General features: G+C 46.0%; 1 protein-coding gene across 1 annotated transcript; it reads right to left on the bottom strand.

Annotated features, from left to right (window-relative positions):
• Positions 1-8,320: 8,320 nt before the first annotated feature.
• LOC119402180 (uncharacterized) lies at positions 8,321-55,915 on the bottom strand. Its single transcript, XM_037669300.2, has 9 exons — positions 55,819-55,915; positions 44,082-44,197; positions 41,885-41,938; positions 31,454-31,492; positions 26,852-26,884; positions 25,674-25,706; positions 11,702-11,743; positions 10,179-10,211; positions 8,321-8,354 (listed from the first exon to the last, which is right to left on the bottom strand). The coding sequence occupies exons 2-9, from the start codon at positions 44,182-44,184 to the stop codon at positions 8,350-8,352; spliced, it is 342 nt and encodes a 113-aa protein (XP_037525228.1). The 5' UTR covers positions 44,185-44,197; positions 55,819-55,915; the 3' UTR covers positions 8,321-8,349.
• Positions 55,916-72,089: the final 16,174 nt, after the last annotated feature.

The raw sequence follows: 72,089 nt of genomic DNA on the forward strand, positions 1-72,089 counted from the left end.
GACATGAGACAAACTAATCCCAGCAAGAAGATGATGTTTTGACAAAGCACCCGCATCCTTATTCGTTACCTGGAAAGTAATTCAATATATAATTACGCTCGCAGGTTCCTACTTATGTCCTCACACAGAAAACATTTGATGAAAGCGAATATTAGCGTCGTTTTACACTGCACGCCTCTCTATCTCACATCATTCGCCTATCGTTCTTGTGAATATGCAAGAACAGCTAAGCCTTCATCAGCACAGGATTCTGACTTGTTACGTCGGACTGAGAAATGATGCTTTCTTTTTAAATAAAAAGTTCTGGCGTATAATGTAACGTGAACTGAAGAATGTATTGCGTGCGTGTAAAGCGTTCCTAGAATGTGAAGAGTGATCTGCAGATCGGATGGTTTTGCTTTAAGTAAAGTTTTAACGTTCGCTTCACACCTGGGCTAACAGGATGTTCTTTTAATGCGAGCATTCCCTACATTCTACTTCGGTTACAACAGCGCCATCATGCAAATGACAATCGCATATATTTCTCTGAGGCTATTTAAGGAAGTTATGTAAGCGAAAGTTCCTTCTTGGAATCTGTGTACTCCCAAGCTGAAATGTTTCGTTATTTCTTGTTTAGGTCAGAAATAAACGTTGTTATTTGATATTCGCGCCGAACGATAAATCAAACTTATCTCGCGCAATGTGATGGCATTTAGACGAGACACATTCCTCAGGCCAGTCAGCTTTAGCGAGTCATTTTATAAACCCACAGCACATGAAATATCGTTGTATCGTTACTTCATATGTTACAAGGGGTATGAATCGAGCAAAGGGAAGAAGAAGTGATCTGGTGCAGTGTACAGACGCCATGATTATTTTACCATCAACCTCAACCTGTAAATAAAGATAATTCAATTAAATGTAACATTTTTGTGGCTGAGGTATGGAATATTTTGACCGAGACGACGCAGCCGCTGCCGCTAGATCTACGCCTAAGCGGACGCCTCGCTCGACTGCCTCCGACACTACACGGTATCCCGATGTCGAACACCGGCGACCTACAGTCCTTTCCGACTGTTCCAATGTGGACAACCGACATCTGGATACATTATATGGAGCTAGGCGATTTCTCAGGAAAACCTGGCGATGACGGGGAGAAGCAGCTCACCCACCACAAGCGTGTGAGCAATGCAACGGCTAGAACTCCACGCCTCAGCGAAAGCACGTCGTTCTCTTCTTGACAGACACTGTACTGGTGTGGTTCGAGAACTACGAGTAATTTTTAACAACCTGGGTCCGCTTCGCTACTGAAATCCCAGAGTGCTTGGCAGATTCCACAGCCAAAAAAATAAGTAGGCAGAACAGATATTGCTTCAGCGTGCTCAAGAGCCAGGGGAGGCATGTACTACGTACATAGAGACGATCCTCGAGTTGTATGAGACGGTGAATCCTCGAGTGTCCGAAGAGGACAATGTTAGGAGCCACCTGAAAGGTGCTGCTGAGGTTGTGTACAGCTACTATTCGTCAAGGAGAGTTTCGCCTGTGTCGGTGAGATCATCAAACATTGTAGCATATTTGAGAACTTCACGCCTAAGTTCGGCAAGTTAGCGAATGTTGCAAAGCGTGTAAGCGTTGAGCACAGCTACAGTTTCCGATTCGTTCTAGAGGCAATTGCAAGGCAAATTGTTCGCGAACAACTCTAAGGACACAACAAATCGGTGCACGCCGAACCAAATGCTGGCGCATTTAACGCCTTCAGCCAACCTCACGAACAAGCATCAGTTGTATCCTCACTGTCGGCCATGTCAGGCGTATGAGATTGTCGAGTCAACCAGCTGAGATAGCACCGATGTTCCTTTCTCGACGACATGACGCACGACCAACGCATTATTCGGGATACGACCAGGGATCGGCATCAATGAGACGGTGTTTACTACACTCATCTTACCAGGGTTGTTCCCGAAACTTGCAAGCATCATCGCTACCTGCGCTTTGCAAACTCAACTATCCGTACGTAGACATGCTAAATAAGACAGAACATGGATGCGTTTTCTCCACGTGTAAAAATGTTTTCAAGATCATTGTGTTCAACCCATTTCGTAAGTGACCTATTATGTACCTATTTGGAATAGGTATGTGGCGACCACTGCGCACAGACCTACGCAGCCTCCGTCTCGTCACTGATTAGCCCGGCGTGACACAGCTACTTGCTTCAACACGCTTCCGATAAAAGACAGCGCCACGCAGTTTCGTCGGAGGCTTACGTCACCACTACTGGCTATATAACCCAAGCTACCAAGCTTGGTTGCATGTTTTGTTTCTCTAACCTTCCGAAGCGCAGCATCGGCATGCTTGCTCTGCTGCTGCTATTACGTTAATAAACATCGTTTTGTTTTATGTTGGGATCCGTCCTTCACCGACTCCGCATCCCACAGGTACATAAAGATGAAAAATGACTATCCGCCACGGCGTATTTTTGTATGAATCAAGATTTTATTGACTGAACGTTCTAATACTGAGGAGAGAAATGTCCCATTTATTTGCCACACTAGGTGCCACACTTGTGGCAGTGCTATTTGAATTTTTCTTGTCTCAAGCATTTCAATAAAGTATCTCTGCTTCATTGCTGGCGGAAACAAGGAAGCCCAGGCTTTGACATGAGTTTCATGGATTGCTCCACGGCTACAGCATCTGGGTGTTCATTTTAGGGGCGAAGCTCCTTAAGGCGGCACCCGTTCGTCCCTCGTCGTGGTCGTAGTAGTGAGTAACAAGTCTTACGCTTTGACCTCCAAGGTGGTGCCGGTGGGAGATTTCTCCTGTGCGTTGTTGAACAATAAAAAGTTCGCAGCGTGCGCGTTAACTAAAAGCCGAATTCTTCTGTCTCTCATTCCCCATTAGCAGCCATTGGCATGTTCCAGTAGGAAACGTTAGTAGAAGTAGAAGTGTAAGTGTTAGCTAAAAGCCGACTTCTTCTGTCTCTCATTGCCATTAGCAGCCATTGTTTACCTCCAAGGTAGTGCCTGGTGAGATTTCTCCTGTGCGTGATTAAACAATAAAAATTTTGTTCAAAACGCCGTTGATTGATGAAATAAACCAACGAAAGACGCCAGATGTTTTGTAAAAGCAGAACGAAAGAACGCCAGATGTTTTTCTTAAAGTGTAGTAGTTGTATTTAGCCACCTCGCCCGATCGTCAACGGGCGAGGTGGACCGGCAACGGCGCGAGGACCCTGCCGTACGAGAGTTAAATCACACTAAAAGACATACTTTGCGGGCGATACACTCTAGTGAGCTTTCAACTTTTCGTCTTAATGTACATGATAAAGAAATTATTTCTACGAAAAACGCAAGGCACACCTTGAGCAATATGTTTGGTTTTGGGACGCTAAATGGAACCATGAGGCGATGCGAAGCCGGAGCACTTGCACGATCGCGTTCCGTTGGCTTTCGTTGGGCATGCTACCGACCTCGCGTCGTGGAACGCGCGTCCTGTCTTCCCTCTAGCCTTGCCTTTAATTCGCACAGGGCGAGCGGCGAATGCGGTCGCTCTTGGCGCTCTTTCGCTCGGGAGCGGACTTCTTCCTTGCATTTCACCGATCACAAGTGATAATGAAGGGACCACGTAAACCAACAGTACAATAAATGTTTGATGTTTAATATATACACGATGTTTCACACTCTTTATATTATGTACTGGGCGCATTTCACGGAAGAGTTTCACGGTTTACAGATGATTCCCTCCGTAGCTTCGCCCCACTCATCATCATTCACCCCGTGGATATGCTGTGATTTTTTTTTTGCAGACAAGGAATTGATGTGCATTCAGCAAATACTGGAACTGGAGTTTTTACGCTGGTCTTCATCTAAAGCTCCTCCTACTTGAACGTTCACTTTCCATCTTTGAACAAGTGTTGCTCGTACCAGTATTTGCTATCGTGTCAACAGTTGACAGTGCAGGATACGTTCTAGAGCAAAAAGAGATCATTCATTAGTTTGCGTCACTTCCTTTTAACGAAACGTACCAGGGGATGATATGATATATACCACTGACTATCTCGTAAATAATAGTGTCGATGAATGACTATTCGCCGTCTCAATAAATCATGCTACAATCCCTATTGTGGCATTTGACACCTCACCCTTTCATGCGTCAAATATTTTAGCGGGGCCCATCATATCAGCTGCGGTTGAGCCGTGCGTTCGTATGGTTCCGCGGCGCACTTTTCTCATATATTTGGCTCGACGACTAATTCGGAGTTTACTGCGGGACATATCTGTACCTTGCAATATTGCAAACAGGCCACGCACTTTCCGTCGCTTCCGCAATTTCTTAGTACCGAGAAGGACCGATATAGGAGCCCTGGTGTCTTAGCAACGACATCATGACATGTGAACCTGTGCAGCTGCATGCTGTTGATGCTGTGACTGATGATGATGATGACATAAGGCTGAGCTCTTTGGAACAGGTGGGCAGCTTTTAACCACCCACTCGTTATGCCATTCATGTTGCATGCTTATTCTACGCTGCTTACGAAACTATATGCAAAACAAGACACTTCTATTAGCTTTTTTTCAAAAGCAGCTGCACCCTCTTGAGTGTCTTTGTGGTAGTCTCGATTTTTTCTTCGTAAGATGCCCAATAACTGCAATTGATACTGGCGGCAGCTTCGGTGGCGGTGGCGGGCGATAAAGCCCCAAAAATAGGCTGTTTTAGTGAGCTTATGACATGTACGCTGTAAAAAGAGCACCAGTGATAGCCATCAAAATGCATTGCTAAACCTACTATACTTACCCATTAGAATAACATAGTTGGTTTTAGTTGGTACGTATTCATGTTATTGTATACTTACCTCTTGCTTCAAAGCAGCCGATAATCAAGCAAACACCCTGCAGTCACTAGAAGCAGTAGTGTGACCACCTTCAAAGGATGTGTTAAATGCTGTGGAGAGCATAGAAGTTTACACTAAACTTGTAGGCGGAGCAGTCCAATTAGAAAGAGAACGATGTGTGGTGCGAATAGTAACACATTATAATGGAATATTACCAACTCGCCCAGCAAAACGTCCTTCTGAATAGTAACACCTTGATGTATTCTGAACCAGAAATTACATTTTGCTTCGAAGCTCCGAATGAGTCATATCTGCAATATGAAATGTAAAGCTGGTATATGGAAATGTGGTTTTGTGAGTGAGTCATTGTTGTTCCAGCAAGATTCTTAATAGATCAAGTTCGGTTTACCAGATATGTAGAGGCCGGCACAATAAATCGAAAGCGTTCTCAGGCTCTAATACAATTGTACGAAGATCAGTTGATTATATGATCATACATGGGATGCCTTTTCTCACACTTTGAGATAAACATTTGAAACGTCAATAAATGTGTCATTGAAAGGCCATGTCGTAGTGGTTCTATGCGCGCTTGTCAAAAAGTAGTAGATGCTGCCTGTCCAATACAGGCGTGTCGCAGCTCATCTCCTCTCCGTCCTAAAACCTAAAACGTTTTCACAACCACCACCACCATTAGGAAGAGTGGGTGCGTGTGTGTATGGTGCATATTTAGGCACACGCTTCCATTGTACCAGGCACTGGTAACGACTTAAGGGGCGCCGCCAAATTATAAGAGAAGCGTCGACAAACTTCAGCGAACGTGACTGGATCTTCACGAGGGCCTTCATTTGCTGAATGGAAGACATTAAGGAGAAGAAGATATTTAAATGTAAGTCGTTGTGGTGCTTCTGGTGTTGCAGCAGGCAGGGCCTGGCCCGTATCGTCGGCAATTATTCCGTCTGAACAACTCATAAATTTTGTGGGTGTGTCACCACGTGATAACCAGTTCCGTGCCTCACAAGAAGACAACCATAATTTATTGCACACGCCTTCTTGTTGCCTAGGGCCTTTCACGAAAAACGACATCCTCAAACCTCCCTTGTTTAGGACCACCATTTTGGAGGCTGCGGACAACGCTTCTTACTACTGCGGGCAAAGGCAAATACGATGACGTCAGTATCATCGCAGAAGGCACATAGCGGGGAAGCGCATCACCAAGTCTAGAATTAGCAAGGCAAATGGTATACGGAGTCAGTTGTGATGCGGTACCGTAGCATCGTTTGTTCGCGAGAAAATGTATCCATCGGGCATGCGTGTGTGTAATTTTGCGGATCACCCTGATGTTACTGCCGATTAGGTCTTTGTAGTTCTGATAAACCTTGGGAGCTCTTTTGGGACATGCATCCACGCTTCATGCGCAATAGGATCAGCCTTATCATTGCCTTCAAACGGCACATGGGGAGGGATCCACCTAAATTTTACAGTAAAAATTTTCCCGATGACATGTTTAGCTCGTACCAGAGAAAGTTCTTTACGAACTCGAGTCCATCCTCAAGTCCATTGGTACCACACAATCTTGTGCAGTACACAGCTACATATTCGCAAACCAGCGGGGATTGCTGCGCTTGCTACCGCTGATATAGGCTTGAGTACGGCTAGGCATTCTAGAAGGTGTAACTGAAGTCAAGTCTAGATGAAGTCGAAAAATTAGTCTTTCAGTACAGCCTCAGCTGCCTAACTTGATGTGGTCTGCAAATGCGAATGATCACTTCTCGCAAGAGACGAAAAATCAGATTCAGAAACCAAGAACTGGCAGTGGTTCTGCCTTCTCGAACTAAGTGTTCAGGTCATGATTCCGGGGTATACTGGCATCCACCTCAAGACGACCCGCCAGCTTCCTTCGAGACGAATTTGCCTTTGCCATACGGTGCATGGGTTTGCACCTGTGGCCCGGACATGCATATGTCATAATTTATTTTCCTTGCAATTTATAACTGGCCTCTGTTAAAAGCGTTATAGTGAAATTTGGTCGATATATTCACTATTTTTATTACCCAGTTAAGTGCTCATTACACTTCTTTTGTCGTCCTCGTTTATTGATACAAGTGCATATGTGCTAGCATTTTCCTTTTATCAGTGAAGCTGCTCTTGGTCAATTATTTCATGTCCGCGATATGTGGTAACGCTTGTGGACATCATAAACGCATATGCACAACAGACATGGCGTGAATCGCCCTAATCACCACTGCTTCACTAAAAATGAAGGCAAGGGTTAGCCCAACAAACGATTATGTGCCAGCGAAATATGTGCGGCCTATCAGAAAACTGTCATAACCATAGACGCGTATGTGCCACAAAAATTGGGGAAATCCCATAACACACATCTACTAAAAAGGAAGAAGGGAAGAGCTAGCCCAACAAATGACGTACGCATTACCACAGTAACACACTGTCACGTGGTACTTTGTCTATAAAATGTGGTGGCTATACTACCGCCTCAAAGCTTAACTAAGAGCGTTTGATAAAGATACGTTATAAAAATATCTGAAAGACTTCCAAAATATAGAAATGTGTTATCCTGACGAAGGGAACGCCACCACCTTCGATGTTTCATAGGTGTCTTCGAAGCGGATCTGGTTGACTTTTTTTGTACCCAGTGCAAAGAGAGACTAGAGACAACATTCGTTTACTCAGCCGGCGGTTCTTCTTCTGAACCTGCGTCCTTGTAGTCTTTGCACTAGGCGATTGAGCACTCGCCAACGCCCGAGCCACGCTGCCGCTCTTACCATCGCAAGGTTTCAGATCACGGCTGACCCTTTTGTGCTCTTGTAGAGTTTCTATTGGACATGTAGCTTCGAGCTCGAAGCACTGGTGTCTTGGTAAGGCTACGTGAATTTAAACAATCCCGCACTTCTTACGTGGCAGGCAATTATAACTAGGCAACGTAATGAAAATTAGAAAGCCTAGAAGTGAATGATGCGTGCATGCATATAGGAAAAGTGTACACTTTCACGATTACAATTGGACACTTAAAGATTGCTCAAAATGTTTTATTGAAACATTCATAGCGAAGAACAGACGAGTAGTTTCCATAATGTCCTGAAGCAAAGACATGCACTGTACGTACACAGGATCTCATACAGACTCAAAGCAGTCCCGAAAGTGGTAGAAAGTTTCGAATGGGACAGCCACAGTAGACAATTTCATGGAGGTATGCTTAATGCCGTGGTTCACTTATTTTGCTGTTGTTCCTTTTTGTCGTATAACCAATTATCGTTCCATGAACACCTGCTTGGGTGTCTAACGCCATCAGGTTCACCGGTCGTGTCCCAGAACCTGTACTCCTGGTCTACATTGAAGGTAAGCACACAGCTGCAATGTCTATTGGCTGTATTCATCTGACGCTACCATGGCCGTGGACGTGAAAGTCATATAATGCCACGATTCGCGTCTTGCGAACTCTTTTGGCTTCCGGTCCTTGCACACAGAAACGTTCCCACTTGTCAGTTCCCCGGTAGAGCACTCTGGCGGTGAGGCCAACGCTACTACTCTGTTGATAGAAGAATAAAAGAGCATATCAACGGTAAATTAAAAATATACATACCGTGATTGCATGGCTGGTATACCTATTCATGCCTAAACTGAAACTTCCATTAGACCTTAGGCATCCTGTTCTGTACCGCTAGAACGTTTACTGGGCAAGGGTGTCCTTTCGTGCTTTCGACAACGCAATAATCAATAGGAATTCGAATGCACAAATGATGAATTCATGTCTGACGCAACCTCTACTGAGTAATTGTGTGGAGAGAATGCGTTAACGTCTGTTATCAGACAAGGAATGCTGTTTTCCAGTCATGCCAGGCCACTTATTTTCAGGAAACCCTGCATCAGCCGCTTACAACAAAACCTCTGTTTATCAAACAGGAACTCCGGTAAACAAAACTAGGAAGAAATTCACGGTAAACATGTGCCTGTTTTTGCCGGGCGTAGGTCATCCATTATATACTGGTTACACTTACTGTGTTGGAAGGCATATTGCCCAGAAGGGTCGACGTGCTAAAGAAAGCCTACCTCAACGTAATTACGCAGTCACAGGCCTTGTTTTGAACGCAAAAGTTCTGTGATGACACTACAGTCGTTTCTGACTATAAGGATCAGCTGAGTAGAGAAACAGTAGACGTATTTTATACTAACAAAAAAATGGAGAGATGGATCAGTTAACTATGTGTTCGATGGAATAAGCGCGAGGTAGTGTTTTGAAAAAGTGCAATATTACTACTTGTCATTATTGAATAACCTATGTAATGAGTGTAACGATTAGCTTAGGGCAAGACTTGATGCGAGATATGGCCTGTCTTTGACGCCCGGGTTGTGCAAGTACACCTTGTAGAAGTTATTGTAATATTGATTTTCCTTATATCTTTTGTGTTCGAGGGTGTATCTTCCTTTATACAACCCTGATCTTGGCGCGGATAAATGTTAAAAGGTTCTGCAATACATCGTCGGAAGTTAAGCGCGGGGTTGTATTCTCATGCCATTGCACTAAATTTCGGAGACTGCGCGTGTTCCCCCTTACGGTATGAAAAATGCTCGCCAACTCGCCCAATTTCGCACTGTGCTGAACTAAAACCAGCACCCAAAGTTTAAATATGCGCCATCTTAGGTGACCAGCTCTCGAGCAATTACAACAAAATCTGCATAAGATCGTTCATAATGCTCAAAAACCAAAAGGGCGTATCTGCAGCATTATGCTTTTTATAAAAACGTGCTCCTGTTATTTCAGACATCTTTAAATATTTGTCAAAAAGAAACGGACCTGGCCATTCGGTGTAGTTTGTCGCATACGCCTACTCAAGTACAAAAGACAAAGCACTGCGCTGACGAAGAGGTAAGAGATGGCGTAGAGACGGTGTCTTTCACGTAGTACTCGCTGTTATTTTTCCTGCTTGATTATTACACCCTTTTATTTGAGCGCACCTTGCTCTAATGTTTGATTTTGTCTTTACCGGCTTAGGATTTCTGTTCTTCACCGTCACAACCGCGTGGTAATAAGTTGACATCATATAGATTGCAGTGGCTCTAAGTTTCTTGTGTTATGCATTCTAAATCTTTGCAGTATGGCAATTTCAAATTTTTTTCTTTACACTATCTCGTGTACCCAAATAATATTATCAGCGTTTCGAAATAAGCGGAATATAACACACGGCTTACAGGTTCCACAACATGCATCATGAAAGCCACAAATATGCCGCGAATTAGAAACATTTACCCATGATCACTCCTCCGCGGTATTCACATGCAATTGTCCAAAATAGGTGCATAACATGCAATGATGATGCTTTTCTACAGGTTAGTATATATGAAAGGTACGTACTCCCAGAGGGCTTTATTCCTAGCGACTGCACTCCTGTAATGTAAGCAGTAAGGCATGAAATCATAAAATGAGCAAGAAGGAAACTAAAATATCATACACCATAACGTACACCTATCAAATCTATCATACTGCAGGATCGTTTAAACATGTATCAGACTTGTTAGCATAAATGAGCAAGCAAATATGAGAAAGCCTTAATATCTGTACGCATGATAATATACATAGCAAAGAGGGGAATCAACTTCAATTCGTGAAGAATAGCATGCTTGGGAGTAGGAGGCTTCAATATTGGGCAAGGTTTAGGAGAATGCCCAGCTATTGGTTAACTCTGGGACCAGCGCAGTTATTGTGTGCTTGCTAGGGCGCTGTCAAGTAATATCCGTATACCAAAGAACACATGAATGTCCGCGAGGGATGGGGAGTGGGCGACAAGATATCTCAGAACTCTATAGTCATTTGATAGCCCTGAGATAGGTGAACAGCAAAAATTAGATACAAGCAAATTATCCTTGAGCGTTGCGCCTTCTGTGGTCAGTTCCAAATTGAAATGTAATCATGCTGTAGAAGCCCTTTGTGTGAAGGCTTCCAATGTGTTCTGCTCTACCTCTTTCATTTTGGAAACAAAATAAATGTCTATCACGTTGAAGTGCTCTGCAGCTTAGACTAATCACCGATGTAACACCACTTTCCCTGTTTCCAAACTGTACGCTGTAAATTTATCGTTTCGGCATTTTACGCCTGTTGCTATATGCATGGGCTTTCCGAGAGGAAATGTGTATTATACGTGTTTTGCGTGCTGTGTGTTGTGGGGGAGATATTATATGTTCCTAAGCAATTTAAGGAACAGGACGTAATATTCACTGCAAGGTGATCCGCGTTTCGTGTTTGTTATTGATTACACGTATCAAAGAAGATAATTAGTTTGAGTGGAGGTTTTAGTAAATACTGCGACTAGTGGAATTTGATTTGTTTTCAGTTCGTGAATTGTACCTTATATGAACGTCTGTTTTTGACGACGCCGTGAACTGGGATCCGGCGCCGCTATACACATCGCGCGTACGACATATTAAGTTTAGATTTACCGTTAAACGCAGTCAGCAGTTGGGGCTTCAATACCTCAGTATGAGCAGCAAACCGATAGTGCAACTAAGTGACTAGTTACATCTATTGGCACCTCCTGGCTCACCGACTACCAAAAATTTGATTGAAACTAAGCTAATCAGTCTACAATTCGAGTAAATTGGATCAAGTGAATGTTTCGAGCACACTGTGTTTGCTGTATTGAGAGTTCTTATAATTAATGTGTTCTAATGCTTAACTGTGGCAAAATGCGTTAATATTTGTAAAGAAGCGTGACACTTACGTACAGCTTCACGTTTGAAAATACAGAAACTTGCTTTATTTTATTTATGCCATGCTTTATGGGTTATCAAATCTTCTTGAGAAGATAACGCGAAACCTAATGTGATTTATTGTCTAGTGTGCTGTTTTCGACCATTAAACTTGTGGAATGTGATACGTACTTGGAGGTGGTGCGGGCCGACCATGGGGAGGTCGAGCTGGAGCTGAAGATATTACGGTGGAATGAGAAGGCGCGCAAGAAGTTTCGCAAAAGGTCAGTGCAAGGAAAGTAGTTGTAAAAATACAATAACGTTGAAAACAACAGGAATTACATGCACATCTAGTTTGCGCCTTAATAACAGTTTACACAAAACTGTGCGACCTCTTACTTAGCTTCAGCGTGAGCTTTGCAAAATGACGTAAGGTACGCTACATTTCTATAAAAAACAAGGTTCATTACATGCAATGACGCACACCTCATGCACATAGTCCAATCACTTGGGGACAAAGAACGCGGAGGGGTTCGTACGCAAGCCCGAAAGGTGTTTAGTGATGGCTTTCTAAAACTATCCGAAAGCTGAGGGTAGTCTCTAACCGATCTCACAATATCTTTTGACGTTCGCCGCAGGAAGCTGAACAACAGGGCTCTAGAAGAAATTGTACCCGCTGCCACACAAAGCAACTAGATAGAAAGTCTACGGCAGCGTTTCTTCTGATTAGTTCAAAAATCGCGCTCCCCGACATTGAAAAAGACAAGTGAGACCCCAGTAAAAGTGGTGTCTACAAAATAGAGCATTTTCTTTTGGCTTGGCTTCAGTTGCAATAACATTTCAGCGAACGTTGGGCACTGCTTTCGCTGGCCTGATGCGTAAACTATGTTCACATATATAATAATGACGTAGTTATCTCTTCTGAAATTTGTGCAGAATATTCATCGCATACGGATTGTTTTAGAACCACTCCAAAAGCTCAGCACAGAATGGCATGACAAAAATGTTACCTTGCTTATAAAGAGGGACAGTTTGCCGGGTATGGCTCAATTGCTAGAGGACCCCCACCGTGCGAACACATGCTCGCTACCATAATTTGAGCGCTTGCTGTTAATCCCACCCGTTGTTTTCTTTGGCTGTGCTCCTATAATGGTAGATTTTTGTTGGCTTTTCAAAATATTCTACTACGGACTCCCTTTTTAAAGAATTAGATGTCATTAGTTTAAAAGAATATGCATCAGGTATCCTTTCATGCACAACGCTTCCATTTAGCACCCGGCAATGAACAACTCAGGGACGGTACTTAAGGTAGGAACATCATTCTGGATACAGGTAGTGGCGTTGAAGGTTACTGGCAGATCTAGGTGGGGCGAGGCTAATTACTCGCCTGCAAAGGAGAATGTCTCATAATTGCCTGAGTGAGCTCTAGGATTTGCCCACAGTATAGCATCTTAAAGGTGAGATACCATTCTTCATTCTGTTGACCAACGAACATACGCGATCCTTCTCGACGACTCTCGTGGTGTAGCTTCCGGGTGAAGAAATGAGATGTCAGCGGCGTTTATAACTATGTTTTCGAATCGGAAGACATCAGCATAATGAAGCGGGTACCGATTAGCTATGCCGAGAGAGAGAGAGAAACTTTATTTACAGAAAGGCAGAGAGGTAAGCCTGAGCTATAGTTTGCTCTGGCCTGCTACTCTACACTGGGGAGACGGGACAGGGGAGCGAAAGAGTGGTGAATGACGATGGTAAGGCAGGGAGATGAGAATATAGTTCGTGATACTGGGGCAAATCTAAAGACGTGCATCCAGTCCAGTGGCTTGTAAGAAGGTTACGACTGCTTCTATAACCACACTTGTGCTGCTGACGTCAGGTGCAGGACCTAACACAACTTCATCGGTTAATGGCCTACTATGATATTTCCCAATCGATGAGGTCATTTTCTGTCGTTCTCGTGCGTACTCTGGGAAGGCGCAAAATATATGTTCAAGTGTCTCTGGTATCCGACAATGACCACAATCGGGACCTGTGTCACTGCAGCCGATCAAGTGGGCACAGCGTCTAGTGAATGCCACACCAAGACGAATGCGGTGAATCATGCATGTCATCTTTCGCATGAGCTTGTGAGGCATACGAAACTTCATTTCTGGGTCCCATTTATGAAGCCGCTTGTGCCGGCGTTCTGGTTTGTTCCAGTGCTCCAACGTGGAGTTGCGCATTACTTGCCGAAGGATGGCGTTAGTGTCTGTTCGCAAAAACGCAATGCACACTTCCGGGGCATTATGTAAAGCTGTTTTAGCTCCGGCGTCTCCCTTTTCATTTCCCATCACTCCACAGTGAGCAGGTATCCACTGGAATGCTACATGATGTCAATTTTTCATAGCATTGCCAAGAATCTCTGCAATTTCTATCAATAAAGTATGATACGGGCCTTGTCTCATGATGCAATCGATGGTTTGGAGAGCAGCTTTGGCATCACAGAATACCGTCCATCTTCGAGCGGGCTCTGCGGAAGTGAATCGTATTGCTTCCCGAATAGCAACAAGATCCGCAGCAGTTGAAGTGGTCTTGTGGTGCAACTTGAGACTTCTAGCGACGGTCATTTGCGGAATGACAAAGGCTGCGGCGGAAGCACATGAGGTGGTAGATCCATCAGTGTATACGTGTGCCGCACCGCCATACATTGTATAAATGTGCAGGAGGGTAAGTTGTTTTAGGCCAATAGATGGTACCAGGGACTTCGTAATCCCAGGTATCTAAGCCTAACAAGCGGTCTAGGCAGAACCCACGGAGGTGTCACAGGAATAGATGTTGGAGAGAATCTTGATGGCATAGTGTTCTCGTGCCGCGATGGAGCACTTGAATAACAGCAGTCTGGGTGGGTATCACGGAGTGCTGATAGGGGATGTTGCCTGTGTCGGGTCAGCAAGCGAACATGGACTCGAAGGGGCTCGCAGAGCCTATATACATTCATGGGACAAGCCCTAGCTTCGGCGATAGTTCCATTGGTTGATGTGCAGCGTGGCAGGCCCAAGCATGTGCGCAAACCTTGAGTTTGGATGCTTTCTAGCGTGCGCACACAACTAGGTTTCATGTTTAAGAGCACGGGCATGCTGTATCGTAAGTATCCTACGAATAAAGATTGGTACAGTTGTAGGAGAGCAGCCTCTGACCGACCCCATCTTGCTCCAGCCAAGAACCGAAGAATGTGGAGAAAACTTTTCAGCTTTGACTTCATAGCAGCGACGTGTTTTGACCACGATAGACACCGGTCAATGATGACACCAAGGAATTTGTGTTGCGCGACCGCAGGAATCTCGGTTCCATTCACGATTATAGGGTACCTCGTCATTTATTTGCGCGTAAATGCTAGCAATGCGCATTTTTCAGTTGAGAGTGCGAGACCTTGACGTCGTAGGTACCTTGCTGTGATGGTCACTGCGCGTTGCAGTCGAGCACGCAATTGGGGACGTGTAGCTCCAGACGCCCATATGCAGATGTCGTCAGCATAGTGAAACCTCGGTGATACGAATCTCACGGGACTACCAAAAATATTGGCATCATCCCTAATTCGTATCACCAGGAAGCATGGAAAATTAGCATGCGACAAAAGAATGCTACGCACATTTTCATTTGTTTTTCAGGGCCGCAGCAATTGTCAGTTAAGTTTTTAGATGTCGGCATTCATATCAGCATTCGTAAATATACGGCCAGTACGCGCGTATTTAATGAACCAGGTGCGCTGTGACCCGCGACAGCAGTAGCCACTTCTAAATTTTAGTATGCTTTTTTGCATGACACCGGATTACTGCAGCGAAACTAACGAAAGAAGCGCTTTGACGCGATGGATCAAGGCCACAAAATTACAGAACCACGGTCCTGTGTTATGATTTTGTTATCACGGAGGTGTTGGGGGTGTTTTTTGGGAGATTTACGGCCGTGCCCGCACAATGGCGACCTCAACGGTCGCTCACGTTGACGATGTGAGGCCTGACTCCTTCGCCAAGACCGTCCTCGCCTTCTTTCGGTCCTCGTCCACCTTTCATTGGAGGTCGGATTCACGAGGCAGGCACGTGTAAACACAGTACAACGACAGCAGCCCGCATCGACGCGTTAGAAAAAACAAGCATGGCCGTACAATGTCCTCTGTTACCTAAACGCGAATGTACGCGGAAGCACATAAGAACCTCAAAGATTCGCGCACACAATCTTGGAGGTCGTGACATGTTTTTGAAGGTTTATTCTGACCGCAAGAAAAGTGTTTTTCTTACACCATGATTCTTAGGATTTGGCGGTGCGGCTCTCATGCCCACCCTTGCGAACCCGCGCTCGCACGTGCTTGGCGCGTCTTGCGCGACAGCGCGGACCGCACCTCTTCGCATCTGGGCGGTAGCGTACGTTCGTATCAAAAGTCACTGGGTGAAAATCGGTTCGCAACAACCGTACTCCATTACATTGCAAGCCAATGGGCCTTGGCCGGGACCAACGAAATATTCGTATCACCCCGAAATTCGTATGAGCTGTGATCGTATCACCGAGGTTTCACTGTACTAACCTTCACCGTGCCAGGAAGTTCAGCGCCAAGTCCAATCAACGTGATGTTCAAGTGGGTCGGACTGAGAACAGCCCCTTGCGGAGCTCCGCGGTGAATATTATAACGATCGGTATCTCCATCGCTTGTCGACATATACACGGTACAGCCAGTTAGGTAACTCACGAGCCATGCATACAGTCGGCCGCCGATGTCTAAATCCTCGAGCGCATCAAGGTTGGCATAATGCAAGAAATTGTCGTAGGCGCCCTTTATATCAAGAAAAACTGCGGCCACTAATCTGCGTCGACATCTTTCCTGTTCAACATCGGAGATCAAGTTGATGACACTGCCATTGGCTGATCGGCCTCTCATAAAGCAATCCATGAATTCAGGAAAGCAATTATTGCTCTCGAAGAGCCACTCTAACCTCGACAAGACCATCCTTTCCATCACTTTGCCAACGCAACTGGCTAAGGCGATAGGCCGGTAGAATGAAAGTTCATTAGGGCACTTCCCCGGTTTAAGCAGCGCGACTATGCGACTGCACTTCCAGTTCTCCGGAACATTTCCCGACTTCCACGAGGTGTTGTAGTAGGACAACAGGATCTGTCGTGCTTCTGTATCAAGATGGCAGAGCGCAGCGTACGTGATTCCGTCCGGCCCTGGAGCCGATGAGCGTCGGGAGATTGAAATTGCAGCTTCCAGTTCTTGCATTGTAAAATGTACATCAAGGCGCTCATCAACACACAGGGGGGGGGGGCGTGGTAATAAGAGTATGAATCTTGGTATCAGAAGTGTCCACGACAAGGCAACAGTAGGCCTTGGCTACCTCCATTTCGCACCGACCCTGATGCAGAGCAACGGCACGGAATAGCTGTTTGTTCTGCAAATGACTGCAGACTTCGTACTATCCGCCAGATCTTAGAGAGAGGCTGTCTTGGGTCCAGAGATCCGCAGAATGTCCTACATCGATGCCTGTCAAGCTTGTCGAGGTGCCGTAGAACGTGTCGTTGAGCTTGACGACAGGCTGAGAGGTATGACGGCGACCTTGTTCTTCTGTATCACCGTTCTGCGTGGCGCCGGGTAGCACGAAGGGCCTCGTATTGTGAATCGATAGCTGATCGCTGCATCGGTATGTTAACTTGTCTTCTTGTGTCACGCAGGGAAGAAGCAATAATCTCTTCAACTTCGGATGGTATAGTTGTGCGCTTACAGCCAGTTTTCACATGTGTCCTGAATAAACTCCAGTCTATTTGATGACTACACCGTGCTACCCCAGAGGGGATGATGAGCGTTAAAGTCACGAATCACAATGTGTGGGCCTTCTGCAATCTGAAGCATGGACGAAGGTGGGAGCAGTCGATCTGCGCACTTGTTTGAATGTATCCTCCAACTACTGAGAACCTGCGCCTTTTATATTTTAAAGTCAAGCATACGTAATCGTTCGTAGTATGCGGCGTGATGTCGTGTCTTACGTACGTCAGATCGCGGCGTATACAAACTAATACTTTGCTTGCAGGTTGATCACTGCGAGACCAAAGCTGGACATACCCAGAGAAACGAAATGTAGAATCCATGTTTGGCTGGCAAATTACAATCACTGGAAACTGGTACTTCAACACCCGCTGTCTGAAATCACACAAACGGCCACGTAAACCACGAGCATTCCATCGCATAACAAACGTTTGACGCATGCGCTCTTCGAACACCGATGCCATATACGCCTACTGTACAACCACCAGAAGTGGCTCCAGCACCTCAAGTAGCTGTACAGCTGCCTTAACAGCCGGAGTGTTTAGACCGCCAAGGATCTTGCGCACTGAACCCATCAAACGTTTAAGCATACTCTTGACGTCAGTGTTATCCATCCTGTCTCTCTCCTCACTGCGTTCATCAGCATTTTACGCTGAAGGCGTACACGTGGGTCTTGATGATAAAGAAGGCCATTGTATCTTCGAAGTATTAGGGGCCAATGAGTGGTTGCCTTGTCCGTTCGTCGACTGTAAATTCACTGAAGCACATGCGTCTTCATTTCTTGCCGGTAAAAGCATGCGAGGATGACATGAAGACTGGACCTGCGGTGTTCTTTCTTCGACTTGATGAGCACTGTTGCCACGCCCTTACAAACAACACTGACATGCCCGAATTTCATGCATTTATGACACTGTAGAGGCCTCGGCACGTAAGGGCATATCGGATGCTTTACATATCCAACCTTGACGTGTGTAGGCAACGATTCCGATTGGAACACTACTTTCACAGATCGCGACATTCCAAAGCGGTGAAAACCAAGTACAGGAGACGAAGAAGAAAGCAGTTTCTCAAGACTTCAGTCTGTAATCTCTTCGTCCAAATCATAGATGACGCCTGTTGTTGTTTCCTTGTCGTAGGCTGAAAATGCGCGAACTGGAATGTTTCCTAACTGAACAATAGACTTTAACGTGTCCAGTATAGTTTTAGAATTAACCTCGACTGACAGGATGTTCTTGCGGGTATTTATGCGTATTTCCTCAACTTGGCCAGGGGCGATGCGTTCGAAATACTCCGACAAGGTTTGCCTAATTGAGAGAGTTCAGGATGTCTGTCGTCGTTGTCGGCACGTACGATATCGTGAAGGACCGCATGCTAATCGCCTTTTTCGGTGCCTGTCGACCAGTGGGCGACGTACTTCTGATCTTTCTCTTCAGACGGCGGCTTGACACAACGGTGAAATCACTATCGGAGGCCATGTCTTCGGTGGAAGAGCCATCAGAAGCGTCAATCGCAACCACGCTGGGGCCGAAGCGGGCACTCACGTCAGGCGCTCCATGATGAGACCGTCCAGGGCCGCCCGAAAGCCGGGCGGGATTTTGGTCCCCCATTTTAAGGGACCACGTCCTGCAGTGTTCTTGTCCCTGATTGCAGCAATCACAGAGAAATTCGAGAAAACTCGGAGAGATCAAACCTGAAGCTGTCCTATGCGATCACTTCTTCAGCACACAGTTGTGTGGAGACACTGAAATTCACCCTATCTCCAATCACTTCATACAAGGCTATCGAACACTTCAGCTAGCGGGCCGCGAGTGCCAGAATAGTGAAGGAGATCATAGCATGGAGGGCGCACTTTGAACACAATGACTGCTAACGCTGCCATTTGCATGGATGCCTTTTTCGTGTCTCATATATATGGGTCACTTCTGCAGCGGATTTTAATCAGCATTCGAGAAACTTCTCGATACTGATCTTCAAATGACCGAAATCTGGACTCCGATACCTAAGATGTTTTACAGCGAAAGCTGTTATGAGATCATTTCATCGGCCGTTTTTGGGGCCGTAGTTCTCCGCCGCCGCCGTTAACCACTATCGCTCGAAATAAAAAAAAAAACGAAATAAGAAAAGAATTCCTAGATGGAACGAGATTCGAACCTGGCGGGAGCCCAGTATTCAACCTCTGAGCCATGCCGGTGCTTGACACTGCTTTGCAAAGAGACCCTATACAGGCTTCATGTGGGCAAGGAACCACATTAACATATGCAATATAGCGTTGTAGAAGAGTAAAATAAGCACCAAGCTTCGCACAACGCGAATTCTGTAACCAGGCGCCACACAATGCGAATTGCGCAATGAGTAGGTTGTTGAATGCTTCCAACCCATTACAAAGGCCTCTGCCATAATTCCTCATCGTCATGAGGCACAGCGTCAACAAAGTGCGCATAATGCCTTACATGCGTTTAGCAGGTACAACGGCTCTCCGTAGAATGATGAAAAATGACATAGTGCTTGCTTCCCTACTTTTCAAAAATTACAGTGATTTATAACGTAGTGGGTTCCTCGCAAGTGCACTTCTATTGGTTGCCAAGGAAGCCCGTTGGCGCATGATCCATTTCCTCGGGGTCTCAGTAAAGTTCTTCGCACCCCCCCTCTCTCTCTCCCACGTCAACGTATATTATACAGCATGGCGGGAGAGGGAAATAGCGACCGGGCGTCACCCAATGCAAATTACATAACTGGTGGGCCGTTTAAAGCTTCGAACCCATTACAAAGGGCCCAGCCATAATTCTTCATCGTCATCACTCGTCGCGTCAACAAAGTGCACATAATGCCTTACGGACGTGTAGCTGGCACCTCGCTTCTCCGCAGAATGACGAATAATGGCTTAGTAGGTGCTTCCCAACTTCAGAAAAATTGTGATTTTTGGCGTAGTGGGTACCTTGCTAGTGTACTTGTATTAGTAGCCCCAAGAGAGCTTACAACGGGCTCTAGAAAAACCGCTCTTCCACCTTTCGCTGTGACTGTGCTGCGGTTTCAGCGCAGGCCTGGCATTTTTTGTTCCAACGTTATCTTTAAGACATAGAAACCGCATGGGGTGCTGCACCAAAAAAAAATGCTTCAGGCAAATCTAGCACATTCGCGCTGGCAGTCATTGACGGCAACGGGGAATTACGCTCCTCGGTCTCGGTCAGGTTAGCTACGAGCGCAGTTGCAGAATAGGTCGACATAGCCTTGGCCATGACCGACCGCTCGCGCACCAACATGTTCACAGACTCACGAGCAGCCAGGCCATCAAAGCTTTTGAATCGGGTAACAGCGCGAGAGGCTGCCTCCTTTCTAGAAGAAAGAACAGACCTTGGCACTCACATCATCTCTGGGTTTTCCGCCCATATATGTGCAGACCAGGCCCGTAGCCAAAGGGGGGGTGGCACGTCAAAATTTTTGATGCATGGTGTTTTACCGAAAATAAATAATGCAAATACGTGTTTTTCTCAAGTAGTCAAGGATTTCAGGAAGTTGCCCCCCCCCCCCCCCGAAAAAAATTCCTGGCTACGGGCCTGGTGCGGACGTTCATCAGCACAGACCTAACCTCAAGAGCTTTCCCATGACCGTGCGCGAGAACTAAGGCGCCGCGGCGCCACGGACGCTTCATGGGGACCGGATGAAATCCAGCATAACGATCCGCTGCTTACTTTTCATGAAATCACCTCTCCCTATCCGCTCTATAGAAGGGCCTATCTTCTTGCTCACCCGAAGTTAGATAGGTCTGAGTCAGTTACACTTAGAATGCTCCAGACGGGCTGCTCCCCCTCCCGGCGCTTTCTCAGTCGTATCCTCAGAGACGTTGATTCAAGCTGTCCGGACTGTAATGAGATTAATTGTTCCTTAGCGTACATGCTATGGCGATGCCCCGCGTTACCTAATGGCCCTCTATCCAGCGAAGCTGACTGGGAAGAGGCACTCCGGAGCCCATCGCTCCCGGCAGAAATCGAAGCAATCCAGAGGGCCCAAGAAAGGGTGGAACATCACGGTGTCCCAGCCCCGACCTGGACGCGGCCAGCGGCTTCCGAGAGTCCCTGATAGGGGTTCCCGCGAAAGCTCCTCAGGATCAAATTAAGTTCATTGCCTATTTGTCTGTCTGACCAGGCACGTCTATGGAACTCATGAACATATTTCTAAGAATTAATGTATTGTAATGACGAAAAGCCGAAACGGGACTCTGGCGCTCACGCACGCTCGATTGGCTAGAGCGAAGCAGAGGAGAACGAATTCAGCAAATAGAACAGCCTGAAAACTACAGGTTTCTTGGCCAATCGCCCAGCGTGGGTGTGCGCCAAGAGTTTCAAGGATCTACTCTCCTCTAATCTAACCAATCTATGGACGTTGTCTTTGCCCTCTCTTCTTGTTGGCAATTTCTTCTGAAGCTGCTATTGTAAAGAGAGAAACGAGAAACAACGCCCGTACGTTGGGCCTACTGTTCTTCGGCCCTTCGGCTTTCTCTTCCTCATGCTGGTCGAGCACGATTTGTTACGAGGTTTGTAAGACAGCTTTCTTCGTAAGGAACTCGGCACGTCGCTCTTTTCCTTCCTACCCGTTTTAGGAGCTTGCTCGCCAAGCTTCTTATGCTCGCGTCTTGTCCTCACCTATGTGACCGTCGGCGCGGCGGCACACACCACGCTCAGCGCAGCTGCGCTCTCACGGCCGGACTCGACCCTCTCTCCTCCGAGCGGAGGAGAGAGTCCCGTGGCTCTCTGGTGATTTCAAGAATGCTCACTAGATGTCGCCGCCGCTCAAGGCGGCACACACCACGCTCGGCGCAAGCGCGACTGCTCGAGGGCCGCACCTCTCGTTTCGCTGGCTTCCTTTCTCTTCGCCGGGAGCTAATACTCTTCGTTGCTGCTCCGCAGCATGAATGGCAGCAGCGCGACGGGCTCGCAATGCAGCAGCAGCGTGGGAGATCTCGCCTTGCCAATAACCAGCCAACACATGATGTCACGTTACGCTATTTGATGCGTATCGTACGACTGCAAACATCCCACCACCATCAGGGGCACCTGTATCGATGTTGCCTTCTCGAACTTTCCGTTGCGTCCCATCATCGATGATCCCTTGGCAACATACTTTACTGATCATAAAGCAATCATCTTTAAAGGGAAACGAGTCCCCAAGCTCGTCGAGGGACGCCCTTCTTGTACTTTGTAATGCATATAGTTCATCCATCATAAAGCAATCATCTTTAAAGGGAAACCAGTCCCCGAACTCATCGAGGAACGCCCTTCTTGAACTTGGTAAAACATCTCTTGTGTATATATAATGTTTATAGTTCATCGAAATGTATATATACTTCATCAAAATGTATATAGAGCCTCCAGCCTTACATTAATAAACATTATGTAATGCATATATAACGTTGTCACGTTTATATACAATGGTAGAGGAATGTGTTTGAACTTGGTAAAACAACATTTTTTTGTGTATATATAATGTTTATAGTTCATCCAAATGTATATATACTTCATCAAAATGTATATAGTGCATCCAACCATACATTAATAAGCATTGTGGATGTAATGTATGTATAACAACGTTGTCACGTCTATATGTGATGGTAGAGGAATGTGCACGGAGCATTCGCGGGTTACGCGATCATCTTCGAGCAAGCTCCTCTAACATCATTCACTTCGTGGATATGGCGGTGAATTTTTTGTTGTCACTGCTACTCCTTCATTATAGATTAGACCCACTAACATTGCTCCTCTATCTGACGATGCCCTCCGGGCGAGAGGTGAGTTGGAGAGTCGCTGAGTAAAGGGCTTCAGGCGTGCTATATGTGTGACTTCGGTCTTGGATGACCGTCTCACACAGGCAGTTAGGCGTGCAATCCTATAAATCAACTCACTACGGCGCTCTGCCACAACAAACGGTCCAACATTGTCAGCGAGGAGTTTTTGACACAGTCCACGTTTCCGCACCGGAGTCCCTAACCACACTAGGTCACCAGGATTGTAGGTGACCTGGCGGTGTCGGCTATCACACCGGGATTTATAGCGCTCTTCTGAAGCTAGAATACGCAATCGGGTGAGGAGCCGAGCCTCCTCAGCCCGACAGAGGGTTTTCGCGATACAAGCGTCGTTTTGACTAAAGAAAGCAAAAATAGCGTCTAAAGTGTACCTCGGTGGACGAGCGTAAAGGAGGAAAAACAGGCTGTATCTAGTCGTCTCATGCCGCGGGGTACTATATGCGTACGTGACGAACGGCAGCAGTCCATCCCAGTTCTTGTGGTACATGGACATCATGTTCACAAGAGTTCTATTCGTGCTCTCTGTCAAGCCATTGGTCTGATAGTGGTAGAGCGTTGAATGCCGCAGGTTTGAGGAACACAGCCGTAGAAGTTCTTCAACAATATCACCTGTGAACTGAAGGCCACGACCACTAATGGTCAACAGCGGAGGGCCATGCCGAAGTATTATCGAACGCAGTACAAAATGTGGCACTGCGATTGCAATTGCAGAGGGCAGCGCCGCCGTCTGGCTGAATCGAGTTCGGTAGTCGGAGCATACTATGATCCAACGGTCGCCTTTGGATGAATCTGGGAACGGTCCTATCAGGTCGATGCTTACTTGTTCAGTAGATGAGCTGGGTGGCACCACGGCCTTTAGGTAACCGGCTGGGACAGTAGTAGGTATCTTGTGGCTTTGGCACTCGGTACAGCTGGCTAGGTATGTCTCCCTTGTATTGCGCATTTGAAGCCAGTAAAACTTTTCTTTGGCATGATGGAGTGTCCGCCTGGATCCTAGGTGACCTGAAGTTGGCTCATCATGCCCGACGCGCAAAACAGAAGAGCGGAGCGCTTCTGGCACCACGAGACGAAACTGTGCACCTGTCGCGGAGAAAGTCTTATACATCAACCCATTTCAAACACAAAAATAGCACGCTGTTGACTCTTTAACGGCAGAAAAAAGTGACGTGACTGTAAACGTGGATCTTCATGATGTTGTTTTCTGAAGGTTGCAACATATGGCAAATCCCGATGTACGGTTGCAATTAAATGGCCAAAACTCTCAGCATCACATTCCGCTGCTCGAACAGGCATCCTGGAAAGACAATGGGCATCTGCATGCCGTCGCCCTCTGCTTTAGGAGACAGTGAAGTTGTACCTTTGCAAACGCAGGGGCCATCGTGCAAAGCGTCCCGATGGATCCCGAAGATTGGCGAGCCAGCATAAATAGTGATGGTCGGTGATGATCGTAAACTCTCGCCAGTAAATGTAGGACTGAAACCGCTATACAGCAAAAATGCAGCGAGCCACTCCTGTTTAGTAACCGTGTAGTTACGCTCGGGTTTTCTTATCGACCGACTTGCGTACGCCATGGTATGTTCGTTGTTGTCTAAGCGCTGAACAAGAACAATATATAAAGGATGTAGACTGCCATGCGCGGGCTGGGCCGCTAGTGATAGGGTCCACGGTCTGCGAGCACGAGACGTCTTACTCAGAAGAACGAACCCTTCTTAGTCTTCTATTTTTCGTTTTTTTTACCTTCTGCTTTCCACAAGACCATGCGCTACGCAAGAACGTGGTTCGAAAAGCTTGTCTCACTACACGTGGTTGGAAAAGGCATGCGGCAAGACATGCGGGATCGTTTGGCACAAGGGAGGCGCATCTGGTCCCCTCATCTTCTCAGAGGGACTTGACGAATTGCACGGTTAGTGGCTGGGGCTTTCGCCAACATAAAATATATATTTCATAGGTGCCACAAGTATCACTGTGTGAAAACCCAATTTCTTAGTGCCCCTAAGTTGCTTACGTCAACTAAATGAAACACTTGTATACTGTCAGGCATAGTTGGTGTGACACTAACAGGCCGTTTTTCTCCGCAACATTTCAAAGGCAACGTAATTGTTATATTTTATTAATCGTGAAATATTGCAAGAAGCAGATATGTCACATTGGCTTTGCGTTTGCCATTTACATTATTCTACGCCACCGCGAGTCACTACTGCGTCCAGCGAATTCCGAAATGTAACGTTCTCATTGCTCTCTGGAGGTTCCTGTATATTGCCTATCTTGTTCATACGGATGCTTCATAAGGTATATGGCATTTCGTGACGGCGGGTCATGTGATATCAGCATGTCAGCTTTTCGGTGCAGTTATTAGTTTCATATTCACAAATAATTGGCATTATGGCAGAAACGGTGCATTTTTATAGCACTCAACCGGAATGGATGAGCTTTAGGATACATAAATATCTATCACTTTTAAGAGGGCAATCAAAATTTATTCTTTATTCCAGCTTTATATTTGAATTTCAAGAATGAATATTTACCATGGCGCCTTCTGCTGTATTGAGGCAGTAAGAGATCAAAGAAATACTTACGAGGCTTCAAATGGCGATTTGGGTTTGGTGGACCTGTTTGAGGGAAACGTGAAAACCGTGAAGGTCAAACCGGCATAATTTTTTACTTCGGCCAGAAAAGAAAAGGTACTGTTCAAATGATCTATGTGTACATTCAGAGAATCATGAGCCTTTTCAGTTTGAATACACAATTAATTATGCCATGAATAAGTGCATGCTAATAATTTCATCTTGCAGTAATTTACACTCTGTATTCCTTTGCTACCAAAGATGCATTGCTACAACAGAAACTTGTTTCTTCTTTTTATTTCACGCCAATACGTTTAGTTTTGTAAGTAAGGTTGATATCACAGGTTTAGAAGTATTATTTTGTACTATTATGACCGCCCTGTTTCTACGACAGTTGGCGAAGTTTGACACGTTAAGTATTCTGGCCCTTCAGAATGCTCTGCAATTATTTATCAATCGAAGCAAAAAATATATAGGCGCTAATGCATACCATCGGCATACATGGCATCTATCGACACGATGCAGTAGCATCAAAGCGAAACGCAACATACCTTTCCTTTTTTGCGCATTCTCGAGATTACCAAGGCTTCTGTCTCAAGTATAATGGTTTTGATGCTGTACGCTAATTCACTAACAATAAATCATAAGAATTTACTATCTCCCTTTTAATTAATCCTGTAGACCTTTATATTGCATCATGAAAACTAACGAACCATGTATTTTCTTCAACGTGTGTTCGTACATGAATTATATTTTCAGCGCATATATCGTAGTGCTTTCTTCTGCAATAGTAAAATTTTGCTATGCAGGAGCAACAATGCGCTATGATTGCATGTTTTCCCGTTCCACTAACACGTCTAAACACTACAGTATAAATAAATGTTGAAGTCCCAAATGCCGCATATCGCAACGGATGAGAAAGATATTGGGTGCCTCTCAGAGTAATTGATTTGAGAATTTGTGTTTTTTTTAGTGCATTTTCGCAATTATTTGGTATTGTTACAGCAAAGATTCCTTTTTGAATGAGTCTACGCAATGAATGAGCTCAAAATTACACAAAATGCTATCATTCTTCAATGTAGAGCCACAAACTGCCATTTTTACTAGGGTTATATAGCGAGTAGAAAATAAAATATTCTTAAGCCGCTGTCTGCTGCAAAGTAGCACCAGGACAGCAAGAGAATACGTACCAGGCTTTAAAAGACGACTTGGGACTGCTGGTTCTTTTCCGGCAAACGAGTAAGCCGGGAAAAAAATGAAGAAGATTTCGGTATTAGCATCCGGACCCATTTTAGCATAAATGAATAATAAAGAAAATCATATATCACTATAAAGTGATTATTACATAATATTGGACTACTTTGGTGTAGGTTCTTGTGCCGCCATGGGTTCATTACCAGAGCAGAAAGTTCTATATTCTCGCTTTTATTTCACAGAAAAACAATTTGGCGCGTATGATAACACCGTATCACTTATTTTCTTTCTGGCGCATCTCTCTTCTTCCGGTGGACTCCCTGGATTACTGAGGCTTCTTAATCAAGAGCGGCTTTTTGATACTGTTTTAAGGTAAGTTGCCAATATTGAGCTGACAACAAATGCGTGCAGTTTGCACTAAGTCGCGCAAAGCGTGGGACAGCGAAGCGCGGACCCGTCGCCGCTCGTACTCCCACTCGCACGACACGTCTATCTTAGGGATGCGCGGCTTCCTCGTCGGTAGTAAGCACTTTCATAGGACGCCCGATGAATCTCTAGACGCGCTCGGGCGCAGCCAGGCTGAACACTATTGGCCGCGAGATCGAGCGGAGTCGCCGCCTGGCGGCTACTGACTGAAGCGCGCCTAGTGTGGATTGCTCCCTGCGTCGTCTGCTAGCCACGTCGTGTTTGCATGTGCGCGTACGTCCTGCACGTTCTCAAAGGGCGGTTTGTTCTGTTATGTTAGCGCGAGTTTAACTGCTCGTACGTATACCTAACATGGTGTACAGAAGCAAATGGGCTTGCTCGGCTGCATGCGCATTGTAATAAGATCAGTGAGTGCGACTTTCGAGAGGGCTGTGTATTGGCGTTGTACCCTTCGTTCGCCAGAATCATTTCACTGTTGGCGCCGCTTTCTGGTTCAAGCACGTCGTAAAGTGCGCTTGGCATAGTACCAAATATAAGGAGCATTAAATAGTGTGTGAATGCCGCGTTTTAGCTACTCGGTGGTAAACAAAAGCGAGGCTCATGCACTTTCGCGTTGTTGTGAGGTGTATAACTGCGGCACTGTAGTTCATGATGAGCTTTAGTTGTGCTTAAGATGTCCTTTTATTGTACGGTCGTGGTCCCACTGCAGTGAAATATTTCTATCAAGTAAAGTCTGACACTTCGGTACTCAAACTGTCCCCTAAAAAAAAGACAATGGAATGACACGGCAGTGATATAACTGAGTTCCCGCGCGCAATTTTAACTTTGGGCGAAATTTATGCAGAAACCCCCGTGTGCTTAGATTTAGATACGCTTTGAAGAACCCAAATGTTCAAAATCAATCCCAACGGCGTGCCTTACATTTCTGTCGTATAATGTCACGCAAAACCTCATCCTTTTTTTTACATTATCTTGAGCGTTTGTGTGGAGTTGTTATTGATGGAAGGCAGCGGACATGATTAGTTCGAGAAATAAAGCTCTTATTCCATAAAATAACCGGACCTTTGTAGCACCACTGTCGCGCACGTAGTCAATCGATGAAAACTCTGTGCTAAACACTCTGACATGCGAATGCGTATTCGCGCGAACGGTGCTATTGAACTCATTGCACAGGAATATGGGCTGGTATACAAATGAAGAAGAAGTAAACACTTAAGTAGTTCAGGCGTGCTACAGCAGTGTGTATTACACAGAACACAAGGTAAACACGTAATAAGAAAACAACAAAAAACGTCGTATAGTGCGTAAGCGCAGACTGTCACTCAGGGCGAGCATACCTTTCATCGGCAGATTGCGCTTCTCTCACTAGTAATAGCAACGTTGGATGATCTTCGTGCATCGATTCAACAATGAAGAGCGTATATATTACCAGTAAGCTGCAATCAACGCATTTTATTCGCCGACAATCGGCTCAAACAGCTCACAACGAAGCGCCGCTGTGCGCATTTGTATACGCGCCGCCGACCGCCTCTCCACACTAACGCGGCGACGGTGCTGTCTCCTATAGGTCGATCTCGCGGCGAATAGAGTGTTGATATGGATATGGCGTGGCTTGGCTACTGCGCATGCACGGCTTGGCCAGGTGGTGCGGTATCTGGTCGCTGGACGACGCGATGCTTGCTTCCGATTTCTTGCCATCTTTTTTTTTTTCTCTCTCTCTCTCTACTTCTTCATTTCTCTTTCGTTGTTCATCTCTTTTTTTTTTCTCTTTTTCTTTCTGTCTATTTCTCTGTTGCTCATTCTTTCTGTGCTACGCCTTACTCTCTCCTCTCCCCATTTCCCTTCTTCTCACCATCACATCTCTCCTCCTAACACTTACTTACCTTTCACACAACCTTGCTACACTATGCTATACAAGGCTATGCTATGCTCTGCTAGCGTGCCTGGATATACGAGTGGTTAGGACGCTCGCCTTCGGATCGAGGGTATGCTGGTTCCAATCCCACCTCATGAAGAAATTTTGTGAAATATTTTTTCTCTTCGTTTTCTTGATATATTTCTGTCTCTCTCTTTCTTTCTGTCTTTTTCTCTATTTCCTCTCGTTCTCTCTTCTATCAGGGTTATAGTTTGCCCCATTATAGTTCGAGCCATAGCGGTAAGTAGGGGAACTTGCACAAATTATGTGGCAGATACCCATTCATGATGGTGATAGTTTTCGGGCACGACCACACATTTGACCCCGAGCTAGAACAGCTTGGATGTTTAAAATCTTTAGCGTAGGTATTGTGGGGGTTGTCGCCGTCTGGCCAAACGGTGGGATGCTGCGCTGCCTCACAACTCAAACACTATTTATTAGTAACAAGAAGCGTTGAACGGTTACGCTCATAAGACTAACATAGTCGTCCGGCCCCCACACTTGCCGTTCATAGATTATCCTTCGCCACGCCGGTCGTCCAACGCACGCGTGCACGCACCCCGCCAGTCTCTCACCAACTCATCGTAATAACTTTTTCTAGCGCAGACTGACATACGGACAAAGAGAGGGAACAACACCAGCGTTACTATCAACCTATCAACTATATGCGCTAGAAAAAGTTATTACGGTATTACGGTGTATATGTACCAACTAGCTCGCTTTCTGTATTACACCATCTCCACGCCCAACGTGTAGGCTGGCGCTTTTGTAGGGCGTCTGTGGGAGGCGCGCACCGCTACTGCGCAGCACGTGCAGTTCTCAGGTGGCGATTTGCGCAATTTGCGCAGTATAAACAGACATAGAAAAGCATTGGGGCGAAAACTAATTTTCTCTTACTTCTTTGTAGCGGCGATCGTCTTATCTGACAGACGGATGGACATTTTTCTGGCGGAGACATGATACAAATGCTCACGCATTTAAAACAACAGGAGTGTCACTGCCCATGTTTTCGAGATCATTGAATTTGCCAATGTCGGTGGCAGACTAACCTACTGCGCAGTTTGCAAGGGCAGAGTAAACTTCCCCGCACGAGATATGCGCGCACGCCTGTGCAAGAATTCGTGAGACCCGCCCACAAAACCCAATGACTAGGCATCCAAAGAGCAGCAGATGAGTGCAAACCGTGACCGTGTTCAGTCCTCTTTCCCCAGGGTCCCGTTGAGGATAAAATCTCAAGCACGCGTTGTGGTTGCGTGCGACACTTAGATGGAGATGCAGCTGTGACGACCTGCGATAGAAGGTCCCGAGCACCCTCGTCGCAAAGGGAGGAAACCTGCGCAAGCGCACTGCAATAGAGGAATCAAGCGCCGCTGCGGCCGCCTAATAACGATAGCCTAGCTTTCGCCTTCTTTTGTTCCAAGAGTGTAACACCTAACGAATATTTTCGATGCCTTGGATACAAAATTGTAATTTCTACTGCTTCTGAGTTAAGAGCACCATTAATTCTCGGTGTACACGGGCACCTTCGCAAGTGATTGGCAGCATTTTCTGGCTAAACATAAAGAGCGTCACAGGTTTCTTTTGAAAAACAAGCACCCCCTTAATAAATAATGAGCGATAAATGAGGGTAGTTATGCTCAGTAGGTAGTTCCATCGTTTCTTTTGTTTTGTTTTGTATACCTGAAAACGCAATCCAGTAGTATCAGCATGGTTGCACCTTGAGGAAATGAGCAGCAGAACATGCTACGAGCACGAAATCTTCCATAGCATGCTCCTAACTGACTGTCGACGACCAAACGATTCACATGGAAGCACCTTGCCTTCCTGTGTGCTAGACCCTTTCAGAGATTTCCATTTGGTATGGGAAGCGCCTCGGGTGAAATTGTTTCCACCAACCTCGGACATAACGAGGAGATAACATTTTTCTTGTCGCTACGAGACATTTACCATGATCATACTTTTGAGCTATATGGCTCGTATGGCATAGTCGCCAACAGACTTTATTCGCATAGTCGAATAAAGTCTGTTGATAACCTCGTTTCTTACCATACACAATGTTTACTCAACTTTGCAATGTACATTGTGTCCATCTCGCACTAATCGAAACAAAGCTCTATATATCCCAAAAAGTCACAGTCCAGTTCTGCATGCAGTGCCCTGCCAAATATATAAGGCAAATAATTTTTAAATTGACATCAACAATTTAAAGGTTTTTTAAGGTTTACACTGTGAGCGACGTTAACAGAAAAATACGTACTTTTCATGTCTTTAATTGGTGTGTACAGTGTTCCAGGTCCTGAAGAGAAACAATACAAAATTTGCTTTTAAAACAATATTTTTTTAGGCTTATGACCTGCCAATATTTCATGCTTTGTACCACTAGTGCAAGCTGCCTGCATTTTTTCAGCATTCGCTTTCATGTAGCTAACACAACGCAATGAACAAGCTGTCGAAAAGAAGTAACGGACCACTGCTAACTAGCATCTAACTTACCTTTATTATGCGAAAAACAGATATAAGTAGCCGGATGCGACAAAATCGTGTAGTTAAAAAAATCACGGTGCCCCCTGCGAATTGACCTAAGACGACTCGAAGGCGAAAATCATATTTTTTTTCTTCTCAGTTCATATATTGATCCTCTCACACCCCTCTCTGAAATCTTTCGGCACCTAACGTGGTTTTGCACTGCCTCGAGCATTGGAGGCATTGCAAGCTTTCGGCAACTCACCTTGTCTTGCCCTGCCTCCGTGACCAAGCGACGATACTTTGATAAAGCGACGATATCAGGCAGTGACGCAATAATGTGACATCACGCTATGAGGGCATCACAGTGACTCAACGATGACGTTATGATGTCGTAAATTCTACCGATCTGCGACGTCGTTATGACTTGTATGGTGACGTCATCACGTGATATTGATTTTTTGCACCACCCTTATTGAGCTCCCCAGCGGGGGGCGTCGATGGTAAATTTCCGCATTTCATGACATCCCCACGTGGGAGACCTAAGGCCTGGTCAGCGAAAGCTCTGCAGTACTATCAATAAAGTTGTTACCAACCAATGAGGCATGTAAGGATTCCGCCTTAAACAAGAAGCCAACCAGAACAGAACGAAGCGCAGTTAGTGGTTAGCACGAACGACTGTGTATTTATCATCGTACTCTGCTACCGTTGTAGCTCTTTCCAGACGCAATATACATTAGTCCAATCTACACTTTTCCGGCGCAGTATATGACGCCAATGTACGTAAAAAGCTTTCTTTGTTTTCTCGCATGCATCGACGTCGCTATTAATGCTTATCTTTTAAGGCGATCACCCCACATTTCTTGTTCAACATTTTCAGTAATGTCGAACTATTTTGCTATTTTTTGAGTCACTGAACATTTTCTAGCATCTGCACGCATTGATTACAAGAAAAAACGTTGAAAGTCATGGCTATCTTGTTTTGTTCACTGTGCAGCAGTGTCCGCTTATCCAGTGAGCATGAGAAGTGGCTCTATGTGATACATCGTAATATAACGACTGTAGAACACGACACTGACGTACGAAACATAAAGCACGTCTTACTAGAAATTCTCCCGTCTCAAAAAAAGGAAGGAAGCTTGTTTGTGCTGAACGTATACAGTCCGCCACGACAAAAGGTAAAGTTTGGCTCGCTTTTCCGCAAAGTGCTAAACGTAGCGGGCAGACAGGCGCTGATCGTCGTGGGCGACTTCAACGCACCACACGCCGCCTGCGGTTGCACCATCTAAAACGTTAAAGGCCGCAACCTGTGGAACGATGCACAGCACGAGGAGCTCACGCTAATAACTAACCCACAAGACGCTATCAGAATGGGCAACAGCGTCAGTAGAGACACCACGCCGGACCTGACATTCATAAATAATATATCCAACGCGCATTGGACCAACACTAACGTAAATCTAGGCAGCGATCACTACATTGTACGCACAATGCTACAAGCAGGCCCGCGTAAAAAGAAAGGAAGAAAAATAATGTTAACCGAGTGGGACACCTTTCGTAAGATAAGAGAGGACGATGCCACAGAGACAATTGAAGATATACTGAAGTGGACAGACACACTCCAGCGTAGCGTGGAGAAAGCCACCAAACACGTTCCCGATGAGGCAGGCAGGGAAGAAATGGACAGCAAGCTCTTACACATGTGGGAGGCCCAACCCAGCCTGCAAGAGCGCTGGAAAGGTCAAAAGCACAACCGGCGTCTAAGAAAGAGAATCGTCGCGCTCGAAAGAGACATAGAAGACCACGCAAATAGGCTGTCCCAGCAGCTGTGGGCAGGCATGTGCACTTTAATGAACAGGGAGTTCGGAATGTCCAAAACTTGGAATATTCTCCGAGGCCTCCTTGATCCAGAAGGCACAAAAAGAGCACAAAGACAAAACCTGCAACGGATACTACACAGCTACGCAGGCACAGAGGCAGAGCTCTTACGCGAGATACGCCAGACATACGTCGGAGATGCAACAAAGACAGGACTTCCAGAGTACCAAGGAAAGGATAATGTTGACCTCGACGCCTCCATAACGGAGGCAGAGATTCCATACGAACTCGGACGACTCAATCCTAAGTCCGCCCGGGTCCCGACGGTATAACAACTAAAACACTTCGCAACATAGATGACGAATCCGTCATTGCTCTCACAAAGTACATAAACGAATGCTGGGAGAAGGGGGCCATACCCCAGCAATGGAAAACTGCCAAAATCATATTAATACCCAAACCGGGCGAAAAGCCTCTCATATAAAATCTTAGGCCCATCGCATTGACGTCCTGCATCGTAAGGTAATGGAAAAAGTAATTTTAACGCGTCTCTTCCGAAACATGGACGACAACGACCTATACCCACACACCATGATCGGCTTTGGACCAAGACTTTCGACGCAAAACGTCATGTTCCAGCTAAATAATGAAATCATAGACGCCGACACCCTGGATACAAAAGCCATTCTGGGCCTTGACCTGCAGAAGGTGTTTGATAACGTCAACCACGAGGCCATATTGCGCAACTTGCAAAATCTACACGTAGGTCGGAGAGTTTACGATTACATAAAAGATTTTCTCACTAACCGTAAAGCCATAATCATGGCCGGGGAAGCGGAATCCGAAGAATTCGAACTAGGCAACAAGGGAACACCACAAGGTTCGGTGCTTTCCTCTTTCCTTTTCAATGTGGCGATGCTCGGTCTACCCTCAGAGCTAGAACGCATCGAAGGGCTTCAGCACACTCTATATGCGGATGACATCACCCTATGCGTGACGGGCGGGAGCGACGGTCACATAGAAGAGATTTTACAACAAGCTGTAAAAACTGTAGAGCAATACGTCGAGAACACTGGCCTAAAATGCTCTCCTCAAAAATCAGAGTTATTACTCTACCGACCTACAAGCAGAGGACGCAAGCGCATTCAAGAACGACGCAACATCACAATCTTAGCAGGGGGTTACTCAATAGCTCAGGTACAACACATAGGAGTTCTGGGACTTCGAATATCCGAGAACGGACATAACGGAGAAGCATTAAAGTTACTAAATAACAACACCCATCAAACTATGAAATTGATTCAAAGGAATGCCAGCAAGAACTACGGCATGAAAGAACACAACTTAGTGCAGCTCATCCAAGCCTTCGTCGTCAGCCGCATGGTGTATGTGACCCCACACCTCAAGTTGCAAGTGGCCGAAAAACAAAAGATAGAATGCTTGATTAAAAAGGCATATAAGCAAACCCTCGGATTACCGATCACCCCGTCTAACGAAAAGTTCGAAGCGTTAGGAATGCATAACACGCTCGACGAACTTATTGAGGCTCATACGATAGCGCAATATGAACGACTTGCGCAAAACAACACGGGAACACACATCCTGCACAAACTTGCAATAACGTACGTAGGCCAAAGCGGCAATAAATACAATATACCAAAAGAAACCAGAGAGCGCATCATAATACATCCGTTACCCAGAAACATGCACCCCGAACGTCATCGGGAGCAGAGGAATGCAAGAGCGAGAACACTACACAAGAAGTTCCAACACTACGCGGACGTGGTCTATGTAGATGCGGCCGAATATGCCGACGGTCGACACATGGCAATAGTCGCTTCAAATCAAGTGGGCCACCTACTGGCTAGCGGCACCATTAAAACAGGAAATTCGGAAATCGCGGAGGAAACGGCCATAGCGCTGGTGCTTGCGTCCACAACGACCAGCGTCGTAATCAGTGACTCTAAAGCGGCGATTCATAACTTCGATAACGGAAGGGTCTCGAAAGAGACGTTAAGGATCTTAAATAACTTTCGCGGAGAGCGCGACGTTTATGTTATATGGACGCCCACCCACTCCTCCCTTCCGGGCAATGAAACCGCACACACCCTAGCTCGAGAGTTAGCGAGCCGAGCAGGGGCAGGAATGACGCGGAGCCCGCGTGCGGAGAGAGACCGCATGTTCAGATATAACGAAATTACCAAGCACTACAGATTGGGGAGGCAGCGTTACCCGCCACCACAATCCTCATTAAATAAGCAGCAGGTGACAGCGCGGCGCCTATTACAAACAAACACGTTCCCAAACCCAATCGCCTATAATCATTGTTACCCTGATCTCTACTCAGACAGATGTAAACACTGCAATCAGCGGGCGGACCTCGAACACATTATCTGGGCTTGCCCCAACAACGTGAAGGGGCCAAACAACACATATATGAATACGGAGCACTGGGAGACCGCGCTGCTAAGCTCAAGCATCGAGGACCAACTACAGGTCATCGGGCAAGCCGAAAATGCCGCTGGGACCCAAGGACTCTTAGCTGCCATCTAAGGGAGGGGGGATAAACTCCTCTGACACTTGCCGTTTTAATAAAAGTTGCTTCCCTCTCTAGGTGTCTGGGCTCTCAACTGATGTCTTCACGCTGCCAGTTGGTTTTCCATCCTCATTTGGTATAATATCCTCAAGATCTCTATGACTGTGCCTCTGTTTGGCCCACAGTACGCCTTGATAGCTTGCGCCACCCCTATGAGCACAAACAGTACTAGTGACAAATTTTCATGTTCGCTAGAAATTAAGAAAAGAAACATGGTTGATCCCTCCCTCATAAGAATCGGTACAACACGAAAGTAAAACGTGTCTTTGCAGAAGTAGTTAAATGTTTACTTTACATTGATAGAACAGAGCTTGCATATTGGTGCTCGGCAGCTATAGCATCGTTTAACGCGTATGCACCCACGTTGACGCATGGTGACACGTCTCCATCGCGACGACTGACATCCATGATCAATTATTAAACAAATATTTATGGTAGCTGTAGTAGTTAACGGTGAGAGCGTAATCAGAGAAAATGGTGTGACAGCCAGAAGTGCGTCCCTTATTAGGTAAGGTCGCCATTTAAAAGAGTTATTGAACACCACGGCGGGACTAGAGGAAAACGCAACGCGCATCGCGTCTACCCTCTAGCCCGGTCGCGTTTTTTCTCGGGGCAAGCATAAACGGGGAACGCTGTGTTACAGGCAGGCGAGGCAGGCGCGCCTCGCAGAGCTATTTTTAATATGGGTGGATGCTATGAGCGCTGCCGAGGCTTGGGCTAAGGCCACCAACTCCCGGTATGTAAAGGCGTTGACAAATGGCAGTTCTATGTGAAACGCGCCGAATGAGACGGACACGTAGCAATGACGCATTGCAGGTGCTAATCGCAGAAACCAAGGTGATAATGCATTATTTCACTTTGTTGCTCCCAGATGGCCACACCAGCCTGCCGACCGAGCACTATGAGAAGAAAGTGGAATAAAAAAGGCGCGTTTTTAAAGCCTCCAAAATGTGTGACCGTGGCGCAGAGGATAGCGTACCTGGCATCTGTAGTCGCGGGCCGAGAGGTCGTGGTTATGACCCCCGTTGTTCGAACTGTATTCTTTGCCATCTGATCGTGTGCATTTTTTGACGTCCCTGAATATGACACCAAAGCCTTGGTGTACCTCGGCATAAAACACTTTCATGTTAAAATGCGCGCTCTCTACCTGTGTGTTCCTGTTTACGCGAAGGAAATACCTCACAGAAATATTTTCCAAGAACACCCATGCACCCCAGGCTACACCGATGCTGTCATCAGCATGGTTTTTCCCTTCGATATACAACGGTGCCTTGATGCATGCACATTCGCTTGCAGTGTAATCTACAGCTTTTAAGTCAAATCTATTCACCACAGAGGTTTGTGAGGTCATGGTGACTACGCTAAAAATACCTAACGAGATATATCCGTTAAACTTGAACATTTTATGTTTTGCCAGTATATGATAAGGATGTTCAACATTCATATTTCATGCTGAACCTGGCCAAATTTTAGTCTTCGACAAATCTTTTAGCGACATGCTCAGCCTCTGTTTCTACGAGGTCAATTTGCGTGAAATATAATCTTCAGTGTCTGTTGTAATCCACAACATTATGTGATAGCACAATCGTATTAGCTTGCTTCAAATAGGAGAGAGAGAGGGAGAAATAGATGAAAGGAAAGGCAGGGAGGTTAGCCTTGTGCGAGCGACCGGTTAGCTACCCTGCACAGGGGTGGGGAGCTGCAAATAAAGTGTAAGTCTATGTAATAATCCTCCGAAAGCTTTCCACACCTAGCTTGGCACGTATTAGGCAGAGCCTCCAGGATCGTAGGCGTTCGAAGCGTTCTCTACTACAACTGGTTCTGCAATGCCACTGGGATCGACCCACCTGTGACGTAACGATGGTATCATGTATTGACATCATGATGTGTCGTCAGAAAAATTGGCGATGTGTGACGTAATGATGACGGCATCACGTTATAATTTCTAAGTGCGCAGCAGTTTTCTGGCCCGGGCTCTCGTATGCTGTCGTATGGTGTCATCCTCTCATGTAGCTTGGCGTAACGCTGGCGAAACCATGTATAGCATAGCCATCTCTAGCATATTGAGAGCGTGCTCGCGCTAAGGAGAAGTCATCTTCCCCTTGTTCTTTGAGCTCCTTGATGATGACATCAAGTGCGGGGAACTTAAGGGGCCCAGGCTGTCGTATTCCGTCGTCCGTTGGCGTAACGTATGGAAATCCACGTATCAAAATAGGAAGCAAACGAGAAAAAGGAAAAGAGGGAAAGAAAAAAAATAGTAGGAAGAAAAATTGAAATAAATCGAAAAACCAGAAAAAGGCACAAAAAATGGAAAAGAAAGAAAAGGAAAGAAAGAGAGGGGGAAAAGGAGGAAACCGATGAGAAACGAAGAAGGCTGACCAGCTCCGCACTTGCTTCAGGCTTGGACCACAAGTGCGAACCTGCCTTAATTTTTTGAATCCCTTGTGTTAACGTCGCGGACACCGCCGCTGACGGTCCATTTTCGCGTTTGATGAGAAATCTTGGGCTTTCGCCTTTAAATACATATCCACATTATTGTACTATATCCCACAGTACTGTTTCTATGTGTGTCATTACGTTTGATATTACCAGGCTAAGGTTATACAGTGACCCTTCAAAAAACTTGCCACTTTACCCAACGTGCACTATAACACTTTGAACATGCGTATGGTAACCACTACTAGGATCTTCCTTGTATTACAATATACTTCACGTATTGGCTTAAAAGAAATCAATTCATTGGTAAGTATGCCGAGTGGTAAAACGTTCTAAAATGAAATAACATGTTTTGTATTTCTTGCTATAATACACAGTTGAATAGTGTGCTGGTACCGCTTGCCCGTGTTCGGCGTGTGACGTCAGAACAGATAGCGGGGCGACAACTGTGTGGCAAAGGTTAACGCTGTTAAAAATCCAGCAAAGGTTAGCGCTGTTGAAAATCTAAACGCCCCGAAAAATGTCACCGAACTGAGAAGCTTGCTCGGCATGGCTAATCACCTAGGTCGCTTTTTGCCTCACCTGGCGCAGACTACTGCTCCGATGCGTGCTCTTTTGCACAAAGATAGCGAATGGGTCTGGGGGTGTGACCAAGAAAAGGCGCTCAACGAGCTGAAAGGGCTAATTTGTTCTGCGCAGTGTATGGCCACGTACGATGCAACACTTCCTACCGTCCTTTCAGCGGATGCATCCTCTTTCGGACTGGGAGCTGTACTTTTTCAAACGCAGAAAGACGGCCACCGTAGACCAATAGCTTTCGCATCTCGATCCCTCACTAACACAGAGCGGCGATACTCCCAGATAGAAAAGGAAGCGCTAGCACTGACGTGGGCAGCCGAAAGATTTGACGAGTACATCCGTGGCCTAAACGTTACCTTCGAAACGGATCACAAGCCCTTAGTGTCCTTACTAGGCCAGATGGCCATTGATGATATGCCCCCGAGAATTCAACGCTTTGGGCTCCGACTAATGCGCTATCTTTTCAGTGTTCAGTACGTTCCCGGCAAATCGCTAGTCACAGCCGACACCCTTTCGCGGTCTCCAGTTGCATGCAGCAATTTTGAAAAGGCCTTGTGTGTGTCAGATGTCACAGCATACTCTAAGGCGTGTTTGCTTGGCTTGGAAACGTGCGACAATTTTTTGTCTAGAGTGAGAGAATGTCAAATGAATGATCCCATTTGTAAACACCTGCGCAGGCTGTGTAAGGCCAATTGGCCAAGGAAACCGAATGTTCCTTCTTTCCTCATGCCTTACTGGCAAGATAGAGCATGCCTTAGTATGATTGATGGTCTCTCGCTGAAAGGAACAAGGCTGGTAATCCCACTATCTCTAAGAACAGGTGTGCTGCGCAGATTGCATGATGGGCATCAGGGGATTGGGCGTTGTCGCAGTGTGGCTAAATGTTCTGTCTGGTGGCCAGGGTTGAGCACCGAACTGGCACAGTTCGTGAATCAGTGCACTGTTTGCGCACAGCATGCTCAGCAACTGGCCGAGCCCATGATAGCAACCGCAACGCCATCGTTTCCTTGGGAGAGAGTGGGAGTAGATCTGTGCGTAATCAACGGCCAGGCATACCTTGTCGCAGTGGATTATCTTTCACGGTACCCTGAGGTAGTCAATCTTCCTCCACAAAGTCTGGAACGGTCATTGATAGACTGAAATATATTTTTGCTAGGCATGGAATCCCTGAGTGTGTGGTGACAGACAACGGTCCTCAGTTCGTGGCCACCGAGTTTGAACAGTTCGCGGTGTCATACGGGTTTCGCCCCGTCACCGTGAGTCCGAGGCACCCACAGGGGAACGGGGAAGTAGAGCGAATGGTTCAGACGGTTAAGCACCTCATTCTAAAGTCTAAAGACCCTTACCTGGCATTGCTGGCTTACAGGGCGACGCCCGGCATTCTTGGAGTCAGTCCTGCTGAAGTACTTATGGGTAGGCGATTGAGGACAAGAGTCCCAATGCTACCGCGTCACCGAAATCCGGAAAAAAGCGGCCCGAAAGAAGTCGTGGCCCGCGACCAGGAGGTCAGGCAGCGGCAGTGCCGCTACTACAACCAACGCCATCGTGCCAGACGGCTTTCCAAGCTAGAAGCAGGGGACCTGGTCTGGGTGACAGACATGCAATCCAAGGCCACAGTCCTCGAACCAGCACCAAAACCGCGGTCATATGTAGTTCGAGCAGACGACGGTGTGGTCCTCCGCCGAAACAGGAGAATGCTTAACCGTCTACCAAAAGAAAGGGCGCACACGGAAACTTACGAATTTCCAGAAAACTCGGAGGAGCCAAGCGGGGCACAAATGGCTTGTACCCCAGATGGCTCGACAGCAACAGATTCAGCGGTGCCTCCGACTCGCGTTGTGGCCAATAGTGAACCCACTCCCATTGTAACGCGGTTTGGTAGAGTGGTAAAGAAGCTCATACGACTGGGCATTGATGAGTAGTGGTTTGGTGTTTTGTTTTGTATAACATATATTCTGTTTTGTTTGGTACAACAGATATTCTCTATCATGTATGTGCGCATGTTCCGGTGCTTGGAATAAAAAAGCGGGGATGTGCTGGTACCGCTTGCCCGTGTTCGGCGTGTGACGTCAGAACAGATAGCGGGGCGACGACTGTGTGCGCCAAGCTACCTTGACCAAGTGATGTTCCCCGGAGTGTATATTATCGACCGGCACAATAAAGAAGGGGGTTTTTCCTTTCGTCACCGAGAGCGCAGCTCGTCGACTGGTTATTGCGACACGCATACGCGTCGCGCTCGTATGCAGTGTCCCGACAAATAGGATGATGGAATATATTGTATAATGTTATCGCTGTTGCTAATAATCAACCTCATTGTGCCATGCCCCCACACTGAAGCGGACATCTCATAATGAGACGCAGCTCGGAGCAATAAGGCTTCCTTAGCAACATATTCATTAAGTGCCATGAATACACATATAGATAGCTAACATTCCTGGTGAAACGGACTTCATGAAATTTTGGCGTCGGAAAAAACAGCGTGAAAACAGAACTATTCGATCGTCTCTTTTTAAAAAGTAGCTCTGCTAAAGCTGTTTTATTAAGCGTTTTGTGTGCTCGCATGGTATCCTTGTCTATCAGAAACGTCTTGCGTAATTTGCAGTTAAGTATATGTTCTCTTATTCCAGAAAGAGTTTCTGCACCTAGGTCATACTCACAAATGCAAAGACAACAAAGTTCGATATGTAGCAATCTTTCATTACATTCTTCTTCAGCCGGTGGCGTCTCGTACCGATGCTTTTGCAATAACACGCTGATATACTTAGTACACAGTAATGAAGACGTTCAAATACGTACCTGGCTTGTGTGGTGGTCCGGGTTTGAGATTCAGAGATGCATAAACTGGTTCACCTATCCGGTGGGCGAAAGATAGAAGAATGCCAACATGAGTAAAACACACGCACGATAATTTATTTTCTGAAAACTTTGTTATCAAATAATTATATTTACATGCCTTTCTCTCTTTGTGTATAAACTAACGCGATGCGTTTCCTGACTTCTTCTGCCCTTGATCAACAGGCCAGCGGCGACACAGCCACATTACACTAGACATAAATAATTGAGATGAGTTCTTGGCGTATACAGGTATGAAATTACATTAGGCGATTTTATTAGTAATGAAATGTACCGCTGTGCAAGGGGCTAAGAAATTTAGAAACGTTTCTCTCTGTAGCGCTTCAGTGCATACCTATTGATATCACAGCTACCTATTTCTCGCCACACTGATCTTGTAGTAACATATTGCCAAACCTGGTGTGTTCCAGTTATGCTACTTTCTCTGAATGTTACGCGCTGCCTTTATTAAAAAGGCATCAAGAGCTCGAAACTGTGATATGTAAAGTGTGAGGCAATTTTCCTATTGAGCAATTTCCATAGTGTTTATTGACGAAGCCTGGTAGACAGAAAATGCATGTAATACGAAGCATTTCTCTGTCGGCCTTCGTTCATCACGCAAGAAGAAAGTTCCGCGTTAGTCTGAATGCAGCACAGAACATATCTAGAAATGTTTGCTGCCAATTTATGTACATGATGTATATTCCCGGCTAAGTTCCCGGCTAAGCTGATTTGTTCTATGTGACACTAGCCACTGTCTTAAGATTGGCATGGTGCATGTTCACTAGGACACATACCACAAATCAACACTGTGCACGGGTCCATATGGATGCCATTATTCCCTGTCGCTCAGCGAGGAAAATATTGCGCTTTGCCTAACGGATGCGGCCACCCCGCCACACCACACTGGTGTGCCTCACGCAGTGTGGCACCATCACCGAGGCGCCGCCGAGCTGTTGCCTTGCGATTGGCTCCTGCTGTGCACCGTTTACTCGGCAACTTCTGGCATTTCATTCAGCATGCAGCACAGAACATATTTAGAAATGTTTGCTGCCAATTTATGTCCATGATGTATATTTCGCGAAAAAAACCTCTCTGTGTACTAAAAGAAAGGGTCAATGCGCGGGCGTTTAAAATGGGAAGTCTATGGCGCCCTGTATCTTCCTTTACAACATCGCTGTTGGAAATGACAAACAGAATATCAGCGTACTGGAAGTGCATCTTCAACATATGTCGGAAGCAATAATTTTTGTCATATGTATGTGCCGTAGCTAGCGTTTGTGATGCGGTCCTGTACTAAGGGTTCGCAGCTAAACGCTGCATTTTTTTAAACATTCGCTTGTCGCCAGCATGTCATGTTTTGTTCTCACATCGCTGCCCATACGATCTCGTTTGAATGCCTGTGTCACTTTGTTTCAGAACCCGGATAACGGGCATCACTTTTTACTCAAGATCGGTTGGACTTCACCGACAACGGGAGCTAAATGCATCTCATGCTTAAAGTTTTCATTAGCATTTACTCTGCTATTCCTAACGAGTGCTATAAAGGCGGTGATAGGCAGACGCATCGTGCCACGTGATGAGTGATCAAGAATGCGAAATTGGTTTCAATGCAAGAATCAGACGCCCCTGATATGGAGTGTTACTATGGACTTCAACGGACAAAATGCTGTATAACACGTGCTTGTGGCTATATCACGGGCAACGTGGCATTCTAGCAATATATATTGAAAATGGTAATGAGATATGTTCTCGTAAAACTGGACAATACGACTGCAGAACTAGTATTTTACAAAGTGGAAAATTTATTATGTTTGCCTGAATATGTCACAATAACGAAAAAAACAGTATTGGCGGGTAAACTGGAAACAATATGCAGGTTTTTCTCCACCCTCTCCCCATCCCTGTTAAATCCTGCTGTTCGAAGCTTGAACAATGCATACTATACCTTACCTACACCCCATGATGGGAAATCAACTATGTTCGGTGTGTGTAAGTCGCACGCTACGAACACGTACAACGAGCGTACGGCGGCGACGTACGAAGCAGTCGTGCGCAAGTCACACTTTCACACCGCAACCTACGCGGTTTTTGATCTGGCATGCACTTACTGTTAGAGCTTAAGTTTAGGGTGTAAACATAACATCAACGCGGTACGTACCGTTTTTACCAATCACAGCCTCCACGTGTGTCGGCCCTTGTAACAAGGCTATGATACAAACTAAGCCCAATAAGAATAGAATGTTCACGTCAAGGACTCGCATCCTAGTTCAGTACCTGAAAAGGAAGTCACTGTGTGATTATATCCGCCAGCTCCTATAACATTGTGTAAATATCTGATAAACGCATAAAACTGACGTCTCTATTGCCCCGTCACGGTGGTCTAGTGGTTATGACGCTCGACTGCTGACCCGAAGGTCGCGGGATCGAATCCCGGCCGCGGCGGCTGCATTTTCGATGGAGGCGAAAATTTTTGAGGCCCGTGTACTTAGATTTAGGTGCACGTTAAAGAACCCCAGGTGGTCGAAATTTCCGGAGCCCTCCACTACGGCGTCTCTCATAAACATATCCTGGTTTTGGGACGTTAAATTCCAGATATTATTATTACGTCTCTATTACACATTCCTCTTCTTCGCGTTCTATTGGCCTATCTTTCTTGCCAATGCGCAACAGCCTAGTAAGCGCTCATTGATCAGTGTGTTCACATGTTATGTTGAGGTGAAAAATAGTGCTTCCTCGAGAAAAGTAAATTGGTATATTCTAAAGTCCACCGAGAAAAGCATGGTGTCTGTGCGACGCTTCTGCAGTTCTTTGCGGAGCGTTGCTGGAAGTTTGCTGAGTGTTTTAGTAGACCTACGAACTGTTCAAGCAAATATATAGTATTATCGGGCGCGTTAGTTGAAGTTATACGGCCGTCCTAGCCTAAAGCACTGTTGTCAAACCTCTTTCTAAGCTCCTGTTTTCGGCTCTTGCACTCGCAAAAGAAGACAAAAGCATAGAAACTAAAACTGGTGGCAGTTACGTACATGATACTATGGTGGGAGTGCGAGATTGTCCACTAGGTGAACGTAATGAAGGTATGTTTCTGCAGAGGCAAATAATGAGCCTCAGTGCTCTGTACCACACAGTGTGGTCGTTAGATGATAAGTGATTGAGGACGAGTGGCAAAGTTAGGCATAGAACACCATTCTTCACCCAGTTAATACTACAACGGCCTGCTCGCGTGGATATATGCATTGCCGTTTTAGGCTACGTGATATATCATTCAGTCAGTGAATCAAAATTGTTGTTTTAAGTTATATGTCCGTTACGCGCTAGCCTCCTAAGCAGCTTTTCACTACGGATCAGTTGAAGGGATTATCCTGTCGTCGTATCATGTATCGCGTTGTTGCCACGCAGCGTCTCATGTCTCGCATCAGTCTCACGCAGGTGCCACGTTTAATACAGATATGCAGAGCAGGCTGCACGTTTAGAAGGTCAGCGCCTGCTTGCCCCATGAACAATAGCGTTGCCGAATGGCTAATTCGCCTGTCCGAGCCAGCGAAATGGCAGCGCAATACCAGCGGCGGGAGTTAGACGCACCGCGCTCGGAACAAGAAAAGTAGCAAAACAGTAGAAAGATAACCACAGAACAGAACATAAACAACCGCGAAACAAATACAATAATTACAAAAAAGAACAGAAAAATGAGATATCACATAGTCACACGAACAGAACAGAAACGCGCATAAAAAGCAGCACATAAGCCATGGAAAGGGCAAAAATACAGAAAAGAACAGATAAGCACAAGATAAAGACGTGGTAAACACAGGCGAATAAATGCTCCGCAGTTTATGCAGCTTTCGTTTGGGGTTGGAACTGGCTCACATCTTTTTTTTTTCAATTTTAATTAGATTAGCCAGAGTTGCTTAGTGATTTTCGAACCAAATTATGATGGTGCCCAGCAAATGGTTCGATCACATGTGTGGACAGTAGGTGGACTTCCACGCAGGCAACCATTCGAAGGTACACCCTTAAAAAAAATGTTGTAGTACTTACTAACTTCGGTTTACTAACAACTTGTCACATATAGTAATACCGTGTTACTAAGTGCGGTTAGTAACGGGGAGGTAAGTACCCGTTAGTACCTTCGCCGTTAAAAACGGAATGAGTAATGCTTACTACCCTTCTGTCACATGTAAGAGGTGACAGGAAAATGCGATAGAAGAAGAGGAAGACATCAGGCGTAGCGTGACGTTGCGCGAAGAGGATAGAAGAAGAGGAGAATCAAGTGGGCGATATAAAAAAAGGTGACGTGGGCATACGGGCCCCTTGGCGTGTTCGAACGTCCGCGCGTGCGCTTGGGACGAGCGTCGCCGGCCTGTTCCGGGCGCTCCCGCTCTTCCTCGTTCTCCGGACCTGGACCTGGGATTACCAGCAACGCCCAGGACGTGCCATCGGCTGTTAGCCTGAGCGCACCGACCTACGGCACCGCTCCGTAGGCTTCGACCGAGCCAGTTTCTCTTCCCGGGAGACGCTGGCCATTTCAAGGACGTGCGACGCCCACGTCCATGAACCGAGCATTCCAACCTCAACCACCACGCCAACACGTGTCCTTCAACGGACCAAGCCCTCCCGATCGATTAGGACGCCGGTGACCATGTCAGCGTCCCCTCAACGTCTCGCCTCATCGTGCGTCTGCACACACCGCCGTTTGAAAGCGACGAACGCTTTGTACTCTCGGGTGAATTGTTCCTTTTCTCATTCTCTGTGTGATAACTTTGTTGAGAGCCAGTTTTATTTTTAATTTTTTTTATTCGCGTGAGTTTGCCCTGCGGCATCAATACACGTTACACAAAATGGTGCAGCTGTGTTTCCTCCATGAAGTCCGGGAGGGACCTATGGTTCGGACCGTATATCCATAGCTGCAGATCCGGTGGCCTGGTGTGCTGAAGTCCTGCACGCCGCAGGTGGCGTGGACGAGCCGCTTGTAGCCCAGGGCATGTCCATAAGAGGTGGTTCAGGTCTGCGTCCCGCACCGGCGCAGGACAAAATGGGCTGCTTGAAGTTTTGTCGGTGTAGCCCACTTAGCGCGGATTGAAGGTGTCACAGCCGCACTCACGCGAACTCTTCGGAGCGATACCTTCTCTTGACGAGTAAGTCCACTCGGGAGGTCATGACCACGCGGAGGTATGAGAGCTCGCGTGGTGCGCCGAAGATTTTCTTTGTGAATGTCCACAGTGCCAGTTTTATTTAGTGCAACAGTATGGAGAGCTGGGCGAGTTGGTTTGAGGACATTCTTAGAAACACTTCGGCGCGCACACAGGGTTATATATTTCATGTACTTCCTTCAATAAACTTAGTTGTGAGTTCGCGCCCGTTTGTCTTCTCGCCTTTCGTTTTCGTCTTTTGTGTGCGCGCCGAAATGTTTCCAAGAATTATTTAGTGCGTTCCTTTTTAGTGTATTCCTTTAGTGTGTAATTAAAATCGTTATGTATAACGCTCTCACCTTTTCTATTCTTCCTGGGCGACTGTTGTCGAGAGATCCGTGACACCTTCTCGTTACAAACAAGTAAAATATAGGTAGGAATGATTACTACACAAATAGCAGTAATCGTGATGCTTTCGCCTTACGAATCACTTGTTTTTATAACGGTCTAATTCGGGAGCATCAGCAGTGCGATATATCAATAGGTAATTATGCAGAGAATGCCATGAATGAGAACAGCACACATACACAACGGCAATGCTACGTGACACTTTTTTAGGGGCGAAGCGCACTAAGGACTAGGCTTGACCGTTATGTGGTGTCCGTGCTCACGGCACATACCCGATGTTTACACCCGATGAAATATCAGTGCATACGTGTGCATGCTGCGATTACGGTTACAATTATAAAGCCTCCGAAAAATGTCACATGCGGCACTCAAGACACTCCTGAAATAGCCTAATAAAAATCCACAGCATATCCACGGAGTAAATGATGAGTGGGGCGAAGCTCCGGAGGGAATCATCGGTAAACCGTGAATACTCCGAGCGAAAGTGAAAGCGCTCCAACAGAGAGCGGATTTTATTACAATGGTCCCCCTAGCGTACGTCACCGCTCTAAATCGAACGATTGCCTCTAGCAATGACACGCGCCATATGTGAATCTTGCGTGAATTCTGCCCAGTACATCATCAACGACATGAGATCGGGCGCGTTTATACTAAAGGGTCGGTGAGAGTCATGGCGACTTGCAGCTCACTTTAATTTTACATGTACGCTGTGAATTTGTATTGTTTATTCACGCACAGGAGAAATCTCACACAGGCACTACCTTGGAGGTCAAAATCCAGTGTATATATATACGGGGTGGTCAATGAACAGTTGTGCAGCGCGAGCAGTCGGTTTTAGGGGCGAAGCTCCTTAAAGCGGCATCCGTTCGTCCCCGTCGTAGTGCGTAACCAGTCTTAACGCTAGTACCAGATCTTGACCTCCAAGGTGGTGCCGGTGGGAGATTTCTCCTGTGCGTTGTTGAACAATAAAAAATTCGCAGCGTGCGCGTTAACTAAAAGCCGAATTCTTCTGTCTCTCATTCCCCATTAGCAGCCATTGGCATGTTCCAGTAGGAAACGTTAGTAGAAGTAGAAGTGTAAGTGTTAGCTAAAAGCCGACTTCTGCTGTCTCTCATCCCCATTAGCAGCCATTGTTTACCTCCAAGGTAGTGCCTGGTGAGATTTCTCCTGTGCGTGATTAAACAATAAAAATTTTGTTCAAAACGCCATTGATTGATGAAATAAACCAACGAGAGACGCCAGATGTTTTCTGAAAGCAAAACGAAAAGACGCCAGATGTTTCTAAAGCAAAACGAAAAGACGCCAGCTGCTTAACGAAAGACGCCAGATGTTTTCTAAAACAATGGTTTTCTAAACAATGAAAATTCACAGCGTAGATGTAAAATTAAAGTGAGCTGCAAGTCGTCATAACTCTCATCGAACCTTTAGTATAAACGCGCCCGATCTCACGTCGGTGATGATGTACTGGGCACAATTCACGGAAGATTCACGGTTTACCGATGAACCTCCGCAGCTTCGCCCACTCATCATCATTCACTCCGTGGATATGCTGTGATTTTTTTTTATTGCGATAGCAATTATATGGACAGTCTCGGCTGAATTTTACCGTCGCCGCCGCCGCCGTCATGCATTGTATATGTATAGGTATGTATATTTATATAAAAGCCCCAAAGAAAAATAAGTCAGAAAATTGCTTCCGAAGCGCGGAATCGAAACAGGGACTTCTTGCTGCGCAGCGAGTGGCGCTAACCACTACGCCACGAAACGCAGATCCTCCACGTAGTTAACGGGGAGCGTTATATACACACCATTTACCGCTGGACGGACTCAGAGACGGCAGGCGCTTATAAGCGTTTCTTCATTACCAGCGAGATGGCGCTAGGAGCGCGACGGGCGAATTTAAAAGTCGTCGGCGAGCTCGCTCGCTTCTTCTTATATTTGCGCAGGGAGAACCTTGCCCTTCCGCTGTCTGCTCACGCGGTTATCTCGTGGTGAGGAGACGAGGGACGTGTCACGCTTTCACCGTGGTGTCCGCGCTCATGTTACGGAGCGTACGAAAGTCACTCGAGCTCAAGGGACGCCGCTAAACGAACGAACAGAAGATGAGCGCAAACTATCAAGTCTCACAGCTCGACACTTGAAGCACGCTAGTTTCCTTCGCTGCTTCGGCCGCCTTTGCAACAGGAGCGCTGTTCAAACTGAGAGTATCCATTGGCGAGCCTCACACCGTATAGCATTAGTTTCTTGCTATCGCATTCATTGCTTCGCCCTTGTGGCGAAACTGCGACCTTTTTCAATCAAGAAACTCGCTAGCAGACGCTGCCTGCGCCGGCCTCGCGAGGCGAGAGAGGGGGGAGGGGGACTACAGCATGCATCTGCAACGCACCGAGCGCCTCCGCGCCATCTAGGGATCTTTCTGTGAACTAGAGGTGGCTACGACAGCGCCATCTAGTGAACACTCCAAGAACTAGAGGTGGCTACCTACTACAACTACAACTACATACTACAGAGGAGAGACAAAACGGCACCCAAAGGAGCTTCGCCCCTAAAATGAAACCGAATGATAAATAGAGGCACTACGTTCCCGAAATCAACAAATCTGGCTATCACAATTCTGAAGGATGTGCACCGTGGGATTTGGAAGGTGTGCCTGAGAGTTTGACCATTGACTCTCCATTTCACAGAGCACAAAACAATTAAAATGAAGAGAAACAGGAATCCAGAACTCAAAACGATATACGAATTATAACAAGATAATTAAAATAGCAGCAAATAAAGAGGAACCAAATAAATAAATTTGTATGTATACAATTATACACGTTATGTCACTCAATTTGCATTCGCAATGGCAACGCTCGTGTAACGTCCGGTGACATGCCGGTACGATACCCAGTACTTCGCCACTAGTCATGATTCTCAGTAGTGGAGATGCGATAATTTTAAAGGCGAAGTGCTGTTCCTATCTGTCTATCTACCTAGCCGCATACGTCTGGGCGCTCGCCTGGTCGTCTCCATATTTTTTATTACAGAAAAATTTGCATAGCAGGGGATCAGTGATTGAAAGTCATGATGAATGGACACACTGGTACTAATGAATGGTCATGAAATGAAGAACGCAAAAGGCCTGTTGCGTACATTACGAAATCGTTTTACGCTGTTACGTGTGGCACATATTCGCGTACCACAGTTCATGTTATGCGGGTATGTGCCACAGGTGATTCACATTCTCAATCAACATTAACGGCATACATACATATTGGAACGCAGGGCAAGTGAGCATAATAACAATTGTCCCAGAACCACGATATGATTATGAGGAGGGCCGTAGCGGAGGGCTCCGGAAGTTTCGACCACCTGGGTTTCTTCAACGTGCACATAAACCTAAGTACATGAGCCTCACGCATTTTCACCTCCATGAATAATGCGGCCGCCATGGCCTTTATTCGATGCCGAGACCGACAGGTCAGCAGTCTAACACCTTAACCACTAGACCACCGCGGCAGGTTGGCAAGTGAGGGAGCTGAAGACAGAAATCCCCTGGAAGACGCTCGACTGCCATCCACTCGTCCACGTGGTCCGCCAGAATCACGCAGTGTTCTCTTGTTTCATATGACGCTGGGCGATGACATCATGCTGACCAAGGCTGACATTGGATTGATTGAGAGCCGCTTTGTGACACGCGAAGAAGTCGCTTCTAATTGCCCTGACGACATACGGCTATACTCAGTAATACGGACGCCGACCGCTAAACGCACCTTGCCTTGACGCTGCGGACAACGTGTTATGTCATCCCGCATGCGATAACATAACTGGCTATAGGAAAGAGCAGGGATGCCCTGACCACATGAACGCAAGTGACATGGTCAGCCTGCCGGCCTCAATTTATTTTAGCATCAGCAAGCCGTACATGATCATGGCCAAAATTGACGTAAGCGACGGCCTCGTTAATGAAAAGATGGGCAACTTACGGTAGATCGAGGGTGATGAACACGGTAACCTATTGCGACTGTGACTTGAATTACTGACTTCCGCGCTAGGTACTGTCGTACCAGCCAGGATGAGGCACATCACTACCTCGCATCATCAATAGTATTGAAATGAGTGCCCGTGGGACTGCGAACTACCACAACCACGACATACGCCTGAAAATTACCTGGTGTTAGAGGGCACAGTTTACCCTTGCGGAAACATATGCCATAAATGTATACAAGTGACAAACGGTGACATACGCCCCGGTTGTCTTTACATACGATAAGCGCCGCCCACTAAAGTTGGTCTACGTAGCACTTTGCAGGGCTACCAGCCTCGACGGCCAGACATTCACCAACGCAAAAGATCTTTGAAGGGCCGGACATGTGCCGGCTACATCGACAGACATGTCGACGACATGATACGGCTAGCAAACAGGCCTCTAGACATTCTCTCCAACCGGACCACCATCTTCATTCGGTGTCACAACCACATCAATCACCTCACGTGTCGACGATATGACACGGCTAGCAGATAGGTCTCCAGACATTACGTTCGGCCGGGCTACCACCTCCATTCGGTGCCACAACCACAGCAATCACCTCACGCTCGCCGCTCTCAACGTACAGTCTGTGCACGCGCACGTACGCGACCTCGGAAAAGACGCCCTGCTCACAGAAATTGGCGTGTTGGCACTTTCTGAAAGCTGCAGCGATGAGCCCACTGCAATCACAGTGTTCCAATGTGTCCTCCACAGCAAGTGGCTTCATTCCATGTGTGGCGGCGTGGACACAGAAGAACACGGCGATGTGCAACTTCAAAGTAGGCCGCGTCCCACCTCGCCGGCCGCCAGACACGGAACACACACGCAAGCAACGGAATCGGTGAGGTCTGGCTTGCGCACATGAACTACAATAACAAATACATTCCGCTTGCCGCCACGTATACTTGTGAACTTTCAAGAGGCCCTTCCACACATGCACGCAGGTTCGTGAAACGCGCGTGCGTTTTCTATCATAACGGACAAGTATAAGTACTAGATATCGGCTTACCGCATCTGGTGTAGGTAAGACCTATGTTGCTGTTGTCATCGTTATGCAACTGTAAACAACTGGTTATGTAACACATGTGCGACTCTTCAACCTATGTGTGTGCGTATACCATTTGCGCCTATCTTTAGCGTCATTCCGTAACGTCTCGCTCAATGTAAAAAATTACGCCACAGTCACCTTCCCTCCGCATGCTTCGCATTACACGAGTTCATGGCACGAGGGATCTGCCGAAATTTTTTTCTTTATGGCTTCACATAAGTATTTTCTTATATACTAATTGTATACAGGAGAACAGTGCAATGATACACCATCAGCTGTTAGCTGACTGCATGTTAAAACTTCGACATGTGTAACAATGATTCCACTCTGGAAACACACTCCGGCACATCCATCTGCACTATCTGCGTTTCGACAAAACGAGACACACATTCGCTAGAGTAATCGCGAGCAGGTCTGACTTCCACATCGGTATTTTGAAAGCCCGTTCGGGTTTGCCATATACTATGCAGGCCCAGGCAACGTTTTTAGAACCAATACAGTTTCGCAGCTCCGCTCGCGTGCCGGCACGTGCGGCCGGCGCGTGAACTTACGGCGCTGCTGTTCCATTTTGCTTCACTTGCCTTGGCCCCTGGGATCGGATACGGCAACGCACCGTTGCTCTCAATAGCGCTTTACCGAAGCTAATTGCGGAGGCGGCGCACCCACGCACCTGCCGCAGCGATCCCATACGCGCGAGGAGTAGCCGCTTGCGACGCGTTACGCGTTTCTTCTGTGCTCGCTTTCTCCGTTCTCCGCGCGTGAATGTTTGCGAACGGTGATCACTTCGGAAGCAGTTCTTTCGATTTAGCGTGCGCGGAAGGGACAAAACCATTGAGTTTCTTACAATAATATCTAGAGGGGAATCTGGCGCTAGTGTCTACGCGGGCTCCTTGAGCGGCGCTTCAACCACCATGGGAATGATGGGAAGTACAGGCTTCAGATTTGCTTCGGATGGATTGGGTTCTTGAGATTCGCGACGCTTGTTTGTCGAGTGTAAAACAGAGTGATAGAAAGTTATTGCCTGTTAAAACTTGCTTCATTCATTTGCACGTAAAACTTATTGCAAAAAGTTTCTGTTAACGTGACATGGAACTGAAACCTGAACAAATTCAACCACCAGGGTATGCAATGCTCTGAAATTGTGTTCCAGATTTGGCATCACAATATAATGAATTATTTTCTTTACAACACTTAAAACAAACACGGTTGTCTTTTCCTCGAAAGTACGCATTATCTATTTATGGAAATAACAGTACCGTATTGAGTGAGAAACACTTAACGTGTCATCTGCTGCGATGCCAGATGCGTCTGTCCAAGTGGCCTGCCCCCAACCCATCTCTCGTTTTGTTGTGAAGTCGAGTCAGAGCAGCGTGGCGGTGCGTCTACTTAGCTTCGCCGTCGTTTTGCAGTCGATTTGAAAGAGCTTTGACAAGTAGCGCTTATCACAAAACGTGAACTCTATGCAATTTCCTGCACTGGCATGGGACGCTACATCTATGTGCAGCAGTGAGTGCACGACGCTTTGCTAAAACTGTCAAATACAGCCTGTAAAGATGCAACGTGGCAGAAAACCAAGAAACCTTGCGGTCTTTAGCCTCTTTGAACAACAAAGGCATTGCTTCAGCGCTTTGCAACGCACCCCACTGCCCACGCTTCGCGAAGAACGAAACTGAAACTTTAGAAAAAGATCCGTACACAGCTCGCTAGCTAACGGAATCCAATCCGAAGCTTGTACTTCCCATCATTACCATGGTGGTCTAAAGATCGCAGCGCCAGTTTCCTCTCTAGGTTATTGTATGAAACTCTATGGGACAAAGCTGAAGAATGCCATCTTGATGCACGTGTTGTACGAGCAGCTATAGCGGTCATCACTTGCAAGAAATGTTTTCCTTTTCTGAACGCCAACCCCACCAGAATCGTGTAGGCTAACTTCGCTACAAGACGCCTAACCGAGCCCAGGGAATAAAATCAGGTACCTTGATCAACCATAGTTCACGCTGTACGCCTTGCTCAAGATATCAAAATTAATTCGGCCGAAAATTAGCAACGGTCCTCTGTTTTACGACTGGCTTAGGATGACAAATCTAAGTACATGAGCCAGTGTCATTTTCGCCTCCGTAGAAATAATGCGACTGCCATAGTCGTGATCGATCCGGCAACCTTCAGATGAGCAGCCGAGCATGGTAACCACTGTTCCACCGTGGCGGCTAAACACAGGTTGACGGCAACTGGAATATTCGAGTCGAGAGGAGAGCTAGACGTGTGAGATTGTAACATTATTAGAGGTCACGTTTGATTATCTTTTCGAGGTTTATGAAGCATAGCTTGTGAACTGATCGCTTTTTGAAACAGTCAAGGTTATTGCAAAAGTTTAAACTGTCGGAATCGCGGCTGTCGCGGCCGTCGAAAGCCGCAGCGATGATAGGTCACATGGGGGTTGTAGCAGACGACGTGTGAGGCATGATGCAAGATGGAACTGCAGCGCCGCTAGTTCTTGCGTCGGCCGCCGCGTCCATTTCGGAGAGCAAGCGTCTATGGGGAGCTGCGAAACTGACCTGCTTCTAGAAACGTTGGGCCCAGGAGCACATTTTTTAACTGAGAGAAACAGGATTCCATGTGAATTTAACGGTAACTTTTTTGGAGTCATCTGCAATATATCCCAGAAAAACAAGGCTTCGCAACACGTGTATATTCATAAGTGGTTCCAGGAGTAATTATAGCCCTATCTCTGGGGTACGCAGCTGGTGCCGGTGAGCACCTACGCATTAGGATGAATAGTTAAATTGTGCACCTATAATTATATAGCGTAAAATTTCATTAGGTGAGTGAGGTAACGTTGCGTAGGACTTTTAATCATCAAGCATATTAAAAAAACAATATGTTATGTTTACTTTGCGCGAAATCGCCTCAACATGGCCTAATATACAATACCCAAGACGAGGTGCTAAGCTTAGTAATATCGTCTATATGAACTTGAATGAATCCGCGTGCTTGTAAATAGGTTGTAAAAAGCTCGTAATAATAACGTGTAAGATTCGTTTAACAACTTCGTGTAACAGGTGCATGACAAAAAGTTAGTAACGGCACGCAAGTGGTAGCAACCGTTGCAACTTTAAGTGTCTGATAAAGCAGATATTAAAAACGCAGCAAGTTGGCGATGATACAAGAAAGCTACTAACAGCTGCTGTTAGTATATGCTCGTGGTACAAGCTTTTTCCTAAGTTTTTTTAAGAGTGTAGGTTACATAAAAAAGCACCAACTATTTACATCCGTTTTCAAAAGGTAAGCCTAATATACTTACTCCTGGCTGCAGAGCAGCCGGCAGCAATGCAAGTACCGCGATGGCTGTAGGTGCCCTAAAAGAACGCGGAGATACTGCTGGCAGAGCGGTCATATATACTAAATTTTGTGGGCGGGGTATCAGAGCCACATGAGTGGGCCATGCGATGCACAGCTATGAATAATACGAGATTCTTTTAACCAGTGAATTTCTTTTGTTATTATGCTCCAGCACAGTGTGTTAAGCGGTAAATTGATGTGGTGTTAAAGTGCAAATGACTAAGACCATACAGTGATCAATTCATTTTTAGCCGTGCACTGTCTTTGCTGCATTATTGATGTCGCGTGTCATAGCGTGAATTATGCTGTTTTTAGGCTACTCTTTCTGTCTGCAACGCTGCCAATTTAGTGTGATTCTAAAATAAAAAAGATCCAAAACTCTCTAGAGCTCCCTCTTTCATTGTCGTTTGAATACTTTACATTCTAGTCATCTTTAGCAAGCACCGATGATGTTCCTACCACTTTATTATGCTAGGAACTTTAATGGTAATATAAGTGCGTGGCGTTATACTAATGTCCCATTGCATTCCCAATAAGTATCAGAGAGAAGCACCTTCTTGTGGCATTACCCAGATGGCATTTAATGACTACTTGTATCTGAGTCACTTGCAAAGCATAAAACATCACTCTACGTTAGTCCAGAATAGCGGCTGGCGCTGCAGCAAGCACCCTACCTAAGTATTAGCATACAATAGTCGTCACGTAATCCACATCAAGCAGAAGTTGGCGACAGTGCTCAATATTCGACCTCCTTTAGCTGCCATTACGCAACACTCGCTAAATGCTAGGGAAATCAGTCGTCAATAACAATTTACCTTTACTTAGCCAGCTCGAGCCAGTACTTCACAGAAACGAACGGTTGCGCATGACGGACTTTCACTGAGCGTCGTGTGCGCTGAATTCGCTCAGAAAAGAAGTTTGTACGGCTCGTTATGAAGCTGTATATGTAAAAAAAGTGCGGAACACCAAGAGACTAGCGATTCACTGCAGAAAATGAGCGTAGCAGAAAGTGGACTGCGCCTTGAAGGACCAATCAGACATTTCATAGCAGTATACACATTGGGTGAACTTTATAGCACGATCCTTAACAAATGAGGCTTCGCCTATCAATGCTTGATGTGGGTCCTAGATACTAAAAGCGTTTTGAATCAGTCAACTCGGAACTGATTCTTTCGCGATCATTTCCAACGATTCTAAGCAGACATCTCGCTATCTCTCAACAGTGACTGGGTGCCTAGTGATGAATGAGTGAAAAAGAAAATGTTAGACGAACAAAAGTACATATAAAAGTTGGCGCATTGCTCAGAATTGATGTGTAGCTGTCCCAGTCAATACAGTTGTTGCAACCGTGCGACAGCTAAGATGATATTGCATTGTCTGCACTTTAGGGCTGTGAGGACAATGTTCTGTACTTATATTTTAAAGAAGACATACCTGAGAAGCCACCATAGCAATGAAGACATTGCTGCTTACGTTGAGCACTGAGGGTCTGGCTTGTTTGTAACTGCTGCGGCGAATGTTATTGCACCTCCCGCCTTCATTGACTACATCACCTAGCAATTAGATATCAAACAAATATCCAGCGTCGCCTTGTCGTCTACCACCAATGCTTCCCAATTTGTCGCCACGAAGACTAATTCAATGGAGGAGCGATCTTCTGCAGATAACCCTAGAATACAAATTTAGATCGGAAATTACTGTTCCGAAATTGTGCACCAAAGCAACCTGAACTAACGCACAAGCCCTCACAAATAGGTTCTATATCTTAACAGCGGATCTGTTTAAGCCGGCCGTAACGCGTGCAACGCCCAACAACAACAGCAACAACAAAAGCTGCGTGCCGCGTTGACGTCACCGCGGTTCTCCCAGCAGCAGGGTGCACAGCTTGTGTGCCTGCTTCGCTAGCCCATACACTGCTGCCGCCAGCAGCTCGCCTGCCTGGACTCTGTGTGCAAGCTCTTGGTCGTGCCAGACGTGACGTCAACGGTCGACTGTACATGCTTAACTTCAGTCTATGTAAAGCCGGTGCGTGGCGGCAGAGCGCGGCGTCAGACATGGGGAGAAAAAAGAAGGTTTGCACTAGTGGCCTACCAACTCGTTCGCGAGTGGGGGGCCATACATATATATATATATATATATATATATTGTAGGCATTAATTGGACCTCATCTTCCTCATCTGTACATAACCATCATCAGTCATCGGCTCGGGGCTCTTCTTGGTCGGCGCCATCTTGCCTTTGGCGTAATAAAGCGTCGGCTTAACCGCTTTATTTCAATATATATATATATATATATATATATAGTATAGCGTGATCGGGCCCCGTTCGCATCGCCTTCTCAATGGATAGCCTAGCTTCTGTTCTCGGTACATGTCTGAACCATGCGGTAAGCAAATGAACGTGTGTGCGCGTAATATGGCCGTTTCAAACGATCCTAGTAGGCCTACAGCAAGTACAGTTAAGTGCCCACTGCGCAATATTTCTTCCGTTTGAAAATCAGCGAAAGGGTCCTACGGGTCCAGGAAATAAGAAAAAGAAAAAAGAAATAAGAAAAAAAACGACATAAGAAAAACTTTCCAGGGTGGAAAGAGGTTCGAACCTGGGTACTCTGCGTGGGAGCCCAGTATTCTACCTCAAAGCCATGCCGATGCTTGAAACTGCTTTGCCGAAAGACCCTATACAGCTTTCTTGTCGGGAAGGGACCACATTCACATACGTAATGTAGCGTGGTAGAAGAGTAAAATAAGAACGAAGTGTCACACAATGCGAATTCTGTATCCAGGCGTCACACAATGTTAAGGTATATATATGTGCCCACATGTCAAATTAAAATCAGTTGTAAGTCTGCGCTGTTGTCGTGCCTTCGTCTTGTATCCTGCCTCAGTTTTGTGCTGTTTTTTCCCAAGTTTTACCATCAACCAACTAGCCCAAGCCTCGACCATTGTAAGCGTCCAGGAGGCAACACGCGAAGCATCCACAAAGCGGTAATCTTTGTGGATGCTTTTGCAGCTCATGATGATTAATTATGGCTGAGCACTTTGTAATGCATGGGACTTTAAAACACCCCTCGTTGCGCAATTCGCATGTTTTTACACTTGGCGCGATTCTACGCTTCTGCCACGCAATATTACATGCGTTGAGGAGACTCATTCCACTATATTAAATTCATATAGTGTTTTACAGCGAAAACTGTTATGAGATCACAACAAGGACCGTTTTTGGCGCCGTAGTTGTCCACCGCCGTCGCCGCCGCCACCGGTGACCGTAACCACTATCGCACGAAATAAGAAAAAAACGACATAAGAAAATCTTTCCAGGGTGGAACGAGGCTCGAACCTGGGTCCTCTGCGTGGGAGCCCAGTATTCTACCTCAGAGCCATGCCGATGCTTGGAACTGGTTTGCAAAAAGACCCTATACAGGCTTCTTGTCGGGAAGGAACCACATTAACATACGTAACCTAGTGTGGTAGAAGAGTAAAATAAGAACGAGGTGTCACGCAATGCGAATTGCGCAACGAGTGGGTTGTTAAATGTTCCAACCCATTACAGAGGGCTCTGCCATAATTATTTATCGTCATTAGCCACAACATCAACAAAGTGCACATAGTGCCTTACATGTGTTTAGCAGGTACCACGGTTCTGCGCATAATGACGAAAAATTGCATAGTGGCTGCTTCCTTACTTCACAAAAATTGTGATTTATAGCGTAGTGGGTTCCTCGCAAGTGCACTTCTATTGGTTGCCAAAGAAGCCCGTAAGGCTCCCATGATCCATTTCCTCGGGGTCTCAATAAACTTAATGCCATCTCTCTATCTCTTTGTCACGTTAGCGTATGGTCCCACGAATATGACTCAATGGTCATGACATGAATGACGACATGCCACGCTAGCCGTATCATGTCGACAGACTGTCTGTCGATACAGCCGGCGACGTGTCGGTACGTGGAGTAACCTTTTGCGTTGCTGAGGTACAGGCTGTCGAGGCTGGTAGCCCTTGCAAAGTGGTGCGTAGACCAACTTTAGGGGACGGCGCTTACCGTATGCGAACGCTACCTTGGCGTATGTGATGGTTTGTGACTTGTATATATTTATGGCATATGCTTGCGCAAGGGTAAACTGTGCCCTCTAACACGAGATATTTTTCTAGCGTATGTTCTGGTTTTTGTTCTGCGGAGTCCCATGCGCACTCATTTCAATGCTATTGAGGGTGTGAAGTAGTGATGCGCTTCATCCTGGCTGGGACGACAATGCCTAGCGCGGAAGTTAGAAATTCAAGCCACTGTCGCAATAGTTTGCCGTGTTCACCACGCTCGAGCTACCGCAAGTTGCCCATCTTTTCATTAACGAGGCCGTCGCTTATGTCGATGTTGGCCGTGATCATGTTCGGCTTGCTGATGCTCAGGTAAATTGAGGCCGGCAGGTTGACCATGTCGCTTGCGTTCATGTCGGCCACCTTAGTCAGGGCATCCCTGCTCGTTCTTACAGCCAGTTATGTTATTGCGTGCGCGGATGATAACACGCTGTCTGCAGTGTCGAGGCAAGGTGCGTTATAGCGGTCGACATCCGTGTTGCTGTAGTATAGCCGTGTGCCGTCAGTGCACTTAGCGGCGGCTTCTTCGCGGGTCACACAGCGGCTCTCAATCAATCCAACGTCAGCCTCGGTCAGCATGAGGTCATCGCCCAGCATCATATGAAATGAAGAGAACACTGCGTCATTATGGCGGACCACGTTGACGAGCGGATGGCAGTCGAGCGCCTTCCTGGGGATTTCTGTCTTCAGCTCCCTCATTTGCTGACCGCCACGCTGGTCTAGTGGTTAAGGTGCTCGACTGCTGACCCGAAGTTCTCGGGATCGAATCACGGCCGCGGCTGCCGCATTTGCAATGGAGGTGAAAATGCGTGAGGCTCGTGTACTTAGGTTTATGTGCCTGTTGAAGAACCCCAGGTGGTCGAAACTTCCGGAGTCGTCCACTACGGCGCCCCTCATAATCGTGTCGTGGTTTTTTGACAATTAATATTACTCACTTGCCCTGCATTTAGTATGTTTGTACACCGTTAATGTGGTGATTGAGAATGTGGATCACCTGTGGCACATATCCGCATAACATGAACTGTGGTATGCGGGTATGTACCACACGTGACCGAGGGGAAAGGATTTAGTGACGTACGCGACAGGCATTTTGGATTATTCATGTCATGACCATTGAATCACTGATTCCCTGCTATGCCAATGTTTGTATAATCCAAGTTATGGAAACGACCAGGATAACGCCCAGACGTAGGCGGCTAGATAGATAGGTAGATAGATAGATAGATAGATAGATAGATAGATAGATAGATAGATAGATAGATAGATAGATAGATAGATAGATAGATAGATAGATAGATAGATAGATAGATAGATAGATAGATAGATAGATAGATAGAAACGGTCAAAGTGCTTGAGGCTCGCCAAGAAAAGCTTCGCGTTTAAAAATTACGGCACAGTCCCATTCCCGCCGCATGCTTCGCATAACATCCATTCCCACGGTGCATGGGATCTGCCGAATTGTTTGAGCTTGCTGCGGTGCTTCCGACGCAGACGATGTGGCCCCTGTGACCAAGTAATCCGTCATGTTACGTCACCCAGACGGTGGTGTCAACTGCTCTAGTGGTGGAGCTCGTACCTAATATGGCAACGTAGCCATGATCGGACAAGTAGGATGCTTTCTACGGTGACGCAGAATGCACATTACATTGCGTTGATCCTCCGCTTTTACAAAACGCACCTCGCGGTGATGACCCATACAGCCTAGCACATGAACTGGCAGTAGTTTTGTTAGTTGTGCAACTTTGTTAAATTAATTTGAAACATAAGGTGATAACATTTAATTTTTCAAGTGTATATGTTAGCAGCCTCTGTACGTAGATTACGTCTATGCTATTTCACTTGAACCAATATGCCATTAAGATCTTATGTGGGGTATATAAATTGTTCTTAGGATCAGATCCTTGCCCACGCAATTCCATACGCCATTTACACCAGAGTCGTCATGCTCGTGGTTTTGCCGTGTGTCGTAGACAGATAATTATCATCACCATCAGGCTGTACGCGCCACTTTGTCCTATTCTTCCTCGTCGGCCTCTTCTTCTTCTGCTTCCCTCCGAGAAAACGTGCGCTGATTTCTCCGGCGTGGGGTACGCAATCTTCGATTGGCGACAGAACCAGTACGTAGAGATAGAACGAATGATACACAGAGAAACACTCAGGGAAAAAGTTTTGTCGAGGTGAGATTCGAACTCACGTACCAACGACATAAATGCGAGCGTCGTAACCACTCGACTATCCAGGCACTCTAGCAGCGCATAGTCTTGTATAGTATAGTACAGCAATGAGGCGGGAAAGGGAAGTGAGGGAGGAAACGAAGGAGGTAAAAATGAGTGCAGAGAGAGAGATTGAAATATATATAAAGAAAGTGAAGAAAGAAGGAGAAAGAGCAAAATACAGAGAAATACAGATACAAAAATAAACAGAGACAAAGAGATAGAAAGGAGCAGACACACACAAAAATAAACAGAGCAAGTAGAGTACAGTATAGCAAGGGGTGGTAGAGAGAGGTGAGAGGGTGAAAGCCTGGACAAGCCTGTACCAACTCGGTGCCCACCAGCTCTGCTGCGAAGCAGCCTGGCGCGACACAGTGAAAGCTGCGCAAATATTTGTCGTTGACACTAGCGAAAAAGTCTCGAAACGTCTTGTCATCTCGTAGGCTTTCGCTCTGGCAATACCGTTGTCGCGGCCACTACAAAAACCCCACCTTAACGGCAGTGGGCATCACAGAAAAATATGAAAGGCACAATTTTGGGCTGTTGGGCGTAATGTTATCGTTGCTTGCAAGAGCCCCGATAAGAGATACTTTACACGGAAACAGTTTGTGGAGCTGAATTATCAAGGGAGCGAATTATGCTCTAAAACTGGTTTAAGATCGATTTACTACAATTTCTTGCTCATTTCAACCTTGCTGTATACAAAATTTTGCTCTTGCATAACGATGTCTGAACTTGTGGCATTTTGCAGAGCTGATCAGGCATTTCTGCGTAATATTCAGTTATACCTTTTGGATGGCCATCAACCATCAAGTCAGTAACGATATCCTCGATCAGACTCTTCGCCATCTAAAAGAACTATTTATTGCCCCAAATTGCGGCAATAAAACTTGACACGTTGCCACATTATGTGAAATATTCTTTCGGCTGGAAGCTAGGATATCGCTCCAGTTCAGCCGTGCGTATGTATTGTCTGGCGGTGCAGTTTTGTGATGAAGTTTTTGCCTGATCAGTCATTCAGAGTTTACTAGGGACTTCTTCCTACCGAACAATATTGTAAATATCAGTGGTACTTACGTACTCTTGTAAAGTCTATCAGTTCCGAAAACCTCCGACTTCTGATCCCGGTGTCTCTGTAACGCCAAGTTAGAACACCCGCAGTTTTTCAGATAAGGAAAGCCGACAGTTGTTCAATTGATTGGTTTCAAATGTTTTATTCAAACAAACAAAATGAGGAAAACACAGGTAGTTTTCATAGTGTGCTGAGGCAACGACATCGCGCGATATTCACTCAGAGGCGTTGATTCAGGTGGGTCACTTCGTTGACCTGGTCAGCTCAATCCAGCCATTTACTTCTTTCGTTGAAATGAGTTCTTTTCGTATGCGCTCAGGGAAACCAGGTCATATACAACTGAACATGCACAGGTGGTTAATTTGGAAAGCAAGCACATTGATGAAAATTGCGTTGGGTACGCTTCGGTGGAACTCTTTTCGCCCTTGCATCGGAGGTCATATAACATCACGACGTACGTCTTGCGAACTGGTGTGCCATGTGCTCCTTGCGCTCAGCAATATTACAACATACTGTCAGTTCCTCAGTGGGGTTGTCTGGCGCTATGACCAGTTATACTTCCCTGTCATTAAAAACGAAGGCGATAAGTTGAACAATCAGTCCTCCTTTGAGTAAATAAATTCGCAGAATACCGTTTTAAGAGTAAGCAGTAACATGCGAAAATTCTGAGCCTGCCACGCTACGGCACTTGGTTTATTTCACGCGGACAACTTTGGCGTTCTATTGCGGGCTCCAAAGCAATTGTCACGCGGAAAAAGTTAGTTCTGATCTGACCTAACCATTGGTTATAATTTCTTCTACATGCCATTGGGTGATATTTACTCATATTTCTCGGCAATGCAAAAATTGATATCTAGCGAGTGGATGGGCGAGGAACAAGACTGTCTGAAAACGAGACATCAATGGGGGGCGGGGGAGGGTGTAGGGGATGAGGGGGAGGAGCAACATGTTCTCAGCGCGATGCTACAGCTACTTATCAACATAAGAATCAGCTGACTAGAAGTTTAGTAAGAATCTTTCACACTAAAAAGAAAAAAGGATGTACTAATCACCTACACGTTGTACTTCGTCACAGGTCACTGTGTTATAGAGAAAGTTGAATTATAGGTGATTATTAAAATAACTATGGTAGGATTACGATGACTGCCGCGTCAGTCTCCAAAAATACATTAATTTGTCTTAACAATCCCTTTATGACCAAGCGGTGTTAATTTTCGCCGACAAATGTAATGTCTATGCCGGTTAGTTGAAGAGGTGTCCTTAAACAGAAATGAATAATTTGCATTGCTTTTAAAAGTTCTCCTATTCTAGTGGTTTAAACCTCAGCTACGGTAAAATGTATGTTTAAGAGTACATTAGGTGTCTGTAGCATTAATGAATTTTCTTAGGCACACACGGCATACTAAATGAATTGGCCAAATATTAGTTGCAAATGAAGACATTACAAAGATAAACCAAATTTTCTATGCCAGAGCACAAGGCGTCCGCGCGACGAGCAACAACTAGTCAATTTCTTTAATACTAATGGGTTTGAGTGCAAATAGACGATGCAGTACAAAGAAGGAAAACACACCACACCTTTGTAGTACAATGTTGGTACTGCGTCGTATATTTGCACTCAAAGTTTTGTATGCAAACGCGATTTTAACTACCCCACCTAGCTCTACATGCTACAATACTGAAGAGGACACCGATAAAAGCGGGCGTTATCACAAGACACTTCATAAATCACTGACGTTCTTATCAGCTTCATTCGTAGTTCTTGTTTCCATTTCTTCGTATAGACCTCGCCACTGGTACTACGTTCCGATACTGTCGTAGAGGTGGTAGCTCAGCATGATTCACGTTTAATTCACATTTAGATTTTAATCCCTGCAAACGCAATCTTAATTACCTGCGACACCTTAGTATTTAATTCACACGGCTCACAATACAAATAGGTTTCACTCACATGTGACTCACGCTTGCATCAATTCATCGTCATCATCATTATCATTATCAGCATGACTGCGCCCACTGCAGGACAAAGGCCTCTCCCATGTTTCGTCAATCAAGCCGATCCTGTGTTTGCTGCGGCAACGTTATACCCGCAAACTTCGTAATCTTATCTGCTGCACACTTAAATTTTGGCTTCGCCCTCACGGGCTTGCCTTCTGTCGGAATCCAATGTGTTACTCCTAATGACCAGCGGTTACCTTGTCCACGTGCTACATGCCCTGTCTATGCCCATTTATTCTGCCTGATTTCGGCTATATCCTTAACACCCATTTGTTTCCTGGCCAACTGTGCTCTCTTCTTTTGTGTTTTGGTTACCCATACCTGTTTATTTTCCATGGCTCGCTGCGTCGTCCTAAACTTAACTTTGACCTTCCTCCTAAGCCTCCAGATTTTCATCTTCGTAGGTAAGTGCAGCTGTAATATCCCTTCCTCTTGAGGGATAGTGGAAAGTGAATGAACGTGTCACGTGGTCGTGACGTCGATTAGACAGCAGTCGTCGTGTTTAGGCTGAAACTCTTTATTTGGCCGAACTTGTCGCCGGAAATGAAAACTGAAACTACAGCTATATACGCTGTACACTAATAGCGGCGAACTGAGCGTCGGCCGTCGATAATCTGCTCATGGCTGGGATGCGCCGTCTTTTATACATCACGCATCGATCTTTCCAGTCTTATCACTGGTTGTCGCGCAAGCACTGGAATAATCTAGACTATTCGCGTCCTGCGTGCAATCTTAACAAAACGATCTACTACACTGGCGAAGCTTCTCGAACACTGCGGCGCGGTGAGCGTCGAGCGTTGATAACCCTTCCTGGTCAAACCGGTATACAACAAAATAAAAGAAGAAGCGGGCGTGGCAAACGCGACAGAGACAGAACCTCGCACTGTAACCAGCCGTTTGCACCATGTCGGGCATGTCGCCGTTGGAGCAGGCCTTCCATCGCTTCGGGTTTTTCTCGCAGACGCCGTTGCATTTCCTGCTCCCTGGTATACTCTCCTTGCACATACTCGGGCTCTTCGGCCCGCTGCCATCGCTTTGAAGTCATTTGTTGAGATAACTCTTGCTATCTTCCGTCTAGTGGAAGTTTTGCGTATATGACTTAATAGGACGTTTTGGGGGCCTAGTTGGTGCATAGTACTGACAAAAAGTACTTAGCGCAATACATACACAGCACACCACGAAGGTACACAAAGGACAAGCGCTTGTCCCTCGTGTACCTTCCTTATGTGCTGTGTTTGTATTAGCGCTAAATAATATTTGTGCTGTATAGGAACTTACCCAATTTTTGTGACATACCAATTTTTGACTATGATAGTTTTCTGATGGGCCGTACAGGGCCACATACACGTATGACAGTTTTCTGCTTGAGTTTTAGTGGACCAGTGGTGAGTAATGGGATTTATCCAACTTCTGTGGCGAATGCCTGCTTATGATGATGATAGATTTTGGCACGGGGTGAACAAGAAATGATTTGCTAAACAGCTTCGCTGTTTAGCAAATCATTTAGCAAAAGAAGCAAAATAATCACAGGGTCCCTTGTGCATTCAGCTAAGGCGACTCGAACACGAAAGTCACCTTATTTTTCTTCTCTAGGAAGGCTACATGAATGACCGGTCATATAGGATCCATAGATGTATTTATCCTGCCCCGCCACCCTCCGAAAGCTTACTGCACCTAGCATGGATTCGCCCTTCTTACAGGATCGGGGACACCTCACCTGGTTTTGCACTGCCTCCGTGATCAACCTAGCTTTGTCCAAGCTACAATGTCATGTGATGACGGCGTAGGCGTATGTCACACGACCAAAGGAACGAGGCGGCTGAACCAGAATCGACGCCAGCAGGGAACACGAGCAGTGGCTTCACGTGCCACTGGGAAGCGCCGTCTTTCTTTACTTGAGGTTGCGCTCTGTGCTTTTGTTCACCACCCAAAGGAGGGTGATACAACGACATTGTGTAACGTTACGTCACATGACGTCACGCCCAAATTTTGACGCCACGATGACGTCACAAACATTTGTGATCTCTGACGGCATGATGTCGTTTTATGATGACATCGTCACGTGATGATTTTTCCACCGCTTGTGCCCGACTCCGCATGACGCGAGACGTCGCCAATGAGGCAGGAAGCCAACGCCAGCGGTCAAATTTCGTGTTTAGTGAGGAATATAAGGTTTTCGCCTTAATAATAGCTAAGGTATTTTTGGATGCCCGCAAATAATGTCAGCAGCAACAAAACACCGCCGACAGTTCAGGACAGTGCGCCTGTTTCAAGAAGGATCACTCGCAATTCAAGTCTTGCCATGGCCGATGACCGAAGGAACGAGGCGGCTGAACGCAAAGGGCGTGACCGACGAAAGAACAAGATGGCGTTCACATTGTCGCAAAATATTGCTATACCGTTCATTCTCTACCATTGAGACTACTTTTGCGTAGCCAACTCAAGCCCAAATGAAATGTTTCATACTATAAACGGCAAGTAAAAGTTTTACGCCTGAATACCTGCGATAGTGAGCTATATAGATTTTAGCCACAATATAGGTTTGAGCAATTTTCGTGACAGAAGGACACTGGCAAAAAAATGGTTGGATCAGACCCCACCATAACGCCCTTACCAAAAACTGGCTTTTTCTCAGTTTCTCTTAAAGTGGACATGACTCTTTTAGAAAAAAAATAACGTCATGTCACGTATGAGCTTTCACATGATATACTCCGAATTCAAAATCTCGGTAATAATAAAAAAAAGTGTCGATCTGATATGGACGCCCCCTCACACACTCTCAGACGCTAGTAATGAGGTGGCGCACCGCATGTCTCGATGGCTTACAGACCAATTATCGATTAGTGGCGCCTCAGGGAAGACCGACGAGTGGGAGTGGGAAGATAGAACGACCACATTTCACGAAATTACAGTGCACCATGGACTGCAGAGGCGTACATTCCCACCGCCTCACCCGAAATTAAGCAAGAAACAATCTATCGAATGGCGGCAGTTACAAACCCGATCCTACCCGAGTCCAGCTATCATGCATGTAATACACCCAGACTTATACACGACAGACAAGTGCAGACATTTTGACTCTAGACTCACCCTAGAGCATATATTATGCGGATGTCCAGATATAATGAACAATAGCCGTAATGCAGCCTTAAACAGCGACAGCCTCCGCGCGCGCTGGGAGTCGGCGTTGCTCAGCTAGGACCTGGAGCACCAACTCTGGGCCGTCCAGCGCAAGGTTTATAGAACTTTATAGAAACGTTGGTCCAGCGAGCCGAGGAAGCCGCCAAAGGCCAGCAACCCTTGGCCGAATCTTAGGCGGGATCCAGGCCCATCCCACCAATTCGCACGGCAATCAATAAAGTTAATTGATCTGGTCTACTAGTCCTAGTGTCTTTTAGCATCAACTCGCATATAGCTCCTTGTAGTGGAAACTTTACTGTGAATTAGTGGAGACCTTTGTGTCACGTTTGTTGCCGCTGCTGCTATATCCTTGCCATGCTAGCTGCTGAAGCGGCTCATTGGATATGGTGCTCAGCTGATGACACAAAAGATTCTCTTTTGATCCCTGCCACGGCTGTCGAATTTGGTTTAAGTGAGAATGCTAGAGGCCCGTATAATGCGCGATGTTAGTTCAATTTAAAGAACCCTAAGTGGTAGAAACTATTTGAGCCCTCTACTACGGCGCCTTTCAAGACCTGAGTAGTTTTACAGTAAAAGTTATTTGCATAATTTCTGGGATCGCTGCAGTTTCTTCTGTGTCACGTGCACAGCGACGTACTGTTTTTCGAGAAATGTATACTCAGGAGTAGTTGCGTCAAAACTTCCTTTCCTTCATCACAAACTCGTTTTGAAGTTTAAGAAATACTTGGCTTCAGAAACGAGAAAATCTTCGATTTGGAGATGAATTTTCAAATTGCTGCGTGGGCGCTCCAGGCAGAAATCAAGTAACTGCTAATACAGCTGATATTTGCCTGCATGGCACAAACTCTGTCTACGTAAATGAACACCGTGCGTGAAAAACAACGTACAACGAGAAAAGGCCACTCATTCCGCAAAGAAAACAAGTGCATATGTTTGCTGGTCTCGCACGCCAGGATCCTTGTTCGGAAGGCGAAAACTTCTTCTCTAACTCATATTTCACGATGCAGTGATCATGCGAACATTCTATCTTTATCCGGAAAATGAACCTCCATGTGCTTTCACTACAGGTAATAAATAACTTTCATAGAGTTGGTTTGCGAAACTTTAGCGCAATGGGCTCGCCCTCCATTGTTAAGGTGGACCCACATCAATGCTGACCCCATGACTCACATCTTTATGGTCTTGCAGTGTAAAATCCCTAGCGTTTAAAAAAATGTGAACAAGCTGTCCTCATTATTGTTAGAAGAATAATTTGAATACCTTGAAGTCGCCTTAACAAACATTTGACAGAAAACAAATGAGCGCACTAATATAGCTGTATATAACATGATCTCGTCTCCTCATCCTGCAAACAACGGAAGGGTGTGAGTTGTTATACAAACAAAAAATTGGCTGTGTATCTGCGTGCCTCGCTGGAAAGACAAAAGTCTTCCGCCGGCCGTACAACACGAATCCTGGTCTCATCCGCGGCCACCCGTGATGCTCTTCTTGTAGCATTTGGGGAGAGCCTAGCCACTGCCATCGGGCAGTGGCGGCGGGAGACATCAGCTTGGGCAGAACCCAGGGCCATCGCCAGGTGGCAGCACCATACCGTCGGCAGAGGGCTTTTTCGGGCATAGCGTCACATTTTCAGCGCAGCCTAAGAAGCACTAGGGTCTTTAGAATTACGTATCTATGTACTTTCTAGTAAAGGATCACACTACCTAATACTTGCGTATTGACGCGACTCATGTATGCCTAATATTTGATTTTTGATTGACAATGTTCACAAGCATGAATGCAGCGACCAGTTCAAGATGGCTGGGCGTTCAGCAAGCACTCAAACTTTGGCCGGGTGGCTGAATCGTTTGAGAAACAGACAGGCCAAAATTTCTTCGTTCAAGTATCCCACTAAAACTATTCTCTTTAAAAGAACTTAAATACAATTTCTTTCAAGAATTACATTCGGCGGGAACATTATGTGTTCTTTATTGAACTATCCGATTGAATAAATATATGAGCAATATGCCGGCCTCCATGTTCGAAGGTAACCACAGTCATTGATTACTTGCACACCCTTCATAAAGAGTTATCGCTGTAGAACTAGAAGTTAGCTTGGTGTAAGGTAGTAAAAATAGTAACTCTAGCGTATTGGTATAGATTGGAAAATTTGGCGAGTGTTAAAGGCAACGTAATTTGATTACTATTTTTAATATGACGACAAGGTATAAGTGGGATCGTTAATGCAACATAGAATGTCAGCACACATCGTACCTATATATATATATATATATATATATATATATATATATATATATATATATATATATATATATATGTATATATCATCAGCCTGTTTACGCCCACTGCAGGGCAAAGACCTCTCCCATGTTCCGCCAATCAACCCGGTCCTGTGCTTTCTGCTGCCAGGTTATACCTACAAACTTCTTAATCTCATCTACCTACCTAATTTTCTGTCTCCCCCTCACGCGTTTGCCATCTCTTGGAATCCAGTCAGTTACCCTTAATGACCACCGGTTATCCTGCCGACGTGCTACGTGCCCGGCCCATATCCATTTCTTCTTCTTGATTTCAACTATGATGTCCTTAACCCCCGTTTGTTCCCTGACCCACTCTGCTCTATTCCTGTCTCTTAAGGTTGCACCTATCATTTTCCTTTCCATCACTCGCTGCGTCGTCCTCAATTTAAGTTGAACCCTCTTTGTAAGTCTCCAGGTTTCTGCTCCGTAGGTAAGTACCGGTAAGATGCAGCTGTACACCTTCCGATTGAGGGATAGTGGTAGATTACCATTCATGATTTGATAATGCTTGCCGAATGAAGAAAGCGACAGAATCCCAATAAAGAAGGGCGTACGGCAGCGAGACACGATCTCTTCAATGTTATTCACTGCGTGTTTACCGGAGGTTTTCAGGGCCCTAGATTGGTCCCTATCTCAGTAACTTGCGATTCGCTGATGACATTGCATTTATGAGTAACGCGGGAGACGAATTACAGCTCATGATTACTGAACTGGATACGGAAAGTAGAAGAGTAGGTCTGAAAATTAATATGCATAAAACTAATGTGGAACAATCTTGGCAGAGAACAGCGCGTTGCGATAGGTGGCGAGACAGTGGAAGTTGTAAAGGAGTACGTCTACTTAGGACAGGTAGTAACCGCGGAGCCGAACCACACACACGCCTATATATATATATATTTATATATATATATATATATATATATATATATATATATATATATATATTCGTGTGCTCACCAGATTATATTAGGCTGGGACTTCCTGTCAGCTGCTTCCGCTGTCATTTCGTGTGGTCCGCCCGTTATTCACATTACGGACACCGAGCATTCTGGTGCTTACGATTTCTCGTCGCCTCACCTTGTCGCAGCTGCGGATTTTGTACTGCCTCCAGCCCAAGAACGTATTGTCACAATCAAATCAAGAGATACTATAGACGGTGACGCAGTGGTTGTCCCTGATCAGCGGTGTATTTTTCGAGGAATCGCATTCGCCTGTTGTCTAGTGCGGTTTTCACGTGGTCATGCCAGTCTCACCGCCTACAACACGACATCAGAGACGCAACTCCTGTCTGAGGGGTCCACTGTTGCCAGCCTTATCGACACAGCACCGGTATGTGTCGTCACTGTATCGCCTTCCTCGTCAATCGCAAAGTGTACGCCCGCGGGAGGTTCATCTAATGCTCTCAAGGCCACTTTGAGTA

The sequence above is a fragment of the Rhipicephalus sanguineus genome, chromosome 8, assembly GCF_013339695.2.
Source record: "Rhipicephalus sanguineus isolate Rsan-2018 chromosome 8, BIME_Rsan_1.4, whole genome shotgun sequence".
Lineage (NCBI taxonomy): Eukaryota > Metazoa > Arthropoda > Arachnida > Ixodida > Ixodidae > Rhipicephalus > Rhipicephalus sanguineus.

What these genes read in the sequence shown, in the direction of transcription:
- LOC119402180 (XM_037669300.2), bottom strand. Translation starts at nt 44,184, where the DNA reads ATGCGAGTCCTTGACGTGAACATTCTATTCTTATTGGGCTTAGTTTGT. An exon ending in GGCTGTGATTGGTAAAAACG is followed by an intron (nt 41,939 to 44,081) that starts GTACGTACCGCG and finishes CCCACCGGATAG; the next exon opens with GTGAACCAGTTTATGCATCT. An exon ending in ACCAATTAAAGACATGAAAA is followed by an intron (nt 26,885 to 31,453) that starts GTACGTATTTTT and finishes TTGCCGGAAAAG; the next exon opens with AACCAGCAGTCCCAAGTCGT.